Source organism: Serinus canaria, chromosome 24 (genome assembly GCF_022539315.1).
Source record: "Serinus canaria isolate serCan28SL12 chromosome 24, serCan2020, whole genome shotgun sequence".
In the NCBI taxonomy this organism is placed as follows: Eukaryota; Metazoa; Chordata; class Aves; order Passeriformes; family Fringillidae; genus Serinus; species Serinus canaria.
In genome coordinates this window covers 403,360-470,006 of record NC_066337.1, presented here as the reverse complement: position 1 = coordinate 470,006, position 66,647 = coordinate 403,360, and the positions used below count along the sequence as shown (strand labels likewise).

The 66,647-nt window shown below is 42.5% G+C and overlaps 1 protein-coding gene and 1 long non-coding RNA gene across 2 annotated transcripts; one reads left to right on the top strand and one right to left on the bottom strand.

Annotated features, from left to right (window-relative positions):
- Positions 1–10,899: 10,899 nt before the first annotated feature.
- Positions 10,900–23,017, bottom strand: LOC127060423 (uncharacterized). Its single transcript, XR_007779474.1, has 3 exons — positions 22,764–23,017; positions 11,706–11,820; positions 10,900–11,015 (listed from the first exon to the last, which is right to left on the bottom strand). It is a non-coding gene; the product is annotated as an uncharacterized LOC127060423 (long non-coding RNA).
- Positions 23,018–32,774: 9,757 nt separating this feature from the next.
- BARX2 (BARX homeobox 2) lies at positions 32,775–65,839 on the top strand. Its single transcript, XM_009097866.4, has 4 exons — positions 32,775–32,994; positions 60,948–61,245; positions 63,694–63,778; positions 64,550–65,839. Exons 1-4 carry the CDS (start codon positions 32,790–32,792, stop codon positions 64,802–64,804), a joined length of 843 nt encoding a protein of 280 aa, XP_009096114.2. The 5' UTR covers positions 32,775–32,789; the 3' UTR covers positions 64,805–65,839.
- Positions 65,840–66,647: the final 808 nt, after the last annotated feature.

Here is a 66,647-nt window from a genome sequence, read left to right as displayed (position 1 = left end):
AGAGGAGTTAGGGAAGCAGGGCCCTGCAAGGCTTAGCATTTGTGCACCTCTCTGACTTGCTAAACAAGTGCTCAAAACCTCTGTTTAGTAACTTGTCACTTGGGTATTTTTTCTGCTGAGAGCTGACAAAGGGTTTGGGAAGTAGGTGTGAATTAGGACATGCTGGTGCTATACCTGGTGAAGAAAGCACTGAGAAAGAACATGAATGTAAAGCATCGTGTGATGAGTAAAGATACTGGTTGGAGGGAAATCCAGCAAGGCCATGAAATGCATTTGGAAAAGGATATCCAAGGTACTGTGGGATGGAGATCAGATGTGCAGGGTAAACCAGCCCGTCCCTTGTTTTTACAGAGACTGATTCAGTACTCCTGCTCCCCACCATATTTTGTGCAAATTCTGTTATGTAATAATTTGTATATTTATGACTGTGTATGGCCAGAGCTGCCTATTCCTATTCTTGTCTCTCCTGGAATTGCCTGGAGTGAGTGAATGTGGCAGATTGGAGCAGGCCTGAGGTTTAGCTACACAAGCTGGACAAGTATCCTGTAAGAAGTGCACTGAATCTTGCATTTTTAACCTTACATTTTCTCCATCTCTAATAGAGAGTGGCTTAACCCCTGATGCAGAAGCTGGGGGTTGAAATGATGATAATTGTGGCATTTCCTTATAACTGAATGTTGGACATAGCTTGGCTTTGAGTTGGACTGCTGTAATCTAGAGGCTCTTTAGTTTGGAAAACTTGTAAGAAGTTGCAGGATGACTTAGATGAGGGCCTGAAAACATCATGGGAAGGAATCTGAGAGTGAACTGTTAAGATGGGGAGAGCTTAAAACAAAGTGACGGCTGTCAGGCTTGGAACTGGGATGAGATCTGAACTCTGCCTTCCCAGTCACACCCACTGAGTTACATTCCTGCAAGAAGAGCAAGTGAAAGGAGGGGAAGTGAGGGGCTGCACAGGGCAGGTGCCAGAAATGGCCTTTGGTTCCTGCTGGCAGGAGCAGGGCTGCTCTCTGGAGCTGGGACAGACGTATGGCATTTGAGGAGCCTCCAGGAGAGCCTGGCAGAGCTGTCAAGCAGGAACATGTCACATACAATGCAGATGCTTGGCTGGCTCAGGCTTATGGAAACTTGTGGATGGTTTTTCCCCTCACATGCACTTTAGACATAGCCAGGTCCAAGAGAGTTTCTGGTGGGGAGAAACTAGTGAAATGCATACCAAAGGAAAAAGCTGTTCTGTCAAGAGGGCTCATGAGCAAGCAGGACAGAGCCAGACCTCATTATTTTGCTGTGTCCCACATTTATCTTCCATTTATTCCTTTCCTGAACTGGAACACTTCATCTGATCGTCACGTAAGCCTGATGTGATGAGCTCACCCCTGCACTGTGGTGTTTGGGTTGGTTAATCAGCATGGGGAAATCAGTGAAACTTTTGGTGAAATCTTCAATGAAATCTTCATGTACCTTAGAACTCAAGTGCTGGGGCAGCTCTTCTGCTGTTCTGTTGTTGTTTCAGGGAACTGATCCAACATCTAAAGAAAGAGGGATGATTATTTCTCAAGCTTTTGTTAATTTTTTTTTTTCTTGGTAACAAATCTACTGTGAAGTTCAGGGATGGGTGGAACTTCCCAGCAGTCACAGTAAGAAAAGCCACGACTGAACCAAGTTCCTTTATTTGGATGTGAACTTTCCAAAAGCTCAGGGTGGTTACTTACATCAAATGCACAAACTGAGAATTCCTGTCTTTATAGACTTAAAACTAAGAGCAAGATTTTATTTTCCTACACTCAGCTCGGTACTGGGGGAAGCCCAAGTTGATCCTGACTTCTGACAGCTGTATAATTACAATCAGCAGCAGTTGCTGCTATAAGATACTGATGCTAAACAGGAATTAGTGTTACATATTTACCCAGAGGATGTAAATATCTACAAATATCTATAAATATACTCAGTTATTATTAGAAGAAGTATTTAAATCTTCTAGAGCTTGGGTATCCCAGATATCAACTGATAGAAGGAAAATCTCCTCTTGCAAATGAGTTGCTGGGTAATTTTTCACCACAAGTTTTGCTGCCTCAGGGTAGTTTTCATGAGCAGGGCACTCATTTCAGCTCAACTATTCATCTCATCTTTCACAAAACTTATTTCACAAGTGTAAATATTTGTGGCAGCTTGCCCATTTTATGTGACCTTTGCACAATGACAAAAAGCTCTGGAAGGCTGCTGATGTTTTAGGGCACATTCTTTAACAAAACTAATTAATCTAGCACCACATCAATTGTTATTTACATATTTTATTATTTTTTATAGAAAACTACATTTGTTAACCCAAATACTGGGTAGTGATTTGTTGAAGTAGATAAATGATACTGTAGGAATTTAATAATCTTACAATGAAATGCAAGAGTCTTTTGAAGAGAGTATCACCTACTCTCAGCCCTCACAGGCTCCCTGTACCTGGCTTTGGGCCTCACAAAAGTTAACACAGAGCTATAAAGCTGAAGCCTTTAGAACAGCTCAAAACTCAGTGCTTGCCTTCACAAAATTTATAGCAAAAACCTACTGAATTGCTTAGCAATGATCTCACAAGAGGTGTGGCAAATGCAGCAGAAGAGATGACATGTTCCAGCTTTCTGTCCCTACAGGGCACTGCAATTCCAGGGTGAGTAAAGTTCTGGAGAAGACTTCTGCCGGAATCGAGCTGGAACCAGCAGATTGAGTGTTCCAGACTTGGGTGCTGCCAACAGAGGCTCCCTTGTCCCTTGGGCCCTGGTCAAGAATCCCAGAGGAGGGGAGGAAACATCACAGAGAGACAGAGAGCTTCTGGGGCCAGAAGGTACAAGCTGGGGGGAAAAAAACACTGGAAGGAAAGGAGAATTGAGGATGGCTTTGGGCAATGGGTAGGACAGAGGAAGTATGAGAAATAAGCAGGGAATTTTGCTAAAAGGTTCCTTGGCTGATTGGTTGAACTTATGCTGGAGAGAAACTGGCCTTAGGTCAAGTCTGCAGCCGCAATGCTTTTATGTGATTGCTCTCCCTCTGAGCATCCTGGAATGACAGCTGGGCCAGTCACTTCGGCCTGTGGGCAGCAAAGAAAGACATAAGAAATGTCTCTTCCAAGGACAGTTCCCCAATATATCCTTTACATGATCATTCAGGAGTTGTGAGTCTTTTTTCCCCCTTGACTCCTCTCTTAGGAGGTGAATAGGAAGTGCACCCATCTCCCTGTATCTACAGTTTTGTTAAAAAATGCTGTGTCATCAGTTGTGGAACTGTTTTTGGAGCTCATTTATGATATGGAAGCTCTCTGGCTGTCCTTGGAGCAGAGCCATATGCTACCAGCTCCTTGAAAATACATGTTGAATAAATATGTAGGTCAGAAAACAGAAAGCGCATTCCAGTTTATCTAGTAAATGGGAGTTTTATTGCCTAGTGCTCTATCACTGGGGCTGTTGATCAGTTTTTGCAAGTAATATGGTAATAGTAATATTACTAGCTAAATAGCTAATAATAGCTTTGTTCTTAGCTTAGAGATTAAGGAATGTCACCCTTTGTTTCCCAAAGGGCAGGTGCAGGTTATATAGGGAAAGAACTCAGGGGAATGGCCTTAAGATGGAGGAAGGCAGGGTTAGACAAGGAATTAATAAGAAATTCTTCCCTATGAGAGTACTGAGGCCCTGGCATAGGGTGCCCAGAGAAGCTGTGGCTGCCCCATCCCTGAAAGAGTCCAAGGTCAGGTTGGACAGGGCTTGGAGCACCCTGGGATTGTGGGAGGTGTCCCTGTCTGGGGGTGGCAGGGGGTGGAATGAAATAGGCTTTAAGATCCTTTCCCATCCAAACCATTCTGGGATTCTATAATTTATTGACATTAATAAATAAAAATACCTACCAGGAGATAAGGATGAGGATTGCCCTGAGAGAAGATTTGCTAACAAGCAGCAACATCTTCAGAATCTCTCCCTGTTCTATAAATTGGCCAAGCATATACCAAAGAGCTTCTCCACAGTTATATCAAACCAAAAAAAATGCCTGAAATCCTACTGGCAATTGTTGCCTCCAAGCCTTCATTATGCCCCTATTTTCTTCCTCATCTTCCAGCCCTGAAGGAATTGGCTAGGGAGCTTATCCTGGCTGGCTGGTTTGTGCTGTCTTCCCCAGCTGTGCTCTCTGTAGCAGCCTCACACAATACTGAGTGAAATTAAAAACATGTCTGGGGTTGACTGAATCATTCCTCATTAGCTCAGTGGGCAGCAGATTTAGGAGCTAGATTTGCAATGAACACTTATTAGATTGTGTGTCCTCTGGGGATAGCTGATTTTTTTTATCATCACATTCCATGACTTAGCAGCATAATTAGCTATTAGACATATATACTCCATTCAAGAGCTGCTTTTTAATTTTTTTTAAATCCTGCTTAATCTAGGAGACTTTCTTTTCTCATTTACAGGGGACTTTTGCACAGTTCTTCGGACAAGTGTGAGATTGCCAGTGGGAATGAGACCTGTAATTAATGCATCGAATGCTCAGTGTGAGCGGAAGGCTCTTGGATGAAGAAGCTCTTCTGGCTCTGTCAGGTGTCTGACAAGAGGACAAATATGTTAGTCAGAATGGTGGAGTCAGTGATATGGTGGGGTTTACACCCTGCAAATTCATTTAATAGAAGGTATTGAGGCCTGGAGGGAAAATTATGTCTTTCCCTATTCCCCTGAATTCTGGGCAGTCACATGTGCTTGATTCTGCACTTTCTCAACAAGAGCTGATTCACTGGCTTTCTAGTAACAAAAATAAATTGAGCCCAGTGTCTTACCCCTTTTTGTAGGGGTGCATGTGTTGAGGGGGTGATGTGTTAAAATGGAGTCCAGCTGTGAGAGCCTGAACCGTGGGAGGTCCAGATTCAGCTGGGGCGTGCCAGAGACAAATTGTATGAATGTGGTCACGTATCCTCACTGTGCTTTGGCTTGGCATCCATGAAAAGAACTTCACAGATTTTGTGGTAGAATGAGAGCCCCTTGGATGCTGTAGTATTAGGGTGTCTTGTTGGTTTGTCACAAAATGTTAAGGGTGGTGAAAGTCTGGAGTGGAGATGGTTGTCCCTTTCAATTAAGTTCTTCTTTTATGTAATTGAACTTGGTTTATTGCTCAGGAAATATCCTTGTTTCTCAGCTCTCTGGCTACAATGGTACCTGCCATTTCTTGCAATTTACTTTGGAGGCGGTTTTCCAGCTGCCTCGTGTTCTTGGATCAGATACAATCCCCTTTGATTCCTGTTGTCCTTTTGTCTTTGCTCACTTGGCTCTAAGAAATTTGTTCCCTGAACAAGGGCCCAGATTCTCCACTCTCCCATGCTGCAGCAAACCAAACACTGCTTCTGAAGCAATTAGTTAGGAAGCATTGACACACACAAGGGAATTAGGTGTCTTGACTATTAATTTTTTCCCAAGTTTTGTCAAGGATTCTGTACTGCTTTTCCCACATCTTCCAGTATTAGTTCCAGGACTGAGTGACTACATTTTGAGTGGTCATAGCACACATTATATTTCCAGTTACCTGATCATCCTTCACTGCCTTGTAGTCACAGCACAAGCCACAACACCAGTGGAGCTGCCTGGGTCCTGCTGAACTCAGCTGGATGGATATCCCAGAAGACAAGTATGTCCAGATAGCCATGTTCTCAGATAGAAACCACTTGGTCACAAGACACTGAAAACATGGAGTAAAGATGGGGGCATTACTGGTACAGAAGGCTGCAGAGTCTGCAGCAGGGCTAAGGTAAGACCTCTACAAATGGTTTCCTAGTGGAGTTTGCCAGATGGAAGTGGCAAGAAATGGAAAATAATTACGGTCTGAACAAAAATAACAACTGTCCTGAAGTCTTTGGTGTTATTTTGTCTTTATTCAGACTGAGTCCCTCTACTATTTTATTGCAATATAGCAAAAAGGGACAATCTCACAAATATATGTGGACTAAAATGCTGTTTTCACTTGCACTGTCACACTTTGGTCCTCATTAGCACCTACATGTCCTGGAAGTGGTTTGTGTTCACCTAGCAGCTCTTTCCTTGGCTTTATGGCGGATGTTGCACCACTATCTGAGTCCCAGACAAAAAAAAAAAAAAAAACCAAACCTAAAAAAACTCCCAAAATACCCAGAACCAACCACAAACAAAAAGACACACACACTCAAAGAGAAGTAACTCTCAAGGCCAGGTTGTGTGGGGCTTGGAACAACCTAGTCTAGTGGAAGGTATCCCTGCCCATGGCAGGGGGTGGAACTGAGTGAGCTTTAAGGTCCTTTCCAACTCAAACCATTCTGGTATCCAGTAGAAACTAATCTGATTGCTGAGGTGGGGCTGTGAACAGGCTTTGCTCTTCTCTCTTGGATTATGCCAGAATTTTCACATGAGTTGAAGTGCTTCCCTGCTCAGGTCAGGGCCTCTTTACGTCTGTGCAAAACTACAGCAGATCCCATCCAATAATTATTTACCATAAGTTGTATTTGGCCTTAACAGCCTGAAAATATTTGGCATCTCTGGTCACTTAATATTTCTGAGAGAGGAGAAAAATTGTTAACCCTGTTTTGTAAATGGCCAAAGCTGCAGAGATAGGCTGGAGTGGAGCAGGGACTGTAATCCCTAATTCTAAATTCTCTATTAAAACCCTAATCCCTGGGCTATCCTTCTGCTTCAGGCATTTGGGATGGATGGTGTATAATTTATCTGAAGTGATGCACCTGCCACTGTTTAAAGCCAGTTATTTTCCTTCTGTCGCTGTGTCAAAGTTGCTTATTTAATTGCCAAATTCATCTTTTGCTGGAGTGATTAAGAATTGCATCTGCTTGCATTTTGTAGGTCTCAGAGTCTGTTCAAACAGTTCAACAAATTCCATGTAGACTCACAGTATATTGGGACTGATAAAGGTTGATGCCTGGACTGGCTAAAGGGGAAAAATCCGAGTATGTTGTTTCCAGCATTCATTGGCTGGTGAGAATCAAAACCTCTCCTCATTTGCCCAAGGATCCTAATTTTTTTTTTTTTTTTTTTTTTTAGAAAAGGCAGAAAAACATAGATGCTTCACAGAGAATATAGATAGAAAGGAACAGCAGGATGGGGGGGATGTGGAAGTAGGTCAGATACATTGCAGACAAAAAAAATCATTATGATTAGGAGAGATTAGGGAAGGCAAGAGCAAACAGCATCAAAGGAATCCAATTTATCAGGCCATTTAAACAAGACCATTCCTTGCAAAGTAAGTTCTCTATACTGTGCACAGACTTGGAGCAAAATGAGAGTCACTGCTGCAGCATCAGGTGCTTTACATGAAATAAGGCGATTCTCAGCTCGAAGGTTTCATTATAAGAGGCAATTTGTAAGGGTGAAGTTATTTCATCTGAGGATATTAGAAACTTGACAATAACAAGTAGATTCTGTTGGTTAGTTTTTCGGCAGCTAGGAGCCTGGGAGATGAGACCAACATGCTGTGACTTGGTCTCCTTTTCTCCCTTTTTTTCCCTAGTTTTGATGAGCTTATCTGTCCCATGTACCATAACAGCAAGGAAATGGATTTTGATTTGGATGGGATTTGCTTGCCTCATTTATATCAAGGCAGAAATGAACACTGAAAGCCTTAGCTCTGTAAAACAGAGCACTCCTCCAGTATGATGGGTTTTTTTGTCTACCAAACATGGGCAGTGCCTCTTAATTTGCAGACTCACAGCCTTTTGTAAGACAGGCTCTTTGTGGTAGGAATTCTGTTGGAACCTGGGAATCTGGGGCCTGTTTCTGCACAGCACTACTTTTGTTGATGTAGAATAACTACATTTTCTTTGATTTCACCAAGCTGGAGTGCTCCTTGCATGTTTTTAACTCTGGCTTGGGTCCTCTACACAAAAACCACAACCTCAGAGCTCTGTCATGTCAAATGTTTCTTAGCAGGAGCAAGCAGTCTGAGAAATGTAAACAAGATGTGGACTTCTCTTAACAGTGGGTTAAATACTGGCTGAACAAATATCTTCCCAAATATCTGACTGCTGTTGCCAGGGGCTGTGGGGTGGTGTGCAGCCTGAACCAAATTCTGCAGAACTGCTGACTTAAGCCTGAGCATGGAGAAAGTCTGGCATCTTAGAAGTTCTTAATTAACAGCACTTTTTGTGCCACTTGTTAGTTTCCTATTCAGGAGGAACTGGGGAATGAAACAAGCTGAAAGTTCCAAGGGGTGGTTGCCTCTACAGCTGAAGTTGCAGCTGGGGCATCCTTAGCCTTCTGAGCTGAGAAGTAAATCCTTTCCTGGGGCTTTTGCAGCAATTTGGGGCAATACAAGCCCAGACTTTGGTTAACACTTTTATTGCTGACTGGCTGCCACATAGTCACTCTGACAGTGTTGCCTTTCAGGTCCAAGCACTGCCAGATCTCTGCTCTTTGTATAGCAGAAGACTGACCTTTGATAGAAATAACCTGACTCTCCTTTGTTTAGGCAATAAAGTGAGTGTGTGAGAAAAACCTCACCCCAGTCCTGTTTTGGGTCTCTTCCAAAGTTTGGCATAAATGTTGAAGCAAGATATTTCTAATTTCATTGTGATGAAACTCCAGATCTTATTGGTTTTATGCATTCTGAAGGCTTCCTTCAAGTCTTGCTACCACAGCTTTGACTGGTTTAAGTTGGTCTGGAGTTTCTGCCTTCAATAAAATGCTGGTAAATTACACCTGGTAAGATTTTAGTCCCTTATTGTTGTGTGATTTTTCCCTGACAATAGAATGTAACTCAATCTCAGCAGTCTGTGGTCCAGCACCCTGTGAAACTTTGGGTATGACATTGCAAGGTTTAGCATTTTAAGCACTGCTTTGGAGTGCAGTGTTGGGTCCAGTGATGGTCCAACTCCATTGATCCAGTCTGATGGTCTGTGGGCTTGGAAGGAAAAGGAGAGCAGCAGGGCATGAAGTACAGCTGCTTCTTATAAATCAGCACACTAGAAACACACTTCAATTATACAATCGAGAGGAATAAAGAGAAATTAGGCCTTGCCACAGTTGTCTGGATATTTGGACTCTGTTCCTAAATGTGTTACTAACTCCTGTGAAACTAACTCCTGGGAAAACTCCTTTCAAACTCTGTGTGCTTGAGATTTCCCATTTACAGAAACACTGGCAATGGTGTAAGGCTTAATTAATGATGAAGAACACTGCATTGCTTTGAGAGCTGCTGCTGCAAAAAAGGACAAGTCTCGCCATTATTAGTAGTATTGTTTCATCTTTAATCTATCAGATTACATAAATTTAGGCAGATGCCTTAAAGCATTGTGTGTAGAGGAAAGCCCTCTAAAGGAACACATTCCATTTGCCTTTGTCTTGGACTAAAATATAATTGTGTATGAAGATAGGACAGCTATTTCTGAAAAGGAGATACAAAAGGGTAGGAAAGAAGCTAGTGCAGCACTAGAAAAAGAAGAGATGGGAGATAGCTTCATCCAAACTGATAGTGAATCCCAAACTGGCCTGTTGAAAGTATGCCATAAACATTTAGACATTAAGAGGCTGTGAGACAATGGCTGTTGTTCCCTGAATGCAAATGTAATACCTTGAAATCTGAGATATTAGCATTTACTGGTCTTCCTTTTTAGCCTGTAAGTCTCAAAGGTGTTTTAAGCATCAGCTGGACACACAAACTCATCTGCCTTTTTCAGGCAACCTTATCCAACTGATCCATAAACTGTTTCAGAGGCTGGAAGTCTTGACTTGACTGTTTCTGTGGGAATTGGAGATTAGGGCACCTGTGGAGATTCTACAGGGTACTTTTAACCTAATGTGGACATGATGAACAGAATTATACTGGTGATTAATGGATTTAGAAAAGAGTAGTATGAAACCATGTTGCCCTGTAATATTATGAGTTATCTATATACATTTTCCTATCCTTAATCCTTCTCCAGGGCCTCGTACAGAACTTTCTAGGCTCTGTCTTGGGCTGCCACCATTTGTTGCATTGCACTGCAACAGCTGTGACATATCTGCTGCATTTTGATGAAATTACTGGAACCGGAATCACCAGTGGTGCAATTATTCCTTATACAGATGATTTAATTACAGCAGTGCTATGTTACAGGGTTAATTAATTGTTGCTTATTAAGTGCTTTGAGACTTTTGAATGATAGATGCTATGTATGCGCAAGGCATCATTATTAGTTATTAACAGCAATGCTCCCTGCTATTTGGAGGGTAAAAATAATTTAGTTTCATTATGAAATATTAAATTTGAGTCTAGTCAGATGCATGGCGCATTTCAGGTTGCAAGTGAAAAGCCAAGTACATACTTAGGTAGTGATGCACTGTGCCAAATTCGGCTTGTGGGAGTGGTTCCCATCAGTTCCCATTGGAACAGAAAAGAGGTGGAAATGCAGCAGGTTGCAGAATCTGGAGGAGGGGATGGTGTGGGAGATGTTCCTAAGATTTCAGTAAAATCAGTAAGTAATGGAAGAATTTACAGGAATATTGAGGTACAGGCTCTAATTTAATGATTTAGCCACAGTAATTGAAGCGCATCTACTGCCTTCAGAGCTACCTTCTCCTTTTGATGCTTTTTCCTAAAAATTTTCTCCACCAGCAGCAGCTGTAGGCTTGCCTGAGCCCATGGACAGTGTATCTGTGTGGAAAATGAGGCTTCCTAAGCTCTTGTATTTATCCTGGCACTTAGGCTGTAGTGCTATGACTAGAGAGATTTTTCATTGGTTCTCAAAATTTAATAACTCAGTGCGTCAAAATATGAGCTGTTCAATTACTGGAATTCTTTTACTCATTTCAGAGAGAGCTCTCTTCCCTTTGCTCCTTCTCGCTACACATATTCTTTCTTATATTGAGGAATAAACTTATTTACTGATGAGAGAGGAGGAAGAGACAGACATTTGTCCTCATGTTGCTTCCCATGAAGGAGCACAAAGTGCCTTAAGACTTGTTTCCATGCCTGAAAGTTCAGTACTTGTCTCCATCCCAGAGATGAGCCCACTGACCGGGGGTGTTTGTGTGAAGGTTCTGCAGTGCCTCAGAGAGAAAGGAGAAAATCACAAAATGAGTTCTGTGAATCCTGTGCCAAGCAAAAACGACTGACATCATTAAAATTAAAGTCTGTCTCTAGGAAATTTTCATGGACACGGATAAGTAGCAGTTCTTCAGGGTGCTGATCCATCACACAGGGGAGAATTGGGGAAGGTGTGAGTACAGGTGCCTTAAAACATCCCCTGAGCTGGGGAATCTGGGCAGTGGGGCTGGCAAGGGTGTGAAATATGGAGGGTTAGTGCCCACACCTCCTGCTGAATTGCACTGGAGGGGCTGCTCAAACATGTATCTAGGTAGGAGAGAACCAAAGGAGTTGCCAGAGGGTGGAATGGACCCCTGCAGCATGTTTCTAAACTCTTGAACTGTCTAAACCAACCTCTAAATAGAGCTGGAGCCCTACAATAGAGTGTCTCCAACTCCTGTTCACCTTAGGTGTTTGGTTTGTGATTTTCAGTCTTTTCCCAAGTCCCTGTCACAGGAACAGTATTTGTCTTGCCAGCAAGATGCAGAGCTGCCACTTTTCTGCTCAGGTATTCTGTGCAGCACATTCTGAGCACCATGAGTCACTCTGCATGGATGGGTTGTGAGCTGCATGCTTAATGCCTCCTAAGTTCCTGCAAGCCTTAGTCTTGCTCTACTGGTGCTGTAGGAATGAGTTTCACATACCCAATGAATATGTTCAAGAGTCCTGGATGCAGAACTTCCTGATCACAGCTGCTGCAGAATACCCAAAAAGCCATAAAAGTGTGTGTGGTCTTCAGTTCTGCTTGGATAAAATCTCCTGGAAGTAAAAACAACAGCAACAACAACAAAAAATTCCCATACACCTGAGAGCCCTAGATGAAAGCACAGCTTTGGGGGATTTATTTGGTTTTTTTTTTGTTGTTTTTTTTTTTTTTTTGTTTTGTTTTTTTTTTTTTTTGGCTGTTTTTCTTTTGTTTTTTCATCACTGTGCTGTGCAGTGTCCAATTTAGGACTGAATTGTGTCATCTAAGCGAGACAATTTTTAAGAAGTGTGCAAGACTGTCTAAAAGGTTCCTCCCAATGAACTGACATTATCCTCTAGGAAGTTTTCACCAGTTTTAATGGACCTAGACCTCTTCCCATTCTCAATGAGCAAATATCTGGGTCTGTTTTCCAGCTTGATGGCTTTGGGGAGCTTAATTTTGTATGAACTGGCTTTATTATTTTGGTTTTATTTATTATTTTATTCTTTATTTTTATGAAATGGCTTTACTTCCAGAGAGTGGAGATGTCTGTGAGTGTAAATCCCTTTCCACTTGTAGGAACTAGCTATGTATATGTGTATGGGACACAAGGAGGATTCAGCAAGTCTGATGAGAGAAACTTCCTGGGGTGAAGCCTTTTGCTGTTTTTCTGTACAGCAGCTGGTTCTGCTGGGCTATGAATAGGATTTGAGATACTCCTGCAATGCTAATTATGATAATTAAAATACCCCACACATCATTAAGTGAATCAAGGAAAAATCCACCAAAGTTACACTTGACTCTTTATCTATTCTGATCATGCAGGTAGGAATTTCTAACTTCAAAAGCAAGAGTGGGGAGGAAGGGCAATTAAGGCAAATTCCATTGAATTCCTGCTTATCTTGGGCTGTTCTCTAGTATGAGATATTGCAAATACTGTAGCAGGTAGAGATGTGCATTTGTCCCACTTACTGCAACAGCCCAAAAATGCAAATGCTTTCTATGCTGCAATTGTTTTGACTCTGGAGAATTGTTCTTTTCCCTGTGTTCTGCCTCTTTTGGACTCTGATTGCCTGTCAGCTAAGGAATGCTTCTAAGCAGAGACAAAGGGGAATGGCTTGGTGCCCATCTTTGTGGCTGAAAGACTATTTTATTAAATCTTTCTGGACAGTGCATTTCAATTTCTGTTGCTCCAGGGCTCTGGAATCTGAGCCACTCAGGGAAAAAGGCCTCCTGCTCCTCGAGGTGCCAGGAGTGATCTGAGGGGAAATGAGAATGGTGGGCAAGGCTTGTGTCCCAGGATTCAGCCATTGATTTTCACACTGTGGGGATGTTCAGAGACACAGAAATCCCTGTGAGGAGATGCTGGGTGGGTCACACGAGTCACCAGAGAAACACAGTCTCAAAAGAAAAGGCAGAAAGCAAATCGGTTTTCTACGGATGAGTTACCACAGTGACTTATTAAAGATGATCTATAAAATTTGCAGGATCTGGTTTACTATTTTATTCATGAAACCATTCTTTTAACATTCAGCTCTTGCTCATGGGGTGGAAGGGATGGGAAAAGCATCTGCAGCATTATTAGCAGATTTCGAGCAAAAGGGATCCTTTAGCAAGATGTTGTGGAAGTCTGTTGTCTCCCTCCTGCTTGAGTCAGCCCCTCCACCCCAATCTCTTTATTCCCCTGCTTAGTCAGGAGGTTCTAAAACAGATGAAAGCACACAGCCCTAAAAATGCTGACTTCTCAAAGTACTGCACCCTGTCAGTCAGCCACCCAGGAACAGAAGTATTACCAACACATTCCTCATGGTAGACTTTAATCTCCTTCTAAAGCCAAACATGTAAAAGGAAAAATAATTTACAAACAGTGATGCTAAAATTAAAAGCTTAGAAGAAATAATTCCTTATTCAACCTGAAGTGGTTGGCATACAGAAGAAAGAGGAAAAAAAGCAAAACCAGTCTAGTTTTCCCTTTTCAGAATATATTACCTTTTTTAAGCTTGGATAAATCAGCCTGATGTATTAACCTTCCAGGGTGGTGGATGGAGTGCAACCTGCAACCTGGTTTTTGTATCTCACTCTACTTGAGAGCCTTTGCTCACAGGTCACATCTCTCACATTTTAGTATTCCTGGGCAGAACAAACTGTCAGCCCTTTACAGCTGGAATGGGAATAGGTCTTGAGGAATGGTTTCTGGTACTGTTTTCTCCAGGAGTCCCACTGGCATTCCCAGTGATAATAACATACTGCTTCTACTGTTTTCCATTCCATGAGCTGCTCCAGTCCCCTTGGCCTGGGCTTAGGGCAGTCTGGCAGCTCAGTGGTGGAGCAGAGAGGAGATCTAAGGCTACACATACTGAACAGATTCCCAGGAGTGCTTGGAATCTGTATTTGTATGTGGGACACTCAGCTTTCTGGATTTATTCCACATGAATTGGGTTTTGGCACTTCCAGCTGCAGAGAGAAGTGAAAGAACCTGGTTATTGTTGATTTAATGTCCAAACTTTTCCTCCCTTTTAGAAAGGCTCTTTCTGTGTAACTGAGTTCCCTCATTTCCCAGGGTAATTTAATTTTAATTGAAGACTCAATTGTACAGGTACAATTGAGTACAGGTAATACAGTTATATTCAATGAAAAGGAGCTTTATCAAAGGGGAACAGAACAATATTGTGGGGTTTTTCTATTTTATTTGCTTTTGTTTTGCCAGTTGTCTGAGGCACCAGGTTTTGCCTTTCCTGCTGCTGCCCTTCACCCACTGGGCCGGGGCTATGTATGAACCACTAAACATAAGAGAGTGTCAAAAACACTCTCTTATCTCTCTGCCTTCAGTGGGAGATTGTCTTTGATGCATCCTAGGTGAATAGGAAAGAATAATGCATATTCACAGTGGAACACTGCAGCCCAGGCCAGAAAAGGAGCCCAGTAAAAACCCAAACAACAAACCCCTTCTTTGAAATTCACTGATGTTTCTTACCTTCACAACTGTTTGAAGCACCAAAGCTTTTAAAATTTCGTTTAGAGAAGACACTAATAGCACCTGATTCTTCCAATAATGCTTCTTTAAACTGTTTTCCTGTTTTCAATACAAAATCTTGAGGTCCTGTACAAAGCAAGGTCAGTATTCTTCTCTGTTTCAGAACTGAGGAAACTGAGACACAAGCTGAGTGGATGACTAATGCAAGATCACACAGTGGTCACACAGACAACTACAAGATGTCCTGCTTTTGAGCTAATTGATACAATCTGAAATTCACATTATTTTCTGTAACTGTCCTGGTGTGGGAACTCCAGCCTGCATTGCTGTATTAATAGAGGAGCTGTTTTTTCCTGTTTTTATGGCAAAAATGAGTCTGGGAGATCCTGTGGATCTTTGGGGATGGCAGAGAGCACTTTTTGTAAGAATAAAGCCTTGTCTCACTGCTTTCCCTGGGTGACCTGAAACAGATTCTAGTCAAGAGCTCCAAATGAAAGCAGGGCATGAGACCTGACACACACCTTAGGGTGCCAGAAACTGGCCCTTGCTCTGGACCTCTGAAAATTTGCAGAGGGGGACTGTCAGGAATGGAGGAGTGGCTGGTGTGTAGGGAAGAGGGAGCTGGATTGGTGGGGGAGAATGAGAAGGAAGAGGGCAAGAAAAATATGTGAGCACAAGACGTTCAAAGACATTCTTTGGCTTCTTCTGCCTCCTGTGCTGGCTCAGCCAGTGCTGGGGCCTTGAAGACACCTCTTAATCTACATTTCCTTTTCCTCTTTCACTGGGAATGGAAGAGTCATGTGTAGTTGACCCTGCTCGCCCCCTCCTTCCCTCTCCATTTCCTTTCCCAGCAGTGTCTCTCTGGGATACGCAGCCATCTGGCTGTTTATTGCAGCATGAGCTGAACTCTTAGATGTATCCTTTGGAATTTGGTTCTGGTTTAGTGATTTCTCTGTCATTCCTTTGCATTTTCCATACGTCTGGTTCATGCCCCCAGATCCACTGCTGTGTGAGTGCACTCTATCCTTTTGTATCCCACATATTTTCATGTTTCCTCTTTGCCCCAGAACTTCTCAACATTCTTGTTTGGTTTCTATTATTTTTATTCTATTTTTTCTCACGTTTCTCTGCTTCCTGTTAGCACAGGGAGCACCATCACACTCTGAAACAGTGAACTGAGGGTAGGCATCAGCCTCCCTCCAGCTCTAATCCCATCCACCCTGGGTCAAAACAGTAACCTCAGAGGCATAGCTGGAGGCGAAAAGGGAAGGTGCAAACGATTAGAGAGGAAGTTCAGCTTTAAAAGCTTTTAAAGTTCAGCACTGGGATAATCAGCAAGACTTCTTAACCCTCTCCCTTTGTGCTATGAGTAAAATGCACAGTACAGTCTGCTTAACTCCTTCACTGCCAGCGACAAAGTTGTTGGTAGAGACAGGGAAACAAAAAGGAGCATCTCCCATGAAAAATCCATCTGTTCTTTATTGGTAAGAGAGCACGAGATACTGAGAATATAATGATGAAATAGAAGTCTGTCCTGAGTACCTTCATACTCCTTTCCTCTTCCAGCATTTCTCACAAGACAATGTTAGCCATACAGCTGCTGCAAATTGATTTCTTGATGGATTTCTCATGAAAGAAGGGATGGATGCTGAGAATGAAATCTTCATTTGTGTCTGATGGTGAGATAAATTATGACTGAACCTTTCTGTCCTCTCAGATTAATTCTCTGATTCTTAGGGATGTCCTGTGCAGGGCTAAGAGTTGGGTAGGATTATCCTTGTGGGTACTTTCTAGCTCATATTCTATGATTCTCTTAGAGTGTTCTTCTGGGCTCTTTCAGTATGTAAGAGTTTTTCCTTTTCATTTCATCCCTCTTGCTGTAACAGTGAACTTGCCATGGTTGTTTCCTTGTGCTGTACACAATCAGGGCAGGACTGAAGGTACAGCTGATGCTCCTGTGCCATCACAAGTGTTCCATGCAACAAGGAGCCCCCAGGACTGGTGTGCTGGGATCTATGCCAAGGAGGTTGAATAGCCACTGACAACTTAACAGTGGCAAAGGATGTGGAATAATTAAACAACTGTGTCTCATTGCAGCTCATGACAGCTTCCAGATGCTGCTGAAAGTGATTCCAGATGCGTTCTTTGGAACCTCTGGCTGTTGAGAGCACCCATGTCTTGGGAGGGTGAGAGCACATCCTCTTCCCGAGATGCACGTGGCATCTCTGCCTTTCTCCCTTAGACATGAGAGGTCAGCAGTACTTAGAATTACACTCACAGGGCAAAACATTTCCCTGTCCCTCCAGTGCCTCTGTCTTTCCAGGAGCTCACAGATGTGCACAGCTGTGCAGTTGAGCAGGGAACAAAGGGTTGTCTCTGCCTGTCACCTGTAAACCCTTTTCCTTGGGCCCACTGTGTCCCATAGTAGAGACATGCAAACCAAAGCGGCCTTAGTGATTCTCTTGTCTCCCAGCACAAGGCAGGAGCTTCTCCTGGTTAGCCGGATATCCTTGGTTTTCCTGGCCTGATATCTCCCCCTGCTGTTCCCTGTCTTTTTGACGCACGGCATCCAGCCCCATCCCAGCTCTCTTCCACTCCTGCTGGTAACTCTGGTAACTCCAGAGCTGAGGTCGGACGCTGGCGTGGCAGGAGAGCAGAGGTGGGACAGTGGGTGAGGCTCACGGAGCAGGAGAGTGGCTTTAAAGGGAGATCGTGGGCTTGCCTTTGTGAACAAGCTCCCAGTGGGGAAGGACTCAGAAATCAGAGCTCAGCACTGGGAACCCCAAACTCAGGAGCTGAAGGCCACTCTGCTACTGGCTGCAAGCACTTCTCTGTTTCCTCACCTTTAGGACAACACCATCTCCCCATCTCCCTCTTAGTGCTGGGATTAAGTAATTTCTTAAGCTTTGCATAGTTGGTTTTTTTTTTTTTTTTCTTAATGATAGTTTATGCACCAGCCCTGGTGTCATAAAAATCCTTCTTTTGTCCTTCCCAGCATGAACACTTCTAGGCTGAGACTGGTTTATATTTTAGTGGTTTAAAAGTGGTTTCCTTATAATTATGGAGAATATATGGAGTAAGAGGAGTGTTATTGGTGTTCATTCCAGCCCCTTCACTGCACCATGCAAACCACCTAACATAAAGCAGGCGGGCAACTTTCCAAAGGCATGTGCAGGGTAACAGCATTCTGTCTGACTTCTGCCCAGGATGTGGCAGGAGAGGAAAGGGTCTTCATCATCTGTGAGGATGCCCCAGAGAAAAGGAATAACATTAGATCTTGGTGAAAGGGACCATTTTTATTGCACAGGGATTCAACATCTGCACAAAGGATGTTCATCCCAACTGGGTGCCAGCCTAGTAAAAGCACTTAAAAAAAAAAAACAACCCAACTAAATGCACTACAAAGCAAAATAATAAGTAGAAGATTTAGAAATAAAATGCCAAACAATCTTATTAAATCAGCACTTAGATGCTAGAGCTAAATGCATTCAAATTAGATGTAAAACTTTGATGTTGCAGTGGCATACCTCAACAGACTTGTGAATTCTGTATTACAGGTGCCATCACATGAAGGCTTTGTGGATGGTTTTCTAAAGATGATGTTTCACCACAGAATCACCAACCAGAGCAGTCCAAGGACATGTGCATTGAGCCAGTGGATAACTTTATGGTATGTACCTCAACTCCATGAATGTGCTCCCATTGCTTGGTAGGAGGGTGACTGGAAAAAATAAATGAGAAGGCTGGGCTGAGAAAGTTCAGAACATGTGGTCTATGCTTCTGTCCATGGAGGGAAGTGGCTGATGGCTGTTCCATGAGCCTGGGTAGCCCTGTCTGTGGACATTTAGAAACACAGTTATACCAGTAACACTACAGTGCCGGGTCAGTTACAATGGAATTGGCTCTAATGGTTTCCTTTTCAGCTCAAATGTATGGCTATAAACTGACCTGTCCTCCCAAACCCTAAATGAGCTTGTGTTCACCCAATGTTTTCCAGTGCTTTTAGGAATATCATACTTTGATTGATGGAAATCAAACAGAGCTGAGTCCTGTGTGGACTAAATTGTAGGGAAGACCATTAGTGTCTTCCCTGCTTTCTGGGACACAAAAATGTGACTCATGAGGCTGCTCCTGTCTGTGATGAAGAACTATCCAGAAACGTGGATATGCAGGATAGTCCTGATATTCCTGATGGGCAGAAACTGAGGATAAGGCTGGTAGTGACTTAGGAACAGAAGGAAGGAATTACTTAAATTTAGGCAAGATGGTTTCTATAACAAGTATAAAATACTCATCCCAGGCTCATTCCCTAGTCTTCTATTCCACAATTTTTATGGTATTTTCTATCCAACACTGTTACTGTGAGCCTATTGCTCCCTAAGTGTTTTCATAACTCCTTTGAGCAGAAGGATGCAGACTTTGGCTGTGATTTTATTTGGTTCAGCTGGTGAGCCTGTCCTTGGCTTGTCAGGAGACAAGGGGAAATGCTCTATTTAGATGAGCAGAGCTCCTGCAGGGAAGGACTATGACACAAGACATCTGGTTACACTTGGAATGTTGCCGTGAAAATCACTTTTATTTCCCTGGACAAATCTCATCCTTCATCTTTGCCTCCAATTCCCAATACATTAAAAAAAAAAAAAAAAAAAAAAAAAAGAAAGATAATGTTGCCTGATCTCTGAGTGCTGGAGAATGAATCCACAACTACTTACAGGGTACTCAAAGGCTGTGGAAACAAGCTCAAAGAAAAGCCAACCAATAAAGAAAGTGATGAAGAACACAGGCTAATGTAGACCATTCCTTGGCCATGGTACAGCTCAGTATTAATGACTCATGGTCTCATGAAGTGTGAAACACACCCTAGTTTCTGACAGAACAGTAGCTTTATGTTGCATTCTGCATCCAGTGTTCCCAGACATGTACAAAGAAAGGTAGTTTTATGTTTTATACATGTTTGCTTTTCAACCTTCAGAAAGATTTAAGGGGGATTTATTTCAAACCTGCAGCAAAGCCAGTGTTTCTTCCTGAAGATTAGTAATCAGATCCTGTGGCAGCACTTAAATATTTTGGTGATGGGTCCTTTAAAAACATCTTAGATTAGACAGTCAGATAGGAATGCACGATAATAAACTGAGCAGACAGGGCCATGTGCTGAATTACTCGTTATCACTTCAATCCAGGCTGAACACTAATAAGACAGAAAAGTAAAGTGGGCTTCATAAAAGTAATGCTATTTTTTGCTCTCCATAATTGATTATAATACTTGTTGCACTAGAACAATCCAAAAGACAGGACAAGGAATATGTAATTTTATCCTTTCCTGTCTTTTGCTGAATTCCTAAAAAATTGCAGCTTTGAATAGATACGATGATACTCTGAAAGTCTAAATTATGTTCTATAAAAAACTTCGTAAATGGGCCCTCCATGAAATAGCAGTTCTGATGGCAGTGAGGCAGGCTATGTTTCAATGGATGTTAGTGGGAACTCTGCTGCCTCCAGACACAGGATTGGACACTTGTAGAGGGCAACCTGATCCCAGAAAAGCCCTGTGGGATGCCATTCACAGTTATGATTAGAAATGTCCCAGGAATGTGTGGGGAAGGATGAGTGCACAGCCTGCCTGAGGTAGTGCCAGCATGGTCTCAAGCTCTCTTCGGAGGAGCCAGATGGCATTGTGTCTTTTTCCCAGCAATTTTGATTTGATAAGCTTGCCTTTTCCATGTGCTCCACAGTAACAGCTCCCTCTGTCTGGCTGCTAAGGACCTGGGAGAAGGGGGAAATCTGACTCGAATCTTTGCTGTGGCATTCTCAGGATTTGCTGCTGACCCCACACCCCAGTGCTGGCATCCAACACCATGCTGCAGCACTCCAATAGCACAGGGACACCACACTGGACCTTCTAAGCCTGACAGCCAAATTTCCACTCCCATCTTTTTCCAGGCTCTCTGGCAGCTAATGAATCTTTACAAGAGGTTTTCCTTCCTTTTGCCAGTGTAATAAATTTAAAGCCTTGAGATCACTGTACAAAGACCTTACAACAATGCAGCAATAAAAATGTAGTTCTGAGGGCTAAATCAGCCAACAAATTACTGGCTGAGTATAATTTCTTTAACTATTTGTCATTACCTCCCTATATGCTTTAATTACTTTTTCCTTGACATGCAGACTTTGTGATTTACCTGACATATTTACCTTTGAGCTTCATTCAGAATGAGCCCAAACCCAGTCTTGGATTAATTGAAAACATATATTTTTAATTTAAATCCTGTTTTTAAAAGAGACTCGCAGCTGCAAATTTTGCCAGAAGGTGGAACTGAAGCTCCATCTCCCAGCAGCTGCTCCAGCACAACTGACAGGAATGCACTTAAAAGCCTTAGATTCAGTTAGTCCTTTCCCTCTTTCTCTCGAGGCAGCTGCTGGAAAGAAGTCTGTCTAACATTCCGAGTGGATTAATTATTCTGTTAGATCCGTTTCACCAAAATCCAATGATCTAGACATCATATCAAGTCTGAAAGGACTTTTAGTACTCATTTAAAATCACGAAGATTTTATTATTACAGATACTGCCTGAAAGCTTTCCTTGTTCAGTGTTTTGGCACTTTAGTTTCTCAGCAGTCAGAGTTTATCAGGCAAAGATGTGATTATTTCTAGTAACAGAACTCAGGGAGCTGATACTTTAAGCAGAGTGTCAGCACATTTTGCAATTAATTATTGGATCATATTATTCAGTGAGAGCCCATTCTAGAGGCATTGATCAAGATGCAGACCCTGTATATGAGGTTGTTCCTTTTCATCTGTATACAGAGTTCTCCAGAGAGCTGTCAAAGCAGAGAAGAGCAACAAAAAAGGTGTGCTGCAGCTTTCCTGTTGTCACAGTGCAAGTGGCAAATGGCACAGCAAGAATTGCATCCATCTCCTGAAACAGAGATCTTTGCAGACAGCACTGCACCTTTCCAGGGCACAGCAATTAAATTTATTAATTGTTCAGTTTAGCAACAGACCCATTATCTGTCCCTCCTGTTTTTTACTTTTCTCTCCCCTCCCTTCACCCAGAATCTCAAACTACAGCCAATTCAGTACCTCTTTTTGGGGAAGAGCAGTGCTCAGAGAGACTCACAGCCTTAAATGTAATGGAAACATTTGCTAATGAATGAGCCCTCGTTATGCACATTACAAGGAAACACTTAATTGACAGTGGCCACCAGATAACAGGGTTTAATTAATAAATCTATGTGGCGTCACATACACCACAGGAAGGGATTACAGGGGTTAAAGTGTCTGTCTGGTGGACTTTTATGGAGGAGTTGTGTAGCCTGTCTTTTAACATGAATAACCCACGTGTCTATGACCTAACACTTGCAAAAGGAGGGTCATTTGGTTCTGAGAAGACAGCAGCCCCGTCTGGGTGTTTGAACATGGCATCTGAAGCACACCAAAGGCACATTTGTTTTCTTGCCTCTCCAGCCAGCATCTGGGTTCCTATGCTGCTGTCTGTTCTACTGCACACACAGCCCTGAGTTGGACAAACAGGCTTCTCAAACTCAGCAGTTAATGACTGGGTCATCAGTGCCTCAGACAAGCTGTCAGCAGCCACTCCCCTTTGGGAGCATGCTCCCAAAATGGGGACTTGATAACTGTATTGATAAAATAATGAAGCTCTGCTAACCTTCCCCTATTAATACAGTGACTCCATATCCAGTGGGGAACAAGGCTCTGGAGATCCTACTGCAGTCTGTTAGGGGCTATGGATTGCTGTCACTCTGACCTACAAGCTGTGCTCCACGTTTGCTGTGTGATGTGAAAAGGGCACAAGGAGTCCAGGACTCCTGTTCACTCTGTTTTTTTGGTAACACTGGAAGGTTCCATGCCAATGGCAGGGGCTAGAACATGGTGAGCTTTAAGGTCCCTTCCAACCCAAAGTATTCTGTGAGTCTGTGATTGTCATCCTTCTCTATTTGCATGCTCATTTTAGAGCTGAAAGTGCTTTTTTATGACACACCAAGGGGTAACATTCACAACCACCACCAGCCCAGGAACACTCACCTTTTCCACTCTGCTCCTGCTTGAATGCTCATCACCCTCAGAAATCCCTGCAGAGGGGTCAGAAAGCAGCAGTTGTCCATGTGAACCTTTTCTTAGGAGAGCTGTACCTCCCTATATTGGCTGGCCAAGCCCTGTGGAACCAAACAGAACCAGCCCCATTTATCCCAGCCCATGGGTCAGGCAGCACATCTCCTGTTACTCTTGCGTGCAGAGTGACAACTGGGCAAGAGGGGAACAAAAGCTCTCTGTCTGAAGTGGTGTCTCAGACCCAGAGAGCCCTGTGGGTCATGGCAGAGTTGTTTGTTCTCCTACACACAGGAACATCTTGGAGAAATGTGGCCATACCAGTTCTGCTGAGAACAATTAGGGACAGAAAAGTCTTTAACCTGCTCTTTGCCTTCCCAGCAATCAGTTGTGGCTTACCAGTACAACCCCAGTCACCATCCTTTGCCTGAATGAAGACGTCATTGTCCTGCCTTTAGTATAGATACTTAAAAAATAAATTTAAAATCACACTAAGTTGAAAAGAGCAACTTTTCTCAAGGATGCAGGTCTTTATTGTTAACCAGTTACTTATTTGACCAAGAAAACAGTTGGACCATGGAGACCTAATTAGCTGGTAATCGTTCTCAAGCTTTGCCTTATCTGGATCAGAAGACATATCTTTATCCTGTATCAGTAAAATCCCATTGCAGACAATGGAACAGGAGTCATCTGTAAAACTGGATTCTGTTCACAATCCAAATATTCTGGGAGAATGGGGGTTTTCACACTCAGGTCTGCAGAAACATCTCACTGCAATTACTTTATTACTATTAATTACTACCAGGCTATGAAGGAGTAGTAATGAGTTGAAAAGAAACATGGTTTACTAAGAAAAACTGTGTATTTTGATTTATTCTCTAGCTGCAGCTGCATAATTTCTTTCTGTTCTCTTAATAGGAGACTTTCCATAAGCCTTGACTTTTGTTCCACGTGTTAGTATACATACCTACTTTAATGCTTCTATATTAATATTCTTCTAGACTTAGAGCTACAGCTGTGGTAAACCATGATTTTCTTTAATACACAAAGCACAGAATAGGACACAGAGACGGATTAAGACTAAGGAGTCTCCAAGTGTTCCCCAGCCCCTGTAGCTTATAAGGATATTTCCTGCCTACACCAGGGATCCATAGCTGATGAAAATAAAATTTTGTGTGAGCTAGAAAGACTTCAGAAACATTCTTTTTTCAGTGCTAAAAATACATTCATGGGAAATTTAGAACTGAGAAAAAAAGAGCTCTGCATAATAAAGAATGATCTATAATAATATGCCCTTACTATAAGAGCTCAGACTTTTTTTTTCTTCATGGCATCCTTCTAGGTCAACATTGTGCAATTATAACCTATATTAACTTGTTTTACACTAGCCTTGCCTATTTTAACAGTTGAAACACTTTGTTTTCAAGTGCTGACATTAACATTGAGCTATTAACACAATATAACCAGCAACCATAACTATTACAGCTCTCTTAGACTGTCCTGTCCCCTTCTTACAGTGCAGAAGGCACTTAGCACAATGACCCCTTGTTATTGCTTGCAGGTGGAAGTGTGAGGACTTGGACATCTTATGAAAAGGGGAAGATGAACTTTCCTTCTGTTTATTTATCTTTATTTCTTCTCTTCCTCATAGCTGGAAGACTTTCTCAGCAGAACATGGAGTCCTGATTGGGAAAGGAAGGTGTTGCCCCAAAACGAGAGCATAAAATGGAGCTTAGCCATGAAGAATTTTAATGTAAAATATTAGTAGGAGCATCTCTGGAATATGAAGAAATGCTAATGGCAAGATTGGTGGCAGACAGGGAGCAGGGACAAGCTTTCAGGCTGAGTCTAGAGACCTTTCTTTTCTGCATTAAGGATACTCTGCAATTGCTGCTGTTGTTTCCTCCAGCAGGAAAGTGGAACATTTTCTACCCTGGGAAATCTTTGAAATGGGTGGAAGGCAAATGAGAGCAATTCTGCCTTGCAAGCAGACATGATGAAGATCTGTGCAGTCTGTGTTAAGCCCTGAGTGAAAGACACTGCTCAGTTATCAGCTGAGACAGCCCAGAGGCTCCTAGCAGCTGTAAAATCCATGGCAGTAAGGATTAAAGTCTTTCAGAATGCCATTGGAAAAGGACTGGGGAGAGCAGGCAAGGAAATAGGTAATGGTGAGAAGGAAAACAGCTCAGGATCATGCATAAAGCTGAGACTATGAGCAGAAAGATGGGACAACTGTGTTAAGGGACTTGGGGGTGCTCCTTAAATAAGGGGATTGGACACACTGGGCACAAATACCAGTTGTTTGATGTCCTACTCCCCCCTTGCACTGATAACACATTGAAAGCTCTGCGGCTTAACTATTGGCACCAGGGTCTTAACAGCTACGTGTATTTGAACATACTAATTACAGGGAATGGCAACGGAATTAGAGCTGATTCCTCCCTGTTCCTCACTGGCTGGTTTGCCTGATCCCGAGGCTGGGGTCAGGGCCTGTTTCTGCATGGAGCTAGGATTACCCAAAAATCTCTTGTCTGCATTGCAGGGAAGGGAAGTAAGGCAGAGCCTGGAGCTGAGCAATGGCAAAACCTGATGGATTGCAGATTCCTGCAGGTGCCTCAGTGCTGTTAAGCAATCTAGAGTGTGACAGATTTGCTTCTAGAGTAGCACTGGTATAGCCAGGTCATTTGTCAGGGTCAAACCTTTTAGTCCAGGGTTGCTCTGAAGGTTTGTGCGTTCTGAGCAGTTCTGACTGAGCTGGGACTGAAGAAACTGAGTGCTCTGCAGGCAGCCCCACTGTCAATGCAGAGTGTCCTCTGCAGCATTCCCAAACCCCTGGAGCTGGGTGCTGCCTCCCAGCTGATGTTGAAATACCCAACTGCAGCAACCCAGGCAACAAATCCTTCTGGGAATGGCACAGTTCTCCAACTCTGATGATGAAATTGGTTCCTGAGCTCTTACACAAGTAAGTATTCTATGACTTTGTGGAAGGTCAAGGAATGACACAGAGCATCATAGGGAGTCAAACCAGGCACTTTAAATAGGAGAGAGACTCCTCTGTGTTTCAAGCTCCAAACCCTGCCTTGGCTGGCTTCCACACACACAGTCAGTCCTCTAGAGGCCTGCTCGTCAGGAGAGGAAATTTGGCCAGGACCTCTGTAAACGACTTCTCACTGTAGCTGAGATTTTGCTCTTTCCTTATTTAGAAGGAATTAATCTATTTATAGGCATGATTAGGCTCTTCCTCTCTGTCCTTCCCTTAGCATTAGGCAATGAAAATCCTGGCTTTACCTGTGGATGCAGGAGTGCTACAGTTAATTTTGATATGCTCTGTTATTTATTGAGTCCCAGAGCCCCTGTGTCTCCTTGTTTGTCCTTGTAATAATTAAGTACAAGTTTATCTACAGCAGTTAACTGCAGCAGCACAGCACCTGGTAAGTGAAGAGCAAGTCCTGGACTGTTCCAGCATACTGGGATAACTGGGCTTCTGGCTGTCAGCTCTTGGCTCTCTGCAGCCTGTCAGGAGGGGAAGCTTGAGCAGTTCCTGTAGGACACCCAGACCCTGGGCTCCCTGGAAATGGGGGTCCTGGTTTCCCTTGGATGACTGTACAAAGATCAATCTGCAGGTTTGCAGAGCCCAGAATGATGAAGGCTGTCTAGAAACCATTAATAAAGATCAGAACATGATGGCATCAATAACTCCCTTTGGGCTTCTTGCAGGCTGAGATAGTGGCAGATTGTCAAAATTACTTAACGTCCTGGAACACCACCCATTCCAGTATGAATAGGTTTCTTGTGTACAACTCACATGATCCTGGTGTTTTCCTGGTGTCTCTATGGAGACTGGAGACATTCATCTGATCTATTGGTTGGGGATCTTTGCTGCTTTCAGGTAAATTGTCTTGTAGAAATAAAGAAAGCAGAGATAACCCTCTGAATAATGAAGCATCAGTCACAGAACACCAAAGCATCCTGGCTGTTTTATAGAAGAAGTTGCAAATATTTTGATTTTTAACACACTACCAGCTTGGCAGAGATTTAGCAAGACTTGTGCAAAAATAATTGGCCTTAGGCAAAGCTGGATGAAGCATTCACATGTGGATCCTCATCCAAATGAGGCTGGAGCATGGATTAAAGAGTGAAGTAGTGTTAGATTTGGGAAGTCTTCCCTGCCAAAAATTGGGGGTGTTTTTTGAAAGATGTTCCAATTCCAAACACTCTCATTCTCATGAGATTAGATGCTTCCCTTCACAATTGGCTCCAGTCCCTCTAGGAAAATGAGTTAAATGAAATTGTTGTTACCTTGGCTATATTAAAATACTTTTCTCTGTTTTCACTGGCATCTCGGAGAGGAGAGCAATGTGGGTAGGAGGAGGATGATGGCTGGGCACTTCCTTCCCTTTAAGGGTGAATTGTCACAGCAGTGTGGAATTCATTGGAGAAAGGGGAAAAACACTGTTTATTGTCCCAGGAATATTTGGGATGAAAAGTAGGGGACCAGGTGCTTCTGTCTTGCCCAAATTGGACCCTCAGGTGGCACAGAATGTTCCTTTGCATTCCTGGTTGCCACTCCCAAGCTCCTTAGCCCTAGTGTGTAAGTCCAGAATGTAGCCTCTTAGCTATAGCCTGGAAAAACAAATCCCACTCGCTGAAAGATGGGCTCTGTTCCTTGGCATGACCTCTGATGTATGTGGTGTCTGTGCAACTCCCAGAAAATCAGAGCCACCCCATAAATATCTCTCTGGATGCCTCAGTTCTGCCAGTGGGTCTGTCTCAGGATTCATAGTAACTTATTCCTTCTGGTTTAGTTCCTTGGTGCACTGCATAGTGGCACAGTAATGCCCTGGGAGCTCATGGAAATACTCCAACTCCAGTGCCAGAGTCTGGTTGCAGGGTTTTGGTAGCAACAGGTAGGAAGGAGAAGCTGCTCTGGTATTGTGTGTCTTGAAAAGAGGTAACTTGGAAAAAAATTAACACACTGTATCACAGCCCCCAGTGTGCTGTGGGGGAAAAAAATGAGGTCACAGAGGAAAATTCTGGGATTTAGATTCTGCTGTGCCTGGAGAGGACATGATGGTGAGTGAGATCTGGCTTCTGTCCCATGCATTAATAGAGGGAAACTCTGCCTCAGTTTCTCTGCATTTACAGTTTCTCTGTAAATCTGAGGACATATCTAGGTCTCCTTTTTAAGAGGTTTTGCTAGTGTGTCATGAACTTTGCAGGTTTGTGTATTCTAAGCCTGCTATCAGCACTGATAAAAATTGTTATTAGCTGTACTCTTACTTTAAATCAGAGCATCTTAACTAATTTGGGGACCGGCCAGTGGCTCCAGTCACATGATGAATACCCTTATACTCTATTTCTAGATGATTCAAAGTTGGCTCTAGGCAACTGAGATTAGGTTTAGGGCTTGAGGCAGATCAGGAAATAAAACAAAGGTGTCCCAATTGATAGTTCAGCTTTCAGTATAATTTTATTGAAGAAAGTAACTCCAGCTTCGGTTTATTCTGAGCATATCAAGGACACCTTTGTAGTGTTGCTGTCCTAAGCCCAGGGCTGTCTATTAAGGGACAAAACTGGAGCCAGGAATGGTTTGTAACCACACAAATGCTGCAGCATCACAGTGGGGGGATAGGGAGTAAGAGGGGAATCATTTGGACTCAGAGTGAGGTCTGGGGACACTCAACGAGGTTGCAGACAGATTTAAGGTGACAGGGGAAATAATGTAATTGAGGATTTGAGACTGAAAAGCTTTGGGGACTGAAAAAAAAAATCCTAATGAAACTGCTGGACTTGGAGCAGTCATATTCCATAGTCACTTAAGCCAGGAATGAAATTTGGTTGTAAAGATAAGCTGGGAGCAAAGAGCCCCCCTAAAGGTGATGGGGGTGTGTGAGCTTATGCAGTTGCAGCTCTGCAATTTCTGTTTCCTCGGCTGCTCAGAGGTATCATCTCATCATCTGCAAAGGGGCCAAGGTGAAGCTCAGGATCAACAAACACTTTCATTTCTTTTCCATCCTCTGCCTTTAAAAGGTTTTCCAGGAGGCGGGGAGGAGACCCTGCTCAGAGGTGACTTTCTCTCAATGAGCATTTCTGTCAGGGGAATGCACAGCACTGAGGGTCTTCCTTAGCCACCCATCAGGTGGGTTTTCTTTCTATGTGCATGTGTTAGAAGTTTTACACTCTCCCTGGCTTAAAAAAAGATCTTCCTGGGCAATGCCCTTTTCTCTGGCATGGGGCAGATACTAGAAACTCACTTTATGTGAGGCAGATGCTGAGATCTTTTACTCAAAGGGATTTTTATGCACTGAGACCTTCATGCTAAGAGGACAAAGCCTCTGGATTCCCTGAAGCAAAGCAATGGGCCAAATTGTGCCTTCCTCTTTCTAGCCACACATTTGATTTTTCTATACTGGATCAAGTATCAAGCCCAATATCATGCTGAAAAAGGCATACACTTGAGATTAGAGTGTTGGTGTTTAGCAGGATTGATTATGTCTGTACAGATCTGTTTTCAAAGGTGATTGCATTTCACTGGAAAAGGGACTTTTCTAGTGATTAAAAATGCTAATTCCAGGGGCTTGTGAAAGGTATCTTTGCCCTTTTGCTATAGAAACAGGAATTCAGACTAAGAGCCAAGGCACTTTCTGACTTTGGCATTTTAGTTCATCCTGCCCATTCTGTCCAAATAGGTTTGCATTTTAAATTCTTGTGGAAACTGGGAGCTGAAAACCAAACAGACACAATTCTTCTCGTCAGGTAAACAATTCTAGTGTGCTTGGCAATGTACAAATGCAGCAGCAAAGTGACCACAACCAGATGACTCTGCCCTAAGCGGAGCCACTTGGGTACCACCTAAATCACAAATTTAATAATACAGCAGCAACTTCATTCTTCTTCCCTTAATCACTGCCTCTCATGGTAATGTTTGTGCTGGGACTAAACAAGTCAACTGAAAGGTGCTTAATCATTTTCCCAAGGTGCACCGCACATGCGGGGCTCTGGCACTGCACACAAAAGGCCTGGTAGCACAAATTGACTCCAAATTAAAACTAGCTGTCTCCAGAAACCCAAGTTTAGAGAGAGTGCTGCCATATCTCTTCTGATTGAACACAACTGCCCTCCTGGACAATGTATTTCCAGCTCTCTGGTGCTGGGCTGACCTCCCTGCTTTTCCTTAGAAGTTACTTGTTACTGACTGACAGACTCACAGCAGTTCTATTTTCCTCAATTCTGATTGCAAAAATGCTTTAGTCAGTAAAATGGAGGATCGTGTCCCTTGGATTAATTCCCTCTTTGAAAAGGGCAGAAATCCTGGTCCCTGGCTACCCAGCTGCCATTTGTGGGCATACAGACTGTGTCAAATCTCCTGCCCTCCAAACCTTCCCGAATACACCTTTCACTTCCCAGCCTCCGGTCTGGTCCCAGCTCTCAACCACAAGAGAAACCTCAGGGAGAAGCACTTATCAGCAAGGCTGTCCTACATGGGAAGAGTCCTAGGGCTCCAACAGCTGCTCGGGGTTTGAGTCCCCTTGGCAGATGTTCGCTACTCCAGCCACTTCATTAATTTTGGAAACAAAACCCCTGATTATTCCTGACCAAAGCACCCCCTTTTTGATTGACAGCCAGTGTGTGTTTCATCCGACATAACCCACCGTATTGCTCTGGCCACTTACTTTTAAAAAACCATTAATAAAAAGAAATAAAGTTTCTAGAGATGTGTTAGTGTGGGCTAATCCCACCTGCCAGTTCATCTGCTGGGGCTCAGGTGAGGGCATCACATTTCTAGAGTATGGACAGAGGTGCCAGCCACCCACCTCTGGATATTCAGCCCTTCAGATGTGAGAAAGAAACATTTAAACATAAGCAGAGTCTCTCGTCCCGTGAGCTTGGGAAGCCCACGGTTTGCTTTCCCTCTTGATTTCTGGGCTGGATCTAGTCAAGCTCCTGAAATACTCTTCAGGAAACATTCCTCTGCTGCACTGTGTCAGGATTTTCAAAGGCAAGAAAAGCAGGATAAATTTGAAGTGGGGGTAGGGTGGGCTGCAGCTCCTGGCTGGACCCCGAGGAAACATAAGTAGTAAAATGCCATTTGCTGCTGCTTTGGGGCTTAAATCAGTGGCTTGCTTACTATTGCTTCCAAAATATTCTTTGCGATAATTATTAGAAAGTACTAATTGCTAAAATTAATGTTGCTGGTAATTACTTTGTTTCCTAAAAAAAAAGAAAAAGAAGTGTCTGAAAAAGATGAAGAAAATATGCTCCTGAAATGGTTGATGTCCGATTGAAGAGGTGAGTACTCTTAAAACTACAGTCATAACAAAATCAGTCCATCTGCTTAAATAGCCGTTGTTTATTTAGGAATTAAAGCAGCAGTTTAAGTAATTTAGAAAGAGTTATAATGTGGTGGAGGCGAGAAGTTCTTGAACTCCTTAGTTGTTATCATTCTAGGTAAATTCCTCATCAGAAGATCACTTTAGTTTCTCAAAATAAAAAGAAATAAAACCATTTCCAAACAATTTATTTTAAATGAGAATGTCATCCCAATGGTTTAAAATTAGCAAAACACTTTGCTTTACATTTGTTTCATTATAATTTGCTGTGCTATATTTAAAAAAAAATATAATAAGGTTTTAAGAAAAAAACTTCAATGGCTGTATCACAAGTCTGATATATTCTTGCATCTGCCTTCCAGTTCAGTGTGTGGACAATGAAAGCGTCTTATTTTGATTTTGAGTCCCTATAAATGAACAACTATATTGCTGAAGTTAAATGAAACTTTGAATTGAAAAAAAAAGTAGTGCTTTTACAAAAGAGGTTAAAGATAGTTTCCAGTGTTTTGAAGGATTTTAAAAAATACAGTTGAAAAAATAAAAGTGGTTCAAATCGTTGATGAGAGCTTGAAATGATTGTTGCCTTTTGCAAAAACAGATTGAGTTTTCTGTTATTAAAATAAATGTTTGCTGCCATTTGGATTGCCAAAGCATGAGAATCGAAGGATGTCTGATAACTTTTTGCAGATTATATTTAAATCCTTGTGTGAAACCTGCAAGTAATATTTTTTGGAGGGTGGTAAATCTCCATAATGAGCCTCTCTTTACCCATTTTAAGTTAGTGAGCTGGCTGGGCATTCTGGAAAACCTGCAGCAACCAGTTAATCCAGAGGATTCCTCCTGATACACCTTTCCATGAGTAGGGTGTCCTGGTGATTCCTGTTGCAGGCCACGGAGATGAGAAAGAAAATTCAGCCCACAGCCTGGTAGGAAAACTCCCAGTGAGGAAGCCTCAGCACCCCTCAGCAGAAGGGGCTGAAAGCTCAGTTTTGCAAAAATCCAGCTGAACTAAGCAGGGATCCGCCAGAAAATAATCTCAGACGTGAGGTCCAAGTAAGGTCGCTCCAGAGAAAAAAAACTGCTACCCAGTGCTCCTAGGCAAAGCACCTATAAACAGGATTTTTTCCCGTCTGCCACTTTCCAGCACTTTGCGGCTCGGGAATAGGTTTGACGCCGGTCGGGGAAAGCTGTCGGAGCCGGGGAGGAGGCACTCTCCTCCGGCAGCCCGCGTTTTAACTTTTTTAGATAATTACAATCCAGAGAAGAGGAGGAGGGGGAGAAGAAGGAAAAAAAAAAAAAAAAAAAAAAAAAAAAAAAAAAAAAAAAAAAAAAAAAAAAAAAAAAAAAAAAACCACACACCCCACAACCTTAAAATAGCGAGCAGGGAGGGGAGAGGAGCGGCGGATCCTCCCAGCGCGGCGCAGGGTAACAATGGTGCTGGCGGGGAGCAGCGGGCGCCCTGATTGACAGCCCGAGCCTCCTAAAAAGGCCGCGGAGCGATGGGAGAGATGCTTATCGCCGGCTTTATATAGCGGGGAGCCGGCGCCGCGCCGCGCGGCCCAAGCGGCGGGAACAGCGTGGACACAGCGGGGACAGGCTCGGAGACAGGCTCGGCGAGCCGGGCGCCCATGCGAGCCGGGCGCGGCTCTGGCCGCCCCGCAGGGGTCCCGCCATGCACGGCCAGCCCCAGCCCGGCCCCCAGCCCCCGGCACGGCTGCCCGCGTCCGGCCGGCCCAAGGCAGGCAGGAGGCGCTACAAGACCTTCATGATCGACGAGATCCTCTCCAAGGAGACCTGCGACTACTTCGAGAAACTTTCCCTGTACTCCGTGTGCCCGTCGCTCCTGGTCCGGCCCAAGCCGCTGCGCTCCTGTGCCGGTAAGCGTGAGGCCAGGGGTGCCCGCAGCGGGGATGCGGCGGGCGCGGAGCGGGGTCTCGGGCAAGCGTCTCCTGCATCTCCCACTCGTCTCCCCCAAACCCTGCCTGAACGAAGCCCGGCTTTCACACTCTATCCCCACTCCCTGGATTTGCCAGCGCTGGGATCGTTGTTAGTTACTATCAGTAACTAGCAGCTATCAGTTGCTTTTTAGTTGCTCACAGTGTGTAGTGGTGGGGTTCAGCCCAATCCGAGGTGTGCATTGGAGCCAATATATCAGTGCTAAATGAGTCCTGTAGAAATCGTCCTTCATCTTATGCTCATTGAAACCTCCAGTGTCTTTTTCATATGTTTGTGTGAGTACAAAGGAATTATTAGAAATATTGTGAAAAGGGAAAAAAATCTATAGAGGCACAGCTTTCTAGCCTAAATTCTCTTTTTCTTTGAAAGAACGTAGGTTATGTTATTTCAAGCAGCAAAGATGGGAAAATACTTGTAAAAATTTTGCCGACACCACAAATAAATACGCACAAACGGCTCTGCCCTGCACAGGCAGCACAATGAGCTATCAGGTCTTGACCATGGGCATTATAAAATTTCATAAGCAGACTGGTCTAATGTGGGCATTTAGAAATCCACATTAAAAGTAAAAATAGTATTCTTAGAATACATTCCAGATTTTTAAAAATATTTTTAAAAATCCCTTTCTCTGGTGAAGCAGGCAGTTTTCCAGATTTCTGTTCTTCCCATAAGGCCATACTTCCAATGGTGACACATAATGTGTCAAGACAAATTAGGTGATGGAGCTGCAACTTAAAAATGCATTTTTCCAAAACCCATATCTATTGAAAAATATTTGTAACGACTAATTACCAATAAAAATAATACCTATTTCAAGGTCATAGAATTATATTTTTCCTCTTTCTCTTTGCTGGAAATGTTCATTTTGCTGTTGTATTAGGTTGTGTTTAAAACCTCAGTGCCTGTCCTTTGGCTTAGGTTTGCTGGTTTAGTTTGAGGTTTTTTATTACTGAATATAAATAAGAAGCATCTTTTTAGCTCTTAGCAGAGCTGTGCTGATAGAAAACTTGCTGTTAGCGTACCCTAAGAGTTTGACAAGTAGAGTAATTCCTTGCTCCAAGCATAAATCTTCCTTCAACCTCAATATTTTGTAAATACTAGTTATTAAAGACACAGAAGGGATTAGGAGACTGGATCAGAATTAAGACCCATGATGACCAGCTTTTGGGAAGAAGTTTCATGGACAATTTGATCCTCCATCAACATTTATTTCTTCCAACCGATTTTTGCGTGACATCCCTTGCCTTCCCTAACTAATCGCTGACATATTTTATATAAGAACTAGTTGTTAATCAAGATATTGCTGACAAGGGAATTTTTGAGAGCTGATCCCTCACTACTGTGTAGTGAAAGTAGTGAAATTCAGTGCTTGGCCAAAATGACCTGAAGGGGTTTGGTGTGTGGCAGTGACGCAAGGAGCGCCTGATTCTGCTTGCAGACCTCAATCCACCAGGGTAAGGACACCAAGCCTCTTGGATTTTCTCTCTTTCTGTACAGAAAGAGGAAGAATTAGAAAAGAATTTTATAAGAAATTGTTTAGCACCCAAAAGGAATATTAACCTCGATATTATCAGTGTCCAGAAGCATGTACAACTACCTCAGCATAAAAATTATGGTCTGAATGTTACCTAATAGAGCCTAGGGATTTTGGATGGGTGAGGTGCTTCCTAGAAGCTTGTTTGACTCCCACCACCCCCCATTGAAAAAAAAGAGGGAAAATTTTTAAATACATAGTTCTGTAGTTAAATAGTTCATAGTTAAATACATAGTATTGTTCATAGTTAAATACATAATATAGCAAGCATTGTCTTTGCAAGGATGATGCATATTCAGTAAATAATAATTAATAATCCTTGTATGATTCAGCAGTGGATTGAGAGTGTTGCTAGTGAATCTCTTGTGGTTACTCTTCAATTAAAGCCTTATTTCTTTTTGTGCCTGGGATCTTTATTGAATTTGCCCTCAAGGTTTTGTTTCTAGCCCAAGCTCTGGCCTGTTCCTATGTCAGTCCAGATTGTGAATATCTGCTTCTATTGGACTAAGCTGTATGGAATTACAGCATTTGTGAAGTGAAGTACAGAGAGAGATTTACTTGTGGAATTAAAATCACAGGGGAAACTACTGTCAAATCCAGACTTCCAAACTGTCAGATTCTAAGGTGTACAGGCATAATTCAAGTCTTATGTGTATTAGGCAATGGGAATTTTTTTAAATGAAAGGAAACTTTTGGCTAAGAAATGGACAATAACACAAAAGATATCTAAATGTGAAAGAATTTGGTAAATACAGAATATAAATCCGTAACTAAACTGAAATAAAGTAAAAAACCAAACCCACAAAGACACACACACACAGAGTGGAAATAAACTAAAAAACTCCCCTCAAACTACTTGGGGGCTAAAGGCTGCAGAAATATAGCACTGTAGAAATACTGTATGGCATTTAACTTACTGCCTGAGTTTCCTTTGCCTCCGGAGTTAATAAGAAAGGGAGTGAGCACTTAGTCTCTTCATGATCTAAGAAAATGCATCTTAACCTAAACCACAGAGATTTGTTACTGTACCATCATAGCTTGGACTTGGGAGTGTTTGAAACTGATGGAGTGATGAGTAATGAGTTACTCCAGCTGAACATCTCCTCAGTGGCTTTTTCTCACGGCAGGAGTCAGGGTTTGAGAGGTTTTCATGGGCTAAAGAGTTAATATTTCTTTCATCTTGGGTGAAGTCAGAGAAGGCTGTTATGCCTTTATAATTTATTTAGAGCTGAAAGACATAAGATGTTGTACTTGTGCAGTGTGTGTGTTCAACAACATCCCTGGTTAAGTGAAGTGAGATCAGGAAACTTTGCTAGCCCAATAGAAAAGAATTTTTCTTTTGGCTCTGATGAATTGCTGAACATATAACTGAGTGCATCTGAATTGGAACAAAACAGATTTGTCTAGTAGAGGCAGAAGGTGGTGGAAGAAACATTTGGGACTCTTCCGGTGAATCTTGAAGTTGAAGATTGATTTTAGTTGTGAGAAGCGTTTGTGAGGTCTAATGCAAAGCTAATGCAATGTCGCCGGTCTAATGCAATGTCGCCGGGGAGATTTCCATTAAAGAGAGCTTGGAATAGGCCCCGACCCAATTTTTTTTTTTGAGAGAGAAAACTGTTCCATCATTAGTTGAAAGTTTGGTATATAAACATGTATTTATGTTTATTGAGCCAAAAAAACAAGGCTAAAGCAGTACCAGATCTGTCACAAAATGCTAGTCTAGGTTCAGAGCCATTATGATTAAAATTTTAAAGACTAGAAATATTTTCAGATGGTGATTAATGCCACTCTGCTTTATTACTTTTTGGGCTGTGATGGCTGAGTGAAAATAATATTTCTCTTGTTTCCCGATACCTATATATTTATTGGCTTTTTGTATTATGTCACCATTGATTAATTTGTATAAATAATGATACACTGTTCGTATGCTTGGTTTCTTACGGTGGTTGCCGACGGTTGCTTTTCACTGAGCAGAGTCCTATAGGAATCAATTTTCAAATTGCAATTTAAAATTTAATTTTTCAATTAAAAATATTTGTAGGCAAGCCTACTCCAATTCTAATTTGTTTCCTCTATTTGTATTATGTTGGTTTAGGGATAGATTTAGAATCCAGTTGCTTTACTGGTAGTTTTGGGCACGGTAAAGAATAAAAGGACACTGTCAGTGTGCAGTGTTACAAGGTCAAATTAGAAAACCTCCTTATTTATCAAAGAAACTAAAACAGTTTGAAAATTAAAACTAGGCTGGGGTGTAGAGGGGGAGTAGTGTGCAATCCCCGGTCTTAGTGGAATTTGTGACATTGTGCGTCAGTAATCAGTAATATTGGTCTTGGATGGACTCTTTAAACTCTCCAAATGGATTGAGATAGCTGGATTAGAAGGAATAGCGTTGCCTTCAATTCCAGAGTTCAGTTATTTCAGCAAAGTTAGTAATACAAATTGTTAATTGTCTGTGGTGTGTATTCATTTGTACCAGGCCCTATTCCAGCTCATTAAAAAACCCTCAAATTTGAATGTATCTTAGTGGTTTATAATTTAAATCCTAATGAGCAGCAGAGTAATTTATGTCTATGCCAAGGTTTTTTACTAGTCCATATCTCAGGTAGGGCTGTGCTGATTTCTCTTTATTTGCTGTACCAGAACAACACCCTGCAAAGCAAAAATATACCTTGGATCAGTGTGGCCTTATTTATTTTATGAGAGAATTGTCTGTTAAGATATAAAATATGTACAAGTGTTTTACGGGAGTTGTGCTGAAGAGGATTCTACTGCTATATGTACATTTAAAAGCTCCCTAACGTCAGGAAGTAAATGCAATTTTAAGTTTCTCCACTTGTGTTTTTGCTTTTTTGAAAATTTACTACCCTTCTTGCCAATCTGTGCAAAAAGTTTCCTTTAAAGAACATTAATAATTATTATGATTATTATTTGCTATTTTGAAATAATTTTTGGGATTTTTAGTTTGGTGATCGGATTTATTGGTTTGTTTGGGTTTATTGGGTTTTTTTTTTTAACTTTAATCTGTTCAGGATTTGTGTGGTTGGGACTTTAATGTAGGCAGGTGTCTAATATAGCATTGTTCAAATCTTGAATTCTTCTCTTCCAGTTCCTTGTCTGTCTTTTGTTGTTTTATCTTAGGATGAACTTGGGAGCTGGTTATTTGAAAAGGGTCTTTTGAACTGTCATTTTTCTCATATAAATGATATTTTCTGGATTAAATTCAGTGGTACCTGCAGCCGCAGGGGCCTTTGGGGAATCATTGCTTGGGAGATAAACTAGGAGTTTTCATTCTTCTGGTCGTCACCCAGACTCCTCAGCCTTTCTTACCATAGGAAACCATGGTGAGAAAGTAGATTTATTGTGAATTAAAATAGCTCAGTTTTTTATGTGCAACCTCACAACAAAAGATTCCTTCTGATTATCTTTTAAAAGGCCTTGTTACGGGCAAGGCTTGATTTTGCTGGGGGACGTTACTTAAAATTGGGGTGGAAGCCATTTCTGTCGCTCAAATACCTGCTGAATCTTTTCCTTTACATTGAACAGATTTTGTTATGGAATTCCTGGGGGAAGGCAAAAGGCTTGGGAAAGGAAAAAGGAATCCATGTAGTGCGTGTGTTTCAGCATGGGCAAAAATGAAATGCCATCCATTCATCGTGCTTCCAGTCTGGAACATGACAGCTGGATAAATCCCGTTGAATAAAGCTGATGTGGAGTGGTAGGGGCACCTTCTGCCAGGCTCATTCCCCGAGCCTGGCATCTGCAGCTGCGGTTGGATTGTCATTCCCCAGGACACTGCCGGGAATGCAGCGGCATCCCAGGAAATAGTGCAAGGTCTCAGAAAGAGTTTTCCTTCTGTGCTGTATGAAGTGAGTGCTCAGGAGATCTAAATGTCTTAAATGGCTCCTGAGTCCACAAAAAACCTGTGTCCCAAAATGTTAAGGGAAGCAGGCCAAAATGAATCTGTGTGTTAATACAAGAGGTGCCAACCTAAATTGCAAAGCTGAAAATGTCTCTGTGTGGAAATCTGCATTGCTACCAAGGCTGTTTGGGATTTTTGCTGATTATTTGTAAAAACATATGAATAAAAAAAAAAGATACTTTGGAAACTGCCTGTATTTATTTGGTTTAGGTTACAAAGATCAATAGAATTCTATAGTTGAGTAGCAAAAAGTAAAGGCAAAATTAGAAAGGAGTTCTATTAATCCTGAGAAATACAAAGTGCTTCCTCTATAGATGTCTTTGATCCAGTCTTTGTTAAGCTATTGAGTATTTTTAATAGATATAAGATAGTTCAGAGATAACATTTCTGCCTAGAAATGGCAGAAGGTGCAGTCACAGTTATGCTGCTGTTTGTGAGCATTCCTCTGAAAACCCAGAAAAGTCAGGATTTCCTGTCAGGACTGTGTACCTGCTCCTGTAGCAGGATTTATTTAGCTGCAACATTGGGAAAATCTGAGTTTTCTCAAATTCTCCAAAATTCCCTGTTAAAATTCTATTTTAACCCCACAAGGGAAAGCCTGTCTGTGGATGAGGAGCACTTTATCAACTGAGGTAAATGAAACAAACCTATGAACTAAAAGTGGATTCCTCTGTAAGTGCTGCAGACTGGGCACAACAGTGAATTTTAAGGAGCCTAGTGTTTTTCAGGGTAATCATCTTGGGGTTTAAGTGTTTTGATGTCTTTAGCAGAAAATCTAGTTCAGAAACACCAAAAAGTGGCATATGGGGGACAATAATAATGAGCTGGGTGATGATAAATGGATACTTAGAGAAATGCCTGGTATTTTTTCTGTTGGATTATATGCAGTACTAGATGTGGTATTTCAGAAGGAAACCCCAATTCGAGTCTGGAATTGAAAGCAGATCTCAGGACTGAGCAGAAAAATCTGTCTCTAAAGAAATTTCAGTGCTAGATATTAAAATATCTGTAACAAAGACTGACTTTTGCTTTCTTATCTCAGTACTGTTAATAGCGAATAAAAGGATTTCATGAATGGCAAAACTACAGTGAACAAACCAGAAGATCACACCCCAGTGATTGCAATAAAAGCTATTGTGGCAAGTAATCAGCATTGTGGTTGTGGTTGGGCATGAATAAGCATTGTGGAGGAATGCTATAATAGGAGGCATTAATGAATCTCAGATTCCATTGGGAAAATTGATACCTACGCCTCATTTTCTGAAGCCTCACAGCTGGCACTGAAGCACAGTTTAAATCTATCTGCACAGTGAGTTCAGTTTAAATTTATCACTTTCGTTAAGTGTCCTCAATTTGGCCACTGCTCATGGAGACTGCGCAGTGCAGACTGAGTGCCATTATTATTTTGAGGATTTTTTTAAACTTGCTTCTGTAGAATGCAGCAAAAGACCATGTCATCCTGTAGAATCAATGACTCTCAGCATTGCTGCCTTCAGGATAAGCTGGGCATGAACAGGGGCAAAAATCCTCACTGGGGAAGGTGAGAAAAAGGAACCGAGACTGTTTGGAGCTGATGTGTTGTGTGGAGCTCCTGTCACTCCACCAGACTTGGGGAGCAGAGCAGGGCAGTAACTAAAGAGACTTTGTATTTTTTCTTCTGTTGTGTTGAGCAGTACATTTCTTTGCCATCTGGGTGCGGTGACGGACAGCTCCTCGGATCACAGCTCTGGCAATGTATGGATCCACCTCCAGGATGGATTTTCTGCTGATGGGAGCGTTGTGAGCATGTTTGGGTGATGGAGCAAAATCTGTGCCTTTCCAGCTCAAAGTCACTTCCATGCCCTCTGTGCAGGCCTTTGGGGAAGGCACATTTGCATGGAATGCATACAACGGATGGCAGAGCCAGAACTGATGGTTAAGTCAGGAACTGAGCTCTGGAGGCACTTGCTCAATACAGTGGCGTAAGTTTTTCTAAAAAAACTGCTGGGCTGGAGAAAGGTTCTGCTCTGATTGCTCAGAGGATTTAATTACTTAATTCTGCTGATCTGTTTCTTCTGCTCAGCCCTTGGTAAGTTGTCCAGTGTTAGAAGTGACTGCAGCCCTGCTTGGAGCCACTGGAAACCTGGGTTTGCATTTGCAGGCTGTGTACAAAATCTCACCATATCCAAGTGAAAATAGTAGAAGTCAGAAAAATTGATCTTTTGGATTGTTGGCAGATTGAAGAAATAATTATTATGTGTCCTTTTCATTTCAGAACAAAGAAAATGTTGTAAATTTAGCTTGACAATTGAGAGGTTTAAAAAGTGTGTGTATATGTAAGATCAGATCAGAGAAAATACTAGATCAGGAATAAAATACTGAAAACTTGTCTTCTAAAGGCTGAAGCAAAACTTAATAGCACTTTCCTTTTTACGAGACATTTGGCAAAATAATGAAGCTACTTTCAGTATTGCAAAATTTTACTAATTTTTCAAGGAGAGAAAGTTACAACCAAATATTTCAATCATTCCTATGTAAGAATTGCTCCAGCTAGATTGCAGAACCCAGAACATGTTCAAGAGCTTCACTTGCTAGGAAGCAACAGTTCATTGGAAAATTCGGGACCTATTTTGTGCTCTCACTTGTATTTGTGTAAAGTCTGTAATAGAATAGGATCACAAGGACAAGCTAATGGGAGCTGAGCAGTGGAAGTCTGGTGTTATCCATTATTTCTTGGGTTCCCAGGATTGTGAGAGAATTTAGCTGAGAGATTTCTAGCCCGGAATTCCCAAAGCAACATTTTAATGACATCTTTAAAAATATAGAGATTTAGTATTAGGACCTGGCTAAGAAAGTAATATTTTCCATTTTTCAATATTTTCCCTTTTCCTCTCATGCACCTTTACATGTATGAGAGGAAATTCTTGGCCAGAACACAGCTCAGAACAACACCCAGACAACAGCTGCAGGTATTTCAGGTGTTTGGGAACAGGTGAGATCCATTTATGTAACTAAAGAGAAGGGTGAAGAACAGTCTTTCAAAAAAAAAAAAACATCTTCCTGAATACGGACCTCTGTACTCATATTCAAAATCTTCAGACTGCAGGTAGCACATCCAGAATACTTAAGCTCTGTCTAAAACACAGAACCTGAAAGAACCTTAAGAAACAAATAAACAAATCTGCTTTCTTTTTTATTTTCTCTCTTTTAAAAAAATCACACCTTTTTTTTTTCTTTTTTTTTTTTCTTTAAATGAAAGGAAAAAAAAACAGTTTTCCAGAACTTCCCATGCAACAAAATTACAGTTCCCTTTGGAGATGTGATAACAGAAAATTTGCAAATATATGGTCTTCTCCTAGCAACAATCTTTCAGTGACCTTAATGTGTTTGGATGTGTATGTTCAGGTCTTATCTTGTAAATTTTTTTACATGCCAGTGGTTTCTATTCATATAGTTCATTGTCTGACTTCAACAGGACAACTTGCAGAGAAGGGGTTGAATTGGAAGTATTTATATTTGCCCTGTGTGTTAGATAATCTTACTCCTCATTTTTTGGATTTTCATCAGAATAAGAGAGTTTTCCATGTAATCATTAAGTCATCTTTAAATACTTGGCCACCATTTGCCTTTGGATATTTCTTTTAATGATTATTTTGCAAGTCACAGAGCAGTTAATGGCTATGTTTCCTGCCAGTGGGTTGTTTGGTTGTTTGTTTTTTTCAAACTAGGATTTATTTCACCTTACAGGGATTGAATTTCATCTGAATTTAACTTTAATAGATATCTTGAGAATTAATGTTGAAGCAACAAGTTCCTGTACCTTTGAGTGTGCAGGTGCCTATTGCCACATCCAACATAGAGCTGCCTACGGTGATCCATTAAAAAACAGAGCTCTGTTGTGTAAGCGCAGAAGGATTGAAGCCACATGTCCTTTTCTTTTAGAAGATAGAGAAATGAGCATTATATGGTTCTAGTTACTTAAACAGGGTATTCTATGACAGATTAACCTGTCATCTTTGAAATGAAATTAGCAGTAGGGGTACTTTATTATGTATGTTGCACATAACATGATATGCCTTATGGAAAGCCTATTGCTCTGGATGGTGTTTCACCCTGTGGCTCAAAGAGGAAAAATATGAAAAGAAATAGAAAACAGTAATGTAATCATTGATAGAAAAAAATGATGAGAAGACTGAAGCAAATGGGATGGTTTTGTCCAAAGAAATTTTGTGAATGTTTGTGAACGCATTTCACTTCAACCTTCTGCCTGTTTTGTTCCAAGCCTCCTCTTGACAGCTTTGCTAACAGTTTATTTTGTTCCTGTGGTGACTAAGCCATGGAGGAGCTGATATTTGGAGGTTTCTGTGGATAGTAACAGGAGGTTTGGGGCTCAGCTGTATTGTGCTCTTGGCTTTCCTCAAACAGGTCTGGTTTAGGTGGCTGCGTATGTTGAAATTCTCCACCGAGGGTCAGGAAGCCGTGCCAGAAGTTAAAAGGATTGGTTTCACCTTGTTGCAATAAATTACAGAGCAATCATAAATGATAGGAAGGAGTTTGATGAAGTGGGTGAGGAACAATTGATGGATTACTTTAGTTAAAATTACTTAGAGCCCAGTCCAACTCCCACTGAAGTCAATTAAATTGTAGCTGGATCAGGGCCAGCATGAGTCAAATTCAATTATGCCTTAACTGTAAACATTTTAGAGCACATTACTGTAAGGTAGTTCAGCACTTAAATTACATTAAAACAAAAGCATTTATGAAATCCCGACTGATTTTATTTTATTTGTACAGTCCTATTAAAAGCCTTTTTCTTGTGGCTGAGACAGAGACCTCTTTGGCTGGTGCCTAATCCCCCCAGCACCTGTCTGTTGTGAAGAGTTGTCCCAGCCATTGGTACTGTAGATGAATTTATCCATCAGACTTGCTGCTGAAGTGATTGCATCAGAAGAGGCAGCGAAGAAAACTGAAAGGAGAATGTAGAAATCCTACTGCTGTTTCATCTAATTGTCAAGATTTAGAGAGCTTACTTGTGTAAGTATCAGCTCATAAATTAATGAAACTTTTACATGAGCTAATCTCAAATTCCAGAGCTGGAATGATTATGGGTTATTAATCTGTTTCTCAGCTGAACAAAGTACAGGATCCAAAATATCATTTAAAAAGAAATAATCTACATGATAAAATGGTGGATTTAGAAATGAGTCCAAGTATGGCAGTGTTTTCACAAAACTGGGCAGATTATCTTTTAAATCATTGTTATATTTGAAACTGTAATTCACATGGTTCCTTTAAGACAATTCATGTATTTTTAATACATTCAGCATTGATTCTTTTCATTTATCATCAGGAATTTTCTTCCTTGTCCAATTTCCAGCAGAGCCAGGGAGCAGCTCTGAGTTGCAGATGTAAGGTTTCCTGGCTTGCATTTGCCTGACTGTGCAGGGAATGTCTTGCACTGGGATCATTTCCATCTCTGGGTGAGCTAAATTCATCTCCGCACAGACGATCTCCCAGCCCATGCCAAGTCTGCAGGAGTGGAATTGATCTGGCTTGGTCTCTGTCCTTGTAGCAGCTGAGCTAAAATGAAAGATAGGGCCTGATCCTGGTTTTCAAGGCATGACATCAGTTTGGCTCTGTGAGAGGTTCTTTGTGGAGGATGGAGGTGCTGGACGTGTGTGGAAATGGAAAGCATGGATTTGACTACATGCCCAGTTGGCATGGGAGTGCTGGAGTGTCTTATTGCTGTGTACTTGGCTCCATGGACTGGGCTTTGGTCTGGAAAACTCAGTTTGGCAAATCATTTCCTTTTCTTTTGTGCTGTCACAGTTTTTGTAATTGTTTTGTCCTTTCTGTTTTCCTTGTTTTCTATTAATAGGGGGATCAATTAATAGCTTCCACTGTCACATTCTACTGAGTTGGCAACTATGAAATAGAAATTTGGCCTTCAGAGAAGGGAAAAAATGATACTCATCCAGCAGTTTTAATCAGGAAAATAGGATAGAGCTATGATAAACTTTAGTACAGGACTTCTAGGCACATATTCAACCACGGAAAAATACTGTTCCTTCTCTTCCCTGTCACAGAGCAAAATCACTGCCAGGAGAGCAATGAGACACTTTGACTGCAACTGGTGACTCTGTGGCTTTAATATATTTGAAAAAGCTGATTTCTGTGATCCAGGCCTTATTTCTCCCTTTTCAGCATTAGCACAATTAATCATGATACAACTTGTAAAAATGCATTCAAATCAGTTGGCAGATTTTGAAAACCTGAGAATTGCTGTTCCCTCCTCACAGACACTGCTCAGCACAGCCTTGGCTCACTACCAAGCTCAGCTTTGGGGGTACCTTTGGAAAAGCAAACCCATCAATAAAGCTCTCACCTGCTCTTGGTTTTTATCTCTGAGCTTCCACCCACAAAACAAAAGTGGTGCTTTCCTGTAGTAGATTACAGGATAGAAAATTCTTTTGGCCGTGAAGGATACTGAGAAGCCTTTCATTCGTCACAGTGTCTTGATGGTGACTTCAGTTGAAGTAAACCTTTCCTTTAGAAGAAATACCTTGGGAAAACTGACAGTTCTTCTACTTCTAGGAAGTAGAACCATGCTGAATTTCTGAGTACTTCAGGTGTGATTTTGCCCTGTGCAGGGCTGGGAGTTGAACTTGATGATCCTTGTGAGTCTCTTTTAACTCGATATTTTTTGATTTTAACTCCTTGCTGATGATTTGCTGGGACGTATCCCACTCTACTCTGAACCAGTCATGCCTATGAAGCATTCACTGAGTATTTCTTACATATAGAGTAAATGATAATGGAATTGCTGCCACCACCCATTGCCGCAATGTTAATTAACTGAAAAATCCACCCAGAAGAAAGTTAAGGGTTCATTTCCAGTACCTGGTGTGTAGCTTTAGTGCAATTTAAAATATGGTGGACTATTAATTTGTCTTCTCAAAATGTTTGTTTTCCCCAAAGCCAATCATGGGTCATTTGCCTCCAGTAATTGATACCAACACTGGAAATATTTGTGCAGTTGATGACAAACTTAAGTGTTTGACAAATTATCAACTCTGGTTAGCCTAGGGCCAGTTCACACCTCAGGAGAAAATTCTAATACACACCTCATTTAGTTTTTCTCCACAAGAGTTTTCTTCATTTCAGTGTTTCACTTGTTACAGCTATCAGTAAATAGTGGGGCTTAGGTACTTTTGCCTGCTGCATGGATGTCCAAATACTGCTTTTCTCAAGGCCTCTGGATTTTCCTTGTGTCCCCAATTATTATGTTCTCCTTGAAGTCAATAGAAGTTTTGGGTGTGTAGAAAAAGAATAGGAATTGCATCAGACTGTAAATAAATGTACATTTTATGAGCATTTATTTATCTGGCAGCTTGGGACACACTGTGTTGGGAGCAGGGATAACTGAGTTCCCTGGGCTCTACAAAACCTTAACTGAGTTAAGGTTTTGCAGAGGCCAGGGAAGAGCTGAGAGCTTTGCAGGCAGTGCTTTGTGCTTGGGCCATCCGTACTTGGCTTTGTCCTTGAATTCATATGTGACATGGAGCCAGTTGAATTCCTCATCCTTCCCATTTTTTAAAGAAAAATGGTGGTTCTTTACACATTAGCATTTTAAACTCCTTTGCTAAGAAATGCAAGAAAAGCCCAAAGTCATATGGTCAGTGGGGACTATGTATGTTTAACTGTGTTCTTCCTGAGTTTTAATTAAGAACAAGTAAAATCCTGTTGTTTTTTCTCAGCAGAGGGAATTCTGTAGGAAGGAAGAGACTTCCCCACAAATCACTGAAAGATAGGTGTTAAGACAAACCATGTTTATTACTTTGCAAGAGTTTCAACTCTTTCATCTCCATTTTTCATCCATCCTTTGACTCTTACTGGATTTTTACACTCAGTCCATGCCCTGTAGGGTTCTTCAGTTTGCTCTTTTGCTATCTTCCTTCCCTTATCTCCCCTTGAGCTCTTTGTTCCCTCAGCACAAACTGCACCTGAGAATGTTCAAGTTGAAGTCGAACTTTTGAACCCATGATGTCAGGTTGGTTTGGAATTAAGCAAAACCAGTTTGCCTATCCCTCACTGAAAAAGGGTTAATCCTCTAAACTATTGAGAGACAAGGGCAGGGAATTGTGAAAGGAGCCCCTGTTTTATAAGCATTTGTATTGCCAGTGCTTGAATGCCCATAATAAGCAGGTTGTGCTGTGATTAATGACTGTGTTTTACATGCTGACGATGGATGATGTGTCTCATTGGAGAAGCCATTTATTTTTATTCAGGCTCCTCACCCCAGCAGCACTGAAAATGAGATGTTAACGTCCTGGTGGCAGTGTGTTTCATTCTCAGCAGTTTAATGAAAGGTGACCTACAGAGAGAGGAAAATAATTTAAATTTGCCTTTCCCTTGCCTCCTTTTAATGTGTGAGAAGACAACTCATGAAATTATATTTTCATACGGGATTTTTCTTTTTCTTTCAAGATTCTTACTTTGTTCCCTCTGAATTGGAAACAAGTAGGAATATGTTGTCATTCTGAAACTTTATGCATTTGGAGGGGGCAAGCTATTCAAATGCCTTCAACTTTTTTTTCTTAAACTTATTTTTAATAAAGAACTAAAATAATTTGAAACATTTAGATATTTGAGCCAATTTTTGTAGCAGATTATAAATTTCTGATTTTGCTGCAGTTTCAATTGCACTTTTCCCTCTACTTTGTCATTTTGTATACATAAAGGATGCAGTGGTAGAGTGTTTGTGGTGGTTGGAATAGACAGAGTGGACACAGAACTCATCTTTTTATTAACCAACTATATATTTATATCCATATATCAAGTCTTTAACTTCTGTAGAATGGCTTTAAGTAAGGAGGAAAAAGACTTTTAAAAGTACTTTTTAATTAATTGGATAAAATCTGTTTCAAGGCAGTGAAACAGGATGCAGCATCCGAGCAAATCTTTCAAAAAATGAAAGCCCTTGGATCTCCTTCCCATCAGATTTCCTGTGATGGAATCAGGGACAGCTGTGGGCAATGCATCAATACTTCAGTAGAGAGGAAAAATAGGATTTAAAAAAAAATTAAAATTGAAACAGTTTTTCATATGAGGTTCACCAAATATGAATTAAAGGCTCTTTTGAGTCTCAGAATTGAGCTCAGAAGCTCCCTCAGAACTATCACACCATTGCTGAGCAGGGCATACCAATTCCCGTGATGGGTCAGCAGTGTTGGGTGTTTTCATCAGAGAGCAGTAAATGCCAATAATTGCCTAAATTCTCTGGACAGTTTAATAACATTCCATGTGGGATACAGCCCCTATTTCAGAGCTTAATGAAAACACAGTGTAAAGATATTGTCTGTTTGCACATGGAAATGCCAAATGTAATATGTGTTTCATCCCAGCAGAGCCAACTCAGAGTCTGGTAGTGGTGAGATTTGGGGGATGCATAAAATATTCCCTGCAGAATTATTTAGATCAGCATCACATTAAAATTGGCAGGGATGGCTGATCCTGGGCAGAATGTCTTTCTTGGGTGAAGAGAACTTTTTTAAATTGAGCTTAAAAAAGCCATTTTTGTTGGAAAAGCCACATGCTGTATCTGTGCCTGTTATTGGAGGACTTCCCCTGGAAACATCACTGCTTGCACAAGAACAGGACACGTGCATTGCTTCAAAATTAACATACATATTAATGGCACATTAAGGAATTTCATAATTGTGTGACACAAAAGAGAGTTCTCAACACAGCACTCATGCAACGTATTAATGGGCAATGTCTGCAGTGAGCTGGAAGATAGCAACACCTCTGCCTCCTCTCATGGCTGCTGTTTAGTCCTTTCCAGACCATATCACTGGTGTGGTTGGTGTTACTGCCCTCGTTTTGCATGTGGGGAAAACAGAAGTCCAGTGGGATTCAGGGAGTTGGCTGAGACTGACCATTAAGGCAGTGCCAGGGATGGAAATATTGTGCCTGAGGTCCTCTTTCCCCAAAATCTACATCCAAGTGAACAGAACTTTGTTCGTTTGGTTCTTTTATGGGACAGAGTAAAGTTGGTGGGAATGTGACAATATCCCCATTAGCCTGGAGCTGTTTCTTATGCTAGTGGGAATTATACACCCACCTACACATGAAGGGAAGAAAGGGCTGTGTTGTTTTTTCCCTATTTTATAACTGGCATTGGAATGAGATTATGAATTCCCAACATCCATGTGGAACACAGCAACGTGGCATGTCCTGGTGACAGGGGCTGTAGGAAACTCAGAGGAGAATCCATGAATGATGAAACCAGAGGTGGCTGATAACCAAAGGTTTGACTTCAAATCTTAGATTGAGGGAGGGTTTTCCATTTGGATCCCTAAATTTCCCACTTTGATCCCTAAATCAGAGCATTCCCAGGGGCATGTCTGTAGTTCTGGATTGGAGCTGTTTGCAACAGTTGTCCTTCTAACATTTCTGCACATAAGGGCATTATTTAACATTTAAGACTGAATTTGAGCACTGTAGAAACCAAATTCCATCCATTATGATTAATTAGGGCCTTATCTCCACCTGAAGTCTAATCTAAATTTGTCTGGAGATGTGAAAACAGTGTTTCTTCCTATCAGAACAGAAAAAAAAAAAAATCACACAGACAAATGTTGGGCATGAGTGAGAACTTGCATTTGGAGATCATCAGATCATGGAATTTCAGAATGGTTTGGGTTGGAATCTCATCTAGTTCCAGCCATGGGCAGGGACACCTTCCACTATCCCAGGTTGTTCCAAACCCCATCCAGCCTGGCTTTGGGCACTTCCAGGGATGGGGCAGCCTCAGCTCCTCTGAGCAGGCAGAGCTCAGGACTCAGAGCTCACTCAGCTCACCAGCTCACTCAGAGCTCGCTCAGAGCTCACTCAGAGCTCACCAGCTGGAATCTCTGGCACATCCTTCTGTCAGGGCTCTGGTATGGATGCTGGAAAAAACCTTATCATCACTTTTCTGGCACATATCTGCTTTCATCCCTCCAAAGTGCTTTGCAACTCTGAGGCTGGAACTCATGGAACTGCTTATTCTGTATGTGTCCATTTGGGGACTGCCCATCCTTGAGACATTTTTTGAGATTAGATGAATTTCTGTGAGAGTGAAACTTGCTTTGTGTTTCAGCTGAAAAACTTCAATATGCCACTGCCTCTGGAATGAACACAATGGGTCTTGGCTCCCATTAATCAGTTTGCTGGGAGACTGGGGTATTACTGTTGGGAGCATCCACCTCTCCATGTCCATATGGGACACTCATGTCTGCAGGCAGAGGTGGAGATGGAACCATGACTGATGGTTCTTGCAACATCCTCAGCTCATGACTGACTTTATGTAATACAGAGAGTCCTGAAGTCAAGGAAGCTGCTTCAGAAATGAAGCTGCCAGGACTGATTTTTATGCTGTAGAATCGTTGGCAGTGAAAAGTTTCTGTAAACTGGAAATCCAGCTGTGTATTTTCCCCCATCCAAAACGTGAAAGCTTAGTTGTCCTAAATTCATTCTCTTTTGGTTAAGATTGGATCTGTAAGGTGACATGGGTGTGCTGTTACTCGATGTGCAGAGGATTAAAATAGCCATGCCCTGTGTTTATGGAAGCTGTGACATAGTCAGCTTACTCAAACAAAAATATCAGGTTTGGAGAAAATCCTCTTCCAGGGTGCTCTAGATTCTGTTAACAGGGTTTCAGCTTCCTGGAATAACGCTGGGATGTCCATTATGCTCAGCTTTGTTCCCTGTGCGTGTCTCTCCTCCTTACCCCAGCCACCAGAGCTGGGTTAAGAACACTGATCTAATTGTCAGCCACAAAGGACAGGCAGGCTGTGAACAAAACCTGCTCATGTATCATTTGCATCCTTCTAAATTGCATTGTTTGTGCAGCTGTTCAGCCAAATTGTCCAGAGTTTATTTTTGTCCATAGAGGAAACAGAGATGGGTTTTCTCTGTGTTAGGGCAGATGCAAAATCAAAGAATCATATATGCAGCTCAGAGAGACCAAGCTCTCTCCTAAATGTGTCCTGATGGGGGCAAAATTATTAATAAAGCAACCCTTGAGATTATAAGCCACAGCTATAAGAGGGAGAAGCTTTGCCAAAATGTGACAGGTCCATTTCAGGTTAACACTGGCACTTGCTGAAGTCCCCCTTTCATTTCAGCAGGGAGGAAAAGAGCAGGATGTCTGTGTATTTTAAACACTGATCCACTATTCTCTTGAGAAGGAAAAAGTGTTTTCCAAAAGGTCCATCAGGCAAAATTTACACAGTCTGGTGTTGAGAAACAATTGCACTCTCTTTCTTCCCATGTCACTCTCAGCAGTGTGTTTTAGAGCCTTGGGGCAGGAAGAGGTAGTGATATTTATGGCGAGCTTTCTGCTGGAGCTTACACAAGGGTGGGCTTGAGAAACCTGAAGAGTGCTTTTGTGTGCACAGCCAGTTAGCTGGCCAAGGCTGGTGTTTGCTTATGGATGCTGTGATAATAATTAACCAAGCAGGAAGCAAGGGACTGATTGATTTATGTGTCCATGGTATTGTGTGTTTGATCTTGGCTAGAAACTGTGAAATCCTCAGAGAAGGCAGAATCGCTTGTCGGTTGTGTGAGGATGTAAGAATGGCCACAATGTGTTGGCCCAAGGGCCATATAGACTCAAAGCTTGGGCAGTGGCCAGGAAGAGATGCCTGGGGAGCAGAACAGAGCACAGGACAGGACTTACCCTTCTATCAAATTCCACCCCCTCAGCTAGGACAAGCTTCACCATCAAAGTCCAAATCTTATTCAAATCTTATTCCGTGACCCGTGACACCACCTGGACAGAGGTATCGATTTGGCCTCTCCCAGTGTCCCATGATGTCTGGTCATGTCTGGCATTGGTAAATTGTTGCAGCTTAAGCTGAGACACCCTCAGAGTTCTGGTGCTGTGCTCCCCCTCCGTTCCCAATACCCAAGACCAGAAACTTCCTGTAAATCCACCCCTTAGAGCTGTTCCATTCTCTCATCCTTTGGCTGCTCCACATGTGAGGTCTGGATCAGTGGATGATGAGTTCCAGTGCTGAGCCTTCTCCTCAGTGATGGAGGGAACTCTTGACTGAACTATTTAACATGACTCAGTTCAAAAGATGATTTTCAAGCTGAAGTTGACTTAGTGGACCCAAAGTGTCCCTTGGTGCAGATCTGGGCAGGGAGCTGGCAGATTGTATCCCAGAGCTCCCCTGCACTGCCTGAGTGTTGTTGTTTATGGAGATGTGCTGGTGTTTATTTCTCTGGGATTGATGTAGCCCAGACTTAGAACTCCCTCCAAGTTCAAGCAATAAGGGTCTGGAATGGAGGTTCACTTCCAAGCCTGCCTTCCCTTGGGAGCTGTTGAAGTCACGATGGCCTTGGGCCCATGTATTAATAATAAATATTAAGGCAGATCTGCTTGTGTTCAGGGCACCTCCTTTTCCACTGAGTAGAATTTAAAGGGCTCATCAGCTAAAGATGTGGAATCCCAGACAGAGACCCTTTTGTGTAGCCTTAGACAATGAGCAGGACCTCTCTGAGCCACGCTCAGGTTGGCTGGAGGGGGCAGGTTTGTGTCAAGGGGGCCCCCATCCAAAAGGCAGGTTGTCATTTCAGTATGTGAAGCAGAATAATTCAAAGTACAGAAGTGGTATCTGTTCTGATTCATTCTCTGCCGATGAAGCCGTAGTGCCATTACATTTGCCACAGAGGATTTCTTGAGTGCTAGCCAAGTAGATTCTTTAAATGCTTCTTTAAAACAAAATAAATCTTCTTTATATATAAATTTTCCTCTTCACTGAGGATCTGACAAGGTCCTGGCACACTCCTCTGCTTGACTGACAGCCTGGAAGAAAGGCTGCTCTGTGCAGGGACAGCAGCCTTTAGCACCAGGTGCTGCTGGCTTGTGTCTTTCCAGCATTTGGGAATAAACTTGGTGGCTGAGCACTGTTATCCCAGGATATCCCAGTGATTGCCCCAGGGTAGCACAGCCAGTCCTTTCCACTCCAGCTTCAAAAGGTGCGTTGCCATCTTCTCCCCCCCTTGCCGCCCTGAACAAAGCCAGTTTGTCAGAATGGTGATCACCAGCCCTGCCAGAAGATCTCTGGTGCCACCCTCCAGGGATCTGGCATCCCTGGAGACACTGCTGCTCTAGATGAGTTTTGGATTGTGTTTTTAAGATGAATAACTGCCCCACATCCAGCCCTGTTCAAGGCAAGGTGCCTGTGGCAGCAGGGAATGAGACAAGTCTTGTTCAGGGAGGCTCTCAGGCCTCTCAGCTGTTCAAGGCCAATTACTTACTGTGTGCAGGACCTTAAACACACAGAAAAGTACAATATGAATATCAAATGTCATTAATAAGTAAGGATTAGTTATTTTTCTGTTGGTTTTTGTGGATGCCTGCAGCATGCACGCTTTGCATAATTCAAACTTACTCATTGCTGTTATTATTGAGAAGAAATACAGCAATTTGTTGATAAATTGCTAATGGAGACAGACTTACAATGGAAAATCTGGATCCTACAGAGCTGAGAAAATTTCCCATGTGGCTTTGAAATTGGGCTGAACTCAGCCACAGCTCCAAGTGTCCCAGACCACAGGAAGCAGAAGCTGGAGTTGTGTCCAGCTCCAGTCATCCCTGTGAAGTTGTACTGATATTTGCAGAGTGGGAGATGCTTTGGGGAGGAGCATCTTTTAAGTCAACCTCCACCAACATCAATGGTTTTGTCTGCAACAGATTTAGCTAAAAAACTGATCCCCCCAAAAAGAGTGATTGAAGAGAAAAGGGACTGCTCTCTTAGGGAAGGTTAAACACGACTCCTGGTTGAGCCCAGGTTTTCTCCCACCTGAAAATCTGAGGTAAAAAATTGCCATTTGATTAGATGCCCCTTTTTTCTCCCATTCCCACTTGGCTCATACAGAGGTGTAGACTCCTGAAAAACTGGCTTTCAGCCAGAATACCTAAAAAAAGGATCCTTTTGCCTGTGCTAAAATTAGCTGCACTAATTTCCTTTGTTTTGTTTCGTCTTCTGTTTTCTTTCTGTGGGCACATGCATGTGAAATCCTGGCTCCACTGAAGCTGATGGGTATTTTGCCATGGACATCAGTTAGGTCTGGATTTTTCCACAATGAAGAGAAGCCATTTGCTACATTTTTTGCTGTGTAGCTGAGTCGTCCTTGTCAGATTAATCGGGTTCATTGAAGTGGCAAAACAATGTAGTGTTAATGTACCTGCAGTCTTTGGTTAAGGAGCAGTCAAACTTTACTCCAAAGAATCTCACTGGTGCTATTTTAGAATATCAGTGGTGTCTGTGTTCCAGTTCTGCACTTAAGTTTTAAGGTTTGATTGCTCTGCCTTCCTGTAGCTTCCGTGACACAATTCCTATGGAAATTTTGTCTCTCTGCATTTTGGCCGAGTCTTAAGACTATTTTTGGAAATTCTCAAAATGCCCCAGAAGCGCCCTTCACCTCTGCTCTTGTGCAGAGACGTTAGGTCTAGCTTAGCTACCACCATTTTCCACACATATCCAAAGAAAGAGAGCAAGTAGAAAAAGAAACCAAACCACAGACAATTCTCCTCTCCCGAAACAAGGCTAAGTCTGTCACTGAGCTTTGAGGTGCTAGAGAAGAAGAATGGCAACAAAGAGCATTTTCAAACACTCCCGATTCCAGGATTCCCATTTAATATGTAATAGTCACAGAAAAATCTGCTTATAGAGCTGAGCTATGGCACTTGTAAAGGCTCAGAGGATTATCTGCAGGTTTTCCAGCTGTTCCAATACTAAGAGAGGTATGTATAGGCAATCTAAAAGAGTATCTGAGGGTTGTCTTTCAGAAAGACTGGAAAGGATGAGAAGAGAATCAGTGCCCGAACTAGTTGATAAAAAGGAATTCTGACAAATTACTTGTCTCCACCTTTCTAGCCAAGCTTTGTTTGAGAGGGGTGCTAAAAACATCTAATTCCATAGCTAGGTACCACCTCTAAGCTCAATTGCCTTGCTCAGGGGCAGCTTAAGGAGGCTTTGTTGCTGTGCCTGGACTTCAGCTCTGAAGGACTATGTGTGCCAGTCCATGTATTTGCATGGCTGCTCCATGCAAATACATGGACTCACAGCTGGGAAGTGCCAAGCTGTCAGCACTGTGATCGCAGCCTCATTAGCCCACCTCTGCCCAGGCCATAACTGGCTCAGGAGCAGCCATCCCCTGGCATGGCTCTGCTGCTTCCCATTCTGGAGAAGCAGAGGGATCTGTTCCCACCATGCTGCATAGCAGAAACATCACCCAGGTCATTTTTTAAACTTGGGATTCAAGTTTTCATGACAGTGCTCAGTGGGCCAGGCACCTTGGAAATGGCTGGATCAAGGACGTCTGAGAGACCTGGCAATTCCCCTCAACCCTCTCCTAAGCACTTGTTCTTGAGAGAATATGAATTTTTCTGGTATCTGCACAGCCTTTTTCTGTTCTTTCCTTTCCTCTTGCCTTTCATGTCTGAATCAGGGTGCTTGGTGGAGTACAGCGTTGGTCTTGGGAAGAACCTGATGCCTTCTAATAGTTAATAAGAAAGAGTATCCCATGTCTGGGGAACTTTTCGGTGCCTAAGCCGGGTATAGAGGGAGCAGACTTTCTGAGAAGACTGAAATTTTATGTCATCAAAAATAGATTAAATAAGGTCTAACCTGAGTGCCAGAATTCTTTCCTGCCCTCAGTGGGGCTCCTAATGGACAAGAGGGGTGCTGCAGGGCCCTGTGCTGCCTGAGGAAGCTCAGCAAAGGAGCAGAGCCCTTGTTCAAGGGTCACGTTTTTTCTTGGGTCAGCTTTTGGCAACCATAAGGCAAAGTCCCACTCTGACTGAGGGGATGTCATGTGTCGTGCAGCACACACTGGGTACCTGGCTGCTGTCTTTAAGCACTTGGCTCCTGGGCCCCACTGAGTTCCCGGATTGTATCAGATCCCTGCTCAGCTCTGGATGAGGTGGTAAAGTCTAGCTGAGATCCATGGAATTGGTATTGTTGGAAAATCTTTGCTTTTTGGGATCTATGGTGGAAAAAGTCTATGTAATGCTCTCCCTCCCCACTAAAGAAACTGTGTGTGGTTCAATTAATTCTCAACGTTTCTGTGCTTCTTTTGTTTTCCTTACTTCACTCAGGGATTGCTTATTCCTGTCAGGAGATTGCCTGCTCCTTCAGCAAAATCCAGTTCTTTCCTAAATGAACTCAACTCCTTCTTGGTTCTCTTTGTTTTGACACTCAGGAGATGAGAGATTTATAGACCTTCCTTAGTCGTAAATTCATTTTCTTTTATTATTTACCTTTAGCCCATTCTGAGTGAGATTCATTCTGCCTCTGAGCAGGGCTGACCTGCCAAGAGGAGCTGATCCATAAATCTTTCCTTCCTTTTTCTTTCTTACTTTCCAAAACAACATTTGGAAACTGAGTTTGCCTGGGAGGAAAACTGTTCTTCCATTGCCAGCAGTCAAACCGTGCAACTAATTAGTGCTTTCCATTTTCTCTTCCTTCTATTCTGTGTCTGCTGGGGTTGAAATTAGGCCAGGAAGGAGGGGGTAAATAAGGGGAAAAGACTTGTTTTAAGTATTTATTTTTAGTTACAACTTCTGCAAGATGATCTGTGCACTGGTGGTGTATCCACTGTGTCTTAGGTAGTGGTCAGAAGAAGTTTAAAATAAGTTTATTAGAAGGTGAGTGGAGATGGTTTCAGGTTGGTCTTCTTGATGTAACATCTTCTTTTTGTTGCTGCTGAAAAGAAAAACAAATTACAGAAAAAAATCTTTGGATACATCAAACCATGATAGTTTTTTTGCAGAAATATCTGACATATAATTAGGAAACCGGAGTCCAGGGTTATCCTATATGTGGCTTGAGTACGCCAATTCTTGCCAAGGTGATGTGGGCAGTGCTTACTACAGATCTGTTATTCACTGTGCAGTGGCTGCCAATGCAGATTTAAATAGTGAAGCAAAATGTTTTCAGATCATAGAAAATGCTCTGTAGATCCAATGTAATTTTTATTTTTAGCCCTTGGTTAGTTTTAGCAAGAGTGGCCAGATGTTTGCTTTGTGGGGTGGACAGAAATAAGAGTGTTCTTGGTGCTTGAAATTGAGATTATCCAAATCCTTAAAAAAGAACTACAGGGAAAAAAATCTGTTGTTTAGGCAGTGCTCCTTCAGTAGTGCATGGTATGAAGTATGGGATTATACTTATTTTTCCCAAATATTTGAGAAGTATTCAGCAGCAGAGTGAGCCCAAGAATACCCTAGACTTTGGGGCAATTTAGATTATTCTAGCAGATAAAACTGGGACTTTTCTATAGAAAACCACATAGTAAGAGACCATTGTCCCTATGAAGAGCAGTGAGACCTCCTGAGTCCTAAACCACTGGTGGTTTCACCACTGGAGTGTGGGGCGTCTTTACAGTTTTAGACGGAAATATTAAAATGTTTTAGGTGTGTTTCTAGGGTAGCAAGTTCCTCATTTTCTGATTTATATGGGCATCTTTTGGGTTTTCATGTACAAAAGAGCAGTAGGTCAGAAAAAGTGCTCACGCAACAGTGCAGGTGAGAACGTGTTCAGTGGAACCATTGTGAAAGGCAGGTATGGAAAGAAAGAGCTCTTCACTCCCATTCATCCCAGTTCAGGAGACAGAGCGTGTCACAACAGTGCTGAGCAGACAAGAGCTGCCTGCCAGCATTTAATTTGTTGAGGATTAGGAAATTATTCCATTCTTACAATACCATGTCAGTCTAGAAGTACCTTTGAACTCTGGGGGATGTGAAGTTTAGGGATGTGAAATCTGAAACCTCAGATTTCATGGCGTTTGGATGGCAAGGCTTTATCAGGGTGAGGACTGTACAGATGGTTTAAGGGGAGTCATCTTAACATTGTACCTGGAGACTATGGACTGGCTCACCTTCAACTGCTTTGAACTTTGGGATAACTAGATTCAGAGCAGGACACTGAACTTGGGCTTCTTTCTCTGGGAACTGAAAGCTGCCTCGTGCAATGTACAGGTCAGTTATTTCTGGTTTGCTCTACGTGCAGAGGCTGCTAAAGCATTGCCCCCTTTCTGACCTTTAGCTTTCTCCCAAAAAATATCTGCAGCCTTGACGCCCATGTCTTTTCTAGATGCCATCCTTATTTCTTACTCTGTGCCACATCCATCCTGTGTCCTCACCAGGCTGAGGGCACAAAGCTGAGCAGTCTTGTATAAACTGGGCTGATCATGATGCTTTCTTTATTTACGGTGATTTCTAAAAGCGCTGTCACAACTGTTGGTGTCAAACCATAAGCAAAGGTTACTCTTACAAGCACAAATGATAAACAAATACACGACACTTAGTGTCAACAGCCTCACAAATCTGTTCAGCACCTGGAACTCGGATCAGCTTGGCAGTTGTAAACCACGACTTACGCAGAAGCAGCAAGTTACAGAAGGGCCATAAATAAATTTGTGTCCTGACATGGGCTCCAAAAATAAGCATGTGCTGAGCTTTTCTAACTGTTTGACCAGGGCACAGCTGCTGGCTGCTGAGAATTTTGGAAAATGTATCCCCTCATTCAGGTGCTCTGCACTTGAAAACCCAGACGCAAACAACTCCGGTGTCATCTGCTTCTCTAATAACCACTGTTGTACCCTGCAAAAATAGCCAAGGCCTTGCTGCTGATCATGAAAAGCAGTTCTTGTAACCCTAATCTTACCTGACTATTAGAAAAATAACCTGAAAAGATTTTTCTCTGTTTGATGAAGGCAGATCTTATGCTCTGGGACGATTGTAACTGTCCTCCCCTCCCTTCAAGCACTCCACGTGCTGCTGCCATGCCATAGAGAAAAGAAAATATCCCTGGTTGCTCTGATGTCACATAACTTTGCTGAGCTCCTTTGAAGAGAGTTTCTTGTAAAAATCCTTTCATCCAGAGATGTCAGTCACTTGGACCCTTGCAGGAGTTTCTGAGCTCTGGTGATTTATTATTAATGAGCAATTTTGTGCTTTATGGAGAGCCGTGCTGGAAATATATGGAGGTACAAAAGTATTGATTAATCAGTGATCTGATTAAAAAGCTACCCATGAATGAGAACAGGAATGGGCTGTGGGATAAGGTTTGGAGGATGAACCTGTAGAGGAGCAGGAGCTCTGTGATGGGCAGGGTTAAAGCAGGATCCCATAGCAGTGGATAAGGGGATGTAATAAGACTGGACCCACTCCTTTTGGGAGTAAGCTTAAGTCTCCTTATGCAGAACAGGGTAGAACTGGGTTCCAAGAAGTCTGTTGGAGCCTGAGTGACCAAGAGCAGTTGTGTCCTCGGGCTGAGTCCCAGGACTGCTACAAATGAAGACATCCACACATGATGTCCTCATGAATCTCATGGCACACCCAGGAACACCTCTCATGGTGGAGGTGGCCTCAATGGTGCTTCATAGGACTCTAGAAATTGAGAGACCCTTCAAGGAGGCAAGAGGGGATGACTTTTGGGCAAATTTGGCTGAAAGAGAAGAAATCATCTGTTCTATGGGTGGGCCAGCAAATTTTTTGTTATCCCACAGTGTCAGAAATGAATAGTGGTGGTTTGACAAGAAGGACATAGGCTATGGGAGCAGCATCTGCTTTACCTTCTGTCTAACTGGGCGGTGTCAGAGGGGGCATAAATACCAGCATAGATTTAGTGTTTAAAGCAAAGGACAGAGGTGTAAAGCAAAGGACAGCACACTCTGTCCTAGTTTATGCTCTTTGAACAGCCACTGAAGTTGTAAATCAAGGCAAAATTTCCACCAGGTTACTCAGTGGTCCTGTAGATCAGCACAGTCTTCAGCTGGAAAAAATACCCAGAAAAAAAAGGTAGATAAGGCTTGACACAAGGTAAAGGTTGGCTTGGCAAACCTGATCTCATCTCTCAAATGCTTCCTTGGTGGTTTAAGTGGAAAGCTTTACATTTAATGGAAATACTTTGATTTTTAGTGTTGCAGAGGTGTGGAGGAGAAAGCAAGACTGAAGCCCTAGTCTGCCTAAAGCCCAGTCTGTAGTCAAAGCTATTTAGGTTTTTGACAATAGTTTCCCCAGCTTGCTTTTTAAGTGGCTGGATTTTGCACAATTTGCTGTGGTCGAGGAGAGAAGCAACAATCAACAGTCTATGATGTTCTTTCATGTATCCTGGTTCCTGTGATCACAACCCTACACCTGGGGAGAGGGTTGAGGAATACAGGTCATCAGCAGGCCAGGCTGGGAACTCCTTTCTTCCACAGTGTGGAGTTACTCACCCCAACACACTCATTGAGGTCTAGAGATCATTATTTTCATTAGTGGTGATTCATGTGAAGGGTTTCACAATTGGGCCTGCTGGTGTAATATGTTCCTTTCTACAGTCCCATTTATCTAAAGATCTCCAAATACTTTGTGTACATTAAATTTTAATCCATGTTTTACCACCAGTGATGTAGGTAAGGAGGATTGTTTCCATCTTGCAAATGAGGTAAAATGAGGTACAGAGCAAGAAAGTGAGTTGCCCAAGGCTCTGCAGGTTGTATATCTTACAGTGAGTTTACTTTTCCCATATGTAGCTCAATTTCCGTGCCCAAAGTGTAAAAGAACATTCAATTTCTTGGGGCTAAGGCTGAGCAGAAATTTGCTGTAGCTGTAAATCAGGAAGCCTGATGTAGATCAGAACTTCCTCTAGTGTTTGGGAATGTTTGGATTTGTCATCCCAGCACAGCCCTCATCTGAAAAAATTGGAACTGGTTTGTTTTTAGGGCTGGTATCAACTGGGTGGCGTAAGATGCAGAGTTCAGTCAGTGAAGAACTCTTGGGATCTATTCATCCTCATCTTTCGGCATGGTCAGCGGGATCAGTGTGGGCAGGGAGGGCAAGGGTAGTTCTGATGCAGTTGCCTATTAGGGGTTGGAATGAGCTGTGAACTAGACTCTGTTGTCTGTTACCTGCAAGGGGAGGGGGACTGTCTCAAGTGAACCCTGTCCTAGTTTCCCCAGGGAAACAAAGTTGGGAACAGACTGGGGATATATTTCATCCTTTGCTTGGAGTTTAATCTCTTGCAGTAATTAGACAGATGATTTCAATGGTTATAGTATCTCCTAAAAAAGGAGTGGAAAGGCAGTCCTTCCTTTCCCTGTCTTGGTTAGGGTTAGGGTTAGGGTTAGGGTTAGGGTTAGGGTTAGGGTTAGGGTTAGGGTTAGGGTTAGGGTTAGGGTTAGGGTTAGGGTTAGGGTTAGGGTTCCCCAGCCCAAGAAAAGCTGTGCAATTTGGGAGAAGGAACAGATCCAGAGAGGGGAATAATCTTGCTTGTCCTTTAACAAGCAAATGGCAGAGCCAGGAAAGCCCTTCCTGTCTCCCTCCTCTCTCCTGCACTCCCATTGCTCAAACACATCAGCTCTGATGTGACCTTCATCTACCTGTGCTTCCTCCCTGCCAGGCTCCCCTTCTCTCCGGACCTATCCCCTCCTCTCCGTCATCACCCGGCAGCCACCCTTGCTGGCCCCGCTGCTCTCGGCTGCTGGCAGCTCCCAGGTGCTGCCAGCCCAGCCCTGCGTAGGCACTGTGGGCTCAGAGATTCCCCCCAGCGAGGCCCCAGGCAGCAGTGAGTCAGAGGCAGAGCAGCCCCCACCACGCTCGAAGAAGCCACGCCGAAGTCGGACGATCTTCACCGAGATCCAACTCATGGGCCTGGAGAAGAAATTCCAGAAGCAGAAGTATCTCTCCACCCCCGACAGGTAGGTTGGTTGCTCACATCAGTAATAGGGATGAGCAAAAGGGATGCTCCAGCCCTGCTCAGCTGTTCCACACTGAACATTCCCTGGCTGGGGATGCTGCCTCTGGCTCCACTGAATTGCCTCTGCCATTGGCTGCAGCCATGGCAGGTAACCTGATTCAAATTTAAGGCTACTTTTCCTGGGATCAAAGTTGACCCAAATAGATCATATCAGTAGAAATGTCAGATGATGATACACATGGTTGGGAGCAGTTCTCCAGGCTCAGAGATCTCCTCAGAGGAGAAGGATCTCTGCCTTTCTGACTCCTGCTGCACACTTGAAAAATGATGGAGCCTGTCTCCCCCTGCAATCTGCTGGTTCGTGGCTATATGTTCATGGTAGATTCAGCTGCTCCTGAGCTGGCTTTTATCCAGAACCTTGGGCAGCAATTCAGTGGGAAGGTGGTGGCCTGTTCATAAGCTTGGAAAGCAGAGCCTGGAATTGAAAGGTGCCTTGCAAAGGCACAGGCAAGTTCTTAGGCACTGCTTGGTACCACATGGGCAAGCCAAACTAAGAGAGATGTTAGCTTTTTTAAGGGTTTTGAATCCTACTCTGGAAATTTAAATTGTGGAAAAATGACCCATCAAATTCCTAGGAAGTTTGTAAACCTGGAGAAGGTTTGAAAGGTATCAGTCCCTGCACTCCACAGAGACCAGTGTCCCAAAATTTAAGTTGATTCTGAAGATGGCATTTTCTGCTCCTACTGCCAAATGCTCCATTTTCTGCTCCTACTGCTCCTACTGTCACCAAATTGCTGCAAGGCAAAAATTCCTGGCCATAGCCAGCCTGCCTTATGGAGTTTCAGAGTTCCTGCTATGCCAGCCCTAACTCCTCACATCTTCACATCACCAGATGGTTGACACTTTACTGAAGCACTCAAAGCTGGTAATTAATAATATCATATGACTGTTCCTTGGCTTCATGAGCAATTCCTGCCGATGAGCAATTCCTGCCCATGTACCACTTCCCCTGTGTTTGTTTCCTTGGGTTTCCAGGCAGTGCTGGTTGCACTGAGGTATGTGGCAAGAAATGGCAGCTGGTTGCAAGTAAACCAGGTGTTACCAGATAGGAGCATTAAGACACGAAGGGTTGGCTAAGCCAAACTTCTCTCTGTCAGCTCATGGCTGAAAACCTGGCAAAGCAGTAAATTGTGATCTGTGTTCACTTCTGCAGCTTTTGGCCTGGATAGGAGATGTAGCCCTGGGAGGGCACCTGAAACCCCTGGTTTATCCATAGTGAGGGAGGGCAATACATCAGGGTAATGACTCTGACATGTTCTACTCTTAACAGTAATGGTGTCTTAGATTAATGGCTTCAGAAGTGACGTAGTGGCAGACCAAGCCTGCAGGTCCAGAGTGAATCCGGAGTGGGGGAGAAGCATGAATCCTTGAGTGTGAGGTGGAGCACGGAGAGCTGGGTGGGGTATGTGGGTGTTTACAAATGTAAATCTGGTTGCCCAAGAAGCCCAGCTGTAACAAAGCTTTTATTATGAAAAACTTGGCCTTGACAAATGTGTTTGCCCATTCAAAGGCAAGAAGATATTTGCCAAAAGGTCACAGAATGCAGAATACTGTGGAATGTGGCTCTGAGCTGGACCTGTCCAACCTGCAGGACTCGCATGACTCCGAGGGGCACTTTCCTGGCGTGGCTGAGAATTTCCAGCTCCATCCCTTGTGCAGTTCTATAACAAAACCACCAGATGCATGTTGCTATCACCTGTGGGGAAGGATCAGGAGCCCCTCTGAGCCACATTTGCTTCATATCCTGGGCTTTAATATAAAAATAATGAATGGGTTCACACAAACTTGCATGGGTTGGAGATTTGTGAAGGATGAATCAGGATTATGGGCTGTCTGCTACACATACCCTGCAGTTAAACATACAAAAAAATAAATTCACTTAGAAGCTTAAATTGCCTCAATAACAGAATGTATATTAAATTGATAGATTTAGATGTACTACTACTCCATGAAAAATGGGCAAGTACCATGATCCCTCTTCCGAAGGTAGTGAAGGAGAAATGTGATACAACGGGTAGCTGATGCTGTGTGTCTGTTCCTACCTGTTTGCTTCAGACACCAGTGACCTGTTGTTCAGGGGTGTGATGTACCAGTGGCTTCTGATTTGTGGACAAACATGGAGCATCAGCAGCTGGAGTGCAACAGGTTCATGTCTCAGAGGGTAGACAAACCCTGCCGTGTCTAGAAAAGAGAGCTTGCAAACACCTGCATCTTCCATAGGAGCATCTGTCTTTGCATCCTAAATTCATGGGTTTTACCACTTTGATTATTCTTGAGTCAGCTGATCAGAGAGACACTGCTGAATGCTGTAACAGTGTTGCACTGCCTAGACCTGGCACCTGAGCTTTGGCTTCAGTAAACTCATTTTGTTGTCTGGTTTGTCTCCCAGGCTTGACTTAGCCCAATCCTTGGGGCTGACTCAGCTCCAGGTGAAGACGTGGTACCAGAACCGTAGGATGAAGTGGAAGAAAATGGTGAGTGGGGGCTTGTCATTTCTCCATGGCTCTTAAACACTGATTGCAAAGAACAGATTTGGAAGCTGAACACAGTGGAGTGACTTGTGTCTATTTATACCAAATTTTGTTTTATTCCTGATCATTTTTCACAGAGATGGTCTTTTTTTTTTAAAGTGTTCATACTGCAGTATATGTGGTGAGTTAGACAGGACTAAAGGCAGTAGGAGGAGGACAAAGCAAAGAGGTGAAAGAAATGAGAATAGAAGTGAGGGAAGAATCAAAATATCTCCTTCTGCATTTTTCTGCATTCGTGTGATCTCAGTGCTCCTGGGATTGGTTTTGTGCATAGAGAAAAAAAGACTGTGTTGCTCTATGGAAACAGAGCAGTTTTGAGAGCTAATATTAATTTTTACTTCTCATATCTTTGTTTAACCTTTCACTTTTTCTCATCTTCATGGTCCTTTTCCAGTTAAAATGCTTTTTTATGAAGGACATCCACTCAATAAAAGCTGGTGGGAACATGATGCTGTGACATTCTCCAGTGGAGATGTGTATGTTTTCTGATTTGGGAGATGAGATGCAGTTCTAGGCTGTTCCTTTGGATACATGTGGCACCTGCAGAAGTTACTGTCACTTTTAACAAATTTGGCATTACCTTGGATATAGATCCTTGCCCGGAGTGTTGTGTTGCTGCAGAAATGGTGTGAAGAGAGAGGGAGTTAGACATAGGAACAGGATGTCTGAGACCAGCAGAGTTCAGAATCCTGATGGTTCATCTCTTTGCTCCAGGTGTTGAAGGGTGGACAGGAAGCTCCAACAAAGCCCAAAGGCCGTCCAAAGAAAAACTCCATTCCCACCTCAGAGGAGATTGAAGCAGAGGAGAAAATTAACAGCCAGGCTCAGATTCAGCTGCAGGAGACATCCCAAGCCTCTGAGGAGCCAAAACTAGCAGAGGAGAACCCAGAAGAAGTCCTGTTGGAGACAGAGAAGTCTCCAGAACATATACCAGAGCCTTCCTCAGAGGAGACTACACCATTAAGTTAAAAGGGAGAGAAAGGAGGGGAAAAGAAGAGAAAAAAAGAAAATGATCAAAGAGAAAAATCAAAACCAAATATATATATGTATATATATATTTAAATATGTATGTAGTGGTGTGAGTGTACATATATATATAAATATATATATATATATATGTATGTAGACCTTGTGCATAAGTCTAAAGATTGGTCACGTTGTGCCTTTGGGAATCAGCCATCACGGGCCAGGTGGAACAAAGACATCCCATGGGAGTGGTGCCAGCCTGTTGCTCTGGCATGGGCCTGAGCTTTCCTGCCGAGAGGGCTGGGGCCAGGACATTTCCAGGGAAAACCACGCCAAGACAGCTCCTTGAGAAGTCTGGGGCTCTCGCAGGTAGTGGGAGGCAGGTGTATGGCTGTGTTGGAGCGTCAGTGTGTTCCCTTGGCTTTATCCTTGCCTTGTGTGGTACCAATGGACAAAAAGCTTGGCCTGGGCTCAGATCAGGGATAGCCAAGGAATGGGAGCTCTGACAGCACCATTTCCTTGTGTAATCAGCACTTAATTCTGTTAGGGATGGGCCTGACTTAAACAATTTTAGGAAACAGTTCAGACCCCCAGGTTTTCTTTGGCCCAGTTAAGATCAAAGCTTCCAAAGGGAGATCCATACCTGGGTCAGCTCCAATTGCCTCTCCTTGGGTGGTTTGGGTGTTGTGTCTGTGAATTTGCAGTGATGTGGGATAAAACTTGGAATGACATGAGCATTTGGATATAAGTCTGCTCCAAAAGCTTTTGGATGCTTGGATCTGGGACTTTTGCTTTGGGCCCACTTCTAATTTTTGTAGGGATTTTTTAAATGAACTGTTATATGTTTTCAGGGTTTGGATAAAATGGTGGATTTTCAAAGTTGCTGCGAGAAGCTGGCATTTGTTTAAGATGTGTGCCAAGAAAAGATGTGCATCATGTTTCATAGAGTCTTGTTAAGAGTGCATTTTGCCCAAAGCTGCAAGAGATGTATTAAGATAACATTTATTTTTTAATTAAAAATAAAATACATAAATCAAACAGTTGTTGCTGTTGTTTCTCTTCCAGAGATTCTCATTTCAGAATATCAGGCAGGCAAAGGCTTTTCTGGAATAGGCTTTTCTGTTCCAACAAAATCTGGAGGAAATGGAAATCATCAGATTTTCCTTAACATCCCTGCACAACAAGCTCTGTGTAAACTATTTGTAGCACTTGCTAAGGGAGGTGAGGGTGTTGTAGATGCCACCCTGACACTGGGTGAATGTGTCAGAACAAGGCCACTATTTTCTGTCACCTCCTTCAGTTTTGGAAACATATTTAGTGGCTCTTTGTGGCCCTGTGAAGATGATTTCTGAATATCCCTTTTTTGGGATGGCAAGGATTCACACACAGATCTCAAAGGGTTTATCCAAGCAGTGCTGAGTGGGGAGAAAGGGATTCTTTTTCCCCCAGTTTTTGTTCAGTAGTGTTTGGAAGTGTTTGATTCCGGCTCTGCATTAGCTCTGTGTTACATTGGGTAACATAAAATAGATATTTGGTAAAGGATTTTGGCAGTTTATATTCATGGTTGAGTGTCTCAGCTTGGCAAGGCTTTTCCACAGCTACCATGCATCCAACCCTTGCTGTTGTTTGTTCTCCATCCATCCAGCCAGAAGATGTGCTTTAAAACTTGAAAACAGCTTTCAGAAAGGTAAAAATAAATGTCATATAAGAAACAGTGGTGTTTGTGGGACATCCTGTCCAAGAATAGTGCTAATGTTAAAAAAATGTGGGTTTCTTCTTTCCTTGAAGAAATGAATCTGTATAATCCTGCCTAGGGACTGATTTTTGAAATGGCTTAATAGAAAAA

What these genes read in the sequence shown, in the direction of transcription:
- BARX2 (XM_009097866.4), top strand. Translation starts at nt 32,790, where the DNA reads ATGCACGGCCAGCCCCAGCCCGGCCCCCAGCCCCCGGCACGGCTGCCC. An exon ending in GCCGCTGCGCTCCTGTGCCG is followed by an intron (nt 32,995 to 60,947) that starts GTAAGCGTGAGG and finishes CCTCCCTGCCAG; the next exon opens with GCTCCCCTTCTCTCCGGACC. An exon ending in TATCTCTCCACCCCCGACAG is followed by an intron (nt 61,246 to 63,693) that starts GTAGGTTGGTTG and finishes TTTGTCTCCCAG; the next exon opens with GCTTGACTTAGCCCAATCCT.